Source organism: Cupressus sempervirens, chromosome 1 (genome assembly GCF_028749045.1).
Source record: "Cupressus sempervirens isolate cs-2001-9-10 chromosome 1, ASM2874904v1, whole genome shotgun sequence".
Lineage (NCBI taxonomy): Eukaryota > Viridiplantae > Streptophyta > Pinopsida > Cupressales > Cupressaceae > Cupressus > Cupressus sempervirens.
This window is the reverse complement of record NC_143118.1, coordinates 225,888,180-225,960,268: the sequence shown is the minus strand read 5'-3', so window position 1 is coordinate 225,960,268 and position 72,089 is coordinate 225,888,180. Positions and strand designations below refer to the sequence as shown.

The 72,089-nt window shown below is 33.3% G+C and overlaps 2 protein-coding genes and 1 pseudogene across 3 annotated transcripts; 1 reads left to right on the top strand and 2 right to left on the bottom strand.

Annotated features, from left to right (window-relative positions):
- Window positions 1-50,840: 50,840 nt before the first annotated feature.
- On the bottom strand, window positions 50,841-51,477 carry LOC149576977 (linoleate 9S-lipoxygenase 5 pseudogene; annotated as a pseudogene). The gene has a single exon (XR_016362567.1). The product of XR_016362567.1 is annotated as a linoleate 9S-lipoxygenase 5 pseudogene (transcript).
- On the bottom strand, window positions 50,841-54,630 carry LOC149576976 (putative linoleate 9S-lipoxygenase 4). Its single transcript, XM_089821381.1, has 9 exons — window positions 54,282-54,630; window positions 53,873-54,159; window positions 53,534-53,774; window positions 53,104-53,433; window positions 52,903-52,988; window positions 52,700-52,807; window positions 52,284-52,588; window positions 51,910-52,173; window positions 50,841-51,823 (listed from the first exon to the last, which is right to left on the bottom strand). Exons 1-9 carry the CDS (start codon window positions 54,529-54,531, stop codon window positions 51,487-51,489), a joined length of 2,208 nt encoding a protein of 735 aa, XP_089677507.1. The 5' UTR covers window positions 54,532-54,630; the 3' UTR covers window positions 50,841-51,486.
- Window positions 54,631-59,329: 4,699 nt separating this feature from the next.
- On the top strand, window positions 59,330-61,454 carry LOC149576975 (allene oxide synthase 2, chloroplastic-like). The gene has a single exon (XM_089821369.1). The coding sequence runs from the start codon at window positions 59,404-59,406 to the stop codon at window positions 60,826-60,828; it is 1,425 nt and encodes a 474-aa protein (XP_089677495.1). The 5' UTR covers window positions 59,330-59,403; the 3' UTR covers window positions 60,829-61,454.
- Window positions 61,455-72,089: the final 10,635 nt, after the last annotated feature.

The following is a 72,089-nucleotide window of genomic DNA, read 5'->3' as shown; positions in this document are numbered from 1 at the left end:
TTGTCACGTGTCATTTACAACTACTCCTTAAATAAGCTAAATTATTAGAATTTAAAGTCTTTTAGTGCACCTTTGATTATATTCGCATCTATAACTTGGTGATTTGAAGAATTTTATTTTCTATCATTGGATTAGAGCAATCACATTTAAGGCCCATGGGAGTAACAAGAGGCTAGGTTAGTACATGTGGCTTACATATATTAAAGCTCTACGACTTTTTGTGGATTTATGCCTAGAGCCTCAGGTTGTAATATTACTTTTGTATCTTATTGAGAAGTTTTTAGAATAAGCACCACCAAGTTAAAAGTTTTGTTTCATTGGTAAGATATTGGATTACTGAGAAGTTTTCTCAATTATAGTTATATTTGGTTGCATCGATGGAGTGGTCAGTAATTTTCTTTTCAACATTTATATGTAGATTTTTCAAATGTTAGGTAAATGATTGCCAATAAGAAAAATATTGATCAATAAATTTTCATTTAAATAATGGTAGATGCATTCCATTAGGAAATTTTACCACTCCAATATTATGTTGCTTCTTGTTTCAACATGTTTAAAATATGGACATTAAAAATAAAAAATTGTTATATCAATGTCATTTTTTTGTAACATGAAAAGTTGATAAATCTAGAACTTTGCATTTTTGTAACTTGGCCCCTCAAAAAGAGTGACATCTCTAGTAACAATCCTAGGTTTTTGTGAATTTAACCATATTCATGTAGGGAAATCTCTCTCTCTCTCTCTCTCTCTCTCTCTCTCTCTCTGTCTCTCTCTCTCTCTCTCTCTCTCTCTCCATGTTTAAAATATGGACATTAAAAATAAAAAATTGTTAGATCAATATCATTTTTTTGTAACATGAAAAGTTGATAAATCTAGAACTTTGCATTTTTGTAACTTGGCTCCTCAAAAAGAGTGACATCTCTAGTAACAATCCTAGGTTTTTTGAATTTAACCATATTCATGTAGGGAAATCTCTCTCTCTCTCTCTCTCTCTCTCTCTCTCTCTCTCTCTCTCTCTCTCTCTCTCTCTCTCTCTCTCTCTCTCTCTCTCTCTCTCTCTCTCTCTATGATTTCACACACCTTGCAAGTATATTGAGAAAAATGGGCATTAGAAAAACTCATAACAAGAGTTGTATGCATCAAAAGTCCCCAATAACTTACAAAAAATGAGTTCTATACATATATCTATAATCCCAACACTCTCAAGATTCTAACCAATTCAAAGTGAAGAGTTTCTTAGAGAAAAGAAAAACTAAAAAATTAAAAACAAATACAAAATTCTAGAAAACTATGAAATTGGATACCCCAACTTGGTGGAGTCATAAGTTTGTATTTGGTGCCCAGAATTTGAAACTAATTACATTGTTAGAAAGTTATTGAAGAGATCTAATTTTAGTACTATAAAACTATGCCAAAAGATATTTTTGTAGCAGTGTTTTTTCCAAAAAATAAAGATTTTGTATAGAGTTTGAGCATGAACTAGAAATGGAATTCCAACACCTAGTTGGATTCTGACTTAGTGTTGGAAATCGAGTTCCACTACTTGGTCTAATTTTGACCATGTCTTGAAATTTTTCCATCCTTTCATTTTGAAGGGTTTACAAATCCACATGAGAATTAAATTTTTTATATGATCATTGTGTAGCTCTACGTAGTTTGTACCTTGAACAAGTGCCTGCTACATTTGAGAAGAAAGTGCTTGTGAAGAAAGTCCATGACTAACAATATGAACCCATAACAAAATAAGGTGACAATTCCTAGATTTTGATCTCAATTCAAAAGGAAAGGTGATGGAAAATGTTATTTTCCTTGCAAAAAATGCAAGGGATTAAAGAATCAAATAATTCTAATCACAATAGCTTGGAGATATTATAGGCAACATGATCACATTGAAGGGGGAAAGGATTTTCGTCCTTTAGTGAATGTGGATTTTGAATAGGTGGAACATGGAGGTGTGAATTTTTAAGTAGAAGGTAATGCTCCCATGGAAGAATATGACCCTGAGGCAGAGAACACAATTGAAGATATTGGTATTGGCATAGCTGATAATGTGCTAGAGAAAAGGATTGAAGAAGATGTTACTAGTGCAACTAATGAAGATGATGAAGATGATAATAGTAGCACATCTAAGGATGATAATGAAGAGAACCTTGATATAACTATAACTGAAAAGGCATGTGAGACCAAGCCTCCCAAACTATGCTTTTCTCTATTATATTGTTGTTGACAAACTTCAAGGTTATGAATTGTATATCCAACGTAGAAATCTGACATATGCTAAGGTATAGTGTTAATTTTTTCATCTTCTATGTTAGTGTACCATTATTTTTTTTTATATTAACAATTATTTTTCCATAGGTTGATAGGTGAGTGTTTGTTACCACTATCAAACATTCTATGTTGCTCTTACTGAGAATTATCAGTCATTATGAAAGATATTGGAATGGAGTATCAAACAATACATGCATGTCCCAATGATCATATTATCTATCATAAAAAATATAAATTTGTAGCACAACAACCTGATTGTCATATTAGTATGTCACATTAGTAGATATCAATCAAATAAAATAACCAAAAAGGTGGCTTACAAGGTTCTTCAGTACATTCCCCATTATTCCACTTCTGTAACAATTATTCAAGTGCACTAGCTTGGTACAATTTATGGATTACCATGCACATAATAGAAGTCATGATGATATTATGTGAATGCTTGTGGATAGTTCTATACTTAAGGACATATAAGATAGGTGGCCAGTATTTAAAGAAGAACCTTGTAATCTGAAGCTTTGATTGATAGCAGATGGTGTCAATTCATTTGGAGAAATGAGATCTGTTTACTTGGTCTAGCCTATTTTTGTTATTAACAATAATATTCCTCCTTGAATGATTATAAAGAGGGACCACATAATGTTGGAAACAATTGTACCAAGTACTTTTCCATTTAATAGTCATCTAAATTAATTTATAAAAACAATATCAAAATGGGCATAATAATTATGTTTTCTTTATGTTCATTCAACTAGGTAAGTACCAAGTGAAAGATATAAATATATATAGAGAGCGATGGAATGATGAGTTGTTGGATCTATGGAATGGGATCACTATGTACAACATCTCTAGACCAATTGGTGAAAGACAATTTCAATTCTATGCAATGCTTGTATGGACAATACATGATGCCCTTGAACCAACACATTTTTGTGGTATGTAAAACTGTTAACACATATTTTGGTATGTAATAGTGCTAACACATTTTTGTTGTATGTTTAAGTTGCACATGATTGTAAATATGAATTTTCTAGTACATATGTCATCCAATTATACATGATCTTGTAGGTCTTCAGACAAAGGGAAAATTTGCATGTCCAAAGATGAAATTGCATCATTCAAAAAGTTTAGGAAAGCAGGTGTTCGATGACAATAGACACTTTCTCCACAAAAATTATAAGTGTCAAATTATCAAAAAACATCTTTTCAATGGGAAAGAAGATACAACATTTAAGCCACGAAGAATGACACCTCAAAAATAGAAGTTGGAATACAATAGAATAAATCATTAAGGTAATGTCATTCCATATGATGCAGATTTTTATACAAAATTAAAATTTGGATACTATCTTGTATTTAGTAATGATGTAATTAATGTTCATAAAGGTTGTCAAGGCATTGACAAGTAACTTCCAAATGGACTTAAAAGCTATCCTAGACAATTTAGTAGGTTTTGTACTACGAGAATGTTCCAATCATGCATTTTTTTGATGCTATGCATTTTGGAAAGAATGTAATAGAGAAACTATGGAAAATATTGGATAGAAGGTGTGACAAAGAAAAATTGGTCAAAATATATAATGGCATTGATGAATCTAATCATGCATTGAATTTTTTCCTTGAATTAAATAGCAATGGAAGGATTAATATGAGTGTCATTCCTTGGTTATTAATGCAGTAGAAAAATGATGTCATATTTGAAGCCATAAAAAAAAGCTAAATTTCTCATAGGATTTGTTACAAACATAAGCAGTCTCATATCAAAGAAATGTGATTCTGGGTTAGGGTTAAAAATGGATGATTGGCATACATTAACCAAGGTAAGTCATGTTCTTCTCTATTTACAATAAATTTTAAAAATATCATGTACTTTTAATTACTTTATTTTATAATATATTGAAAAGAATAATTTATTATTGTAGTATGTTCTACCTCTATCTCTCCCACACAACTTTGATAACAAAAGTGTGAAACAAATTATATACGATCTTGGGAAATACATGAGGTTAGAAGTGTTATTTGTTAGATTTTTTGTACAAATATTATTTTTGCATCTCGCTCTTCTTTTTTTGTAATATATTGTATAATTTTTTGTAGTCTCATTAATATTTTTTTGAGTGATGAATATTTCTAGGTGGTTGTCATCTAAAGAAATTGATAAAAAAGACATAAAGCATTGGAAAAGAAAAATTCTTCAAATTTTGTGTGAGATGTACAAGTGTCTACTTTTAACATTTTTCAATGCACAAGAATACTACCTCATACATCTAGTTGAGGAGATTGAATTGTGTGGACCTATACCAACTAGGTCAATGTGGATGGTTGAGAGGCACTTGAAATTTTTGAAGGGCTTGGTTCAACAAAGAGAATGTCCTGAGGGTTCCATAGTTGAGGGATATATGATATACAATGCCATGGTGTACATTAGTGAATATCTTCCCAATTTTGCATCAAAGATCCATGTAGATTGCATTTAGGATCCCAACTCCATTAACAAATTCGAAGGGGAATACTTGATGGGGAAAGGTAGATTGAGGAAAGTGAGAGGTAATTATAAGATATTATTGTAGTTAATTAATTTTTATCTATCATAAATATAAGTTCTTTCTAACTAGTATATTTATTTTATACAATTGCTTGTGAGTGGGATGTGCTTCATTTGTATATTGCAAACAATTTTGATTGGATGATGGTATGGATTGAACAATCTCAACAAAATGGTTGCTCATTAACATGGGAAGGTGTTGTTTTATTGGTTAAAGAATCTCATTGATGAGATTCCAATGTTAGCCCAATGGTAAACGATCTAGCAAATGGCTTAAGAGGTGGAAAGGTATGGATAAGTTAATCTATCATGACCTATTTGTTTAATATCAACTAATGAATGGATGCATAATTTTGACATGTTTGAAAAATAACAAGTCAAGCACCACAAAGCTATGTACTATGATGGCCATAAATTTTTCATAAAAAAGGTGGACAACACTAAGAGAACTTGTGATTCTAGGACAACTATAGTCTTTGAGGTCACCAATATTTTGTCTAGAAATGGCATGCATCCTCAACAATTTAAAAATAGATACTATGAAATTTTGGATGATATAATTAAGTGTGAATCTAATTCCTTCAAACTAGTTTTATTCGTTGTCAAATGGTATAGGCTATGACTAAATCAAAATGATCCTGATAGAATTATTATTGAACATGATAATGGATTTACAATGATTAATACAAGGTCATTTGTGCTAGTTGGAAATGAGCCCTATGTGAGCACATTTTTCACTTTGGTGCTCCACATAAATTAGGTTGGTCATTTGTCATTAGACACAATCCAAGTGGAAGACTAGTAAAGTATAATGTGATTGAAGAAGAAGATACCAAAGAAGTGGAATATGAAGTAGATGATGATGATGGAAAAGATGAAGAAGGAGATGATGATGATGATGGAAAATATTTTCATGATGATGGTGATCTCATTGGTGATGATAGTGGTGGTGGTGGTGATGATGATGGCCATAATGGCGATCATGATGATGACATGGATGAAGAAGATGATCAATGACATGATCAATGGAAATGTATTAGGTGTTGATTAGGTGCAAATATTCATTATGATGCTCAATTCTTGGTGTTGATTACTTATAATATATTTTTTGTAAAGGTAACAAATTAAAAAGTATATAATGATTACGATGTATGCATATTATTCATGTTATGTTCTATGTAATTTGTATCATAAGTATCATGCATTTTGTAACTAAATTAAGATAAATAATTTACATATGCAGGAAACTATACCCTTTTGACAAGGATAGTACATAGTGAAATGGATCAAGAGGTATAGGTTTATTACATTCTTTCTTTCTCTCTCCCTTCAACATTAACTTTAGGCCAAATTCATCAATATTAGCCTCATTTTATAGCAAAATATTTTTCTCCTTCAACTATATCTCTCATTTGATGGGTTACAGGTGCCAACAAATAGGTATCTGCCAGATTTGTCTTCCTCAACTAATGGAAGTGTGGGAATAGAAGAGGATAGTAAGACATGTAGTAGGTTTATGAAAGAGAGACAAACTAGAGGTCAAAATATTAGAAGAAAATTCAATAAACACATGAATTTTTTCCTTTCTCAAGGGGGTCATGTTCTTATAAAGATGAAACAAAGGGCGAAATTAATGTTCCCTTGAGTTACAAACATCTTCAAAAAGAATGGGTACCCAAGGAATTATCTCCAATTAACATTGATTTTTGTGTCAATGAGAGGATATATCACATAGCTCCATCATCATTACATAGTTTGCACCTATTTTCCATGGATGGAAAGGTTAGTTATAAAAAAGTTGTTGAATTGATGGAGTATGTAGGACCTTGTTACAATTACAATAATTAGATGTTGATAGTTCAATAAAAAAATGTATGGATAGGTATGCACTATCAAAAAATTATCTAAAATAGAAAGAAAATTACCAAAGTAAAAGACTTGTTGTGTACATTGATGGAAGGCAAAAAGAAATAGGGAACATTGTAGGTTTTATAAATAGTACACATCTCGGGTCAACCAATAAGCGCCCCAATTGCATTTTTGAGGTGTGTAAGGGAAATCATGTTTTTATATGTGTGATAAAATCAATAAGTGTAGGGGAAGAGCTACTAGTAGATTAAAATTTGAATCACATAGATACAAAGAAAGTTACTATCATGGGACTTGTAAGTACTATATATGTAATATTTTAACTAATTACTTCCAATTAATAACTCCAATATATAATATACCATTTTATTGATAATTTTTTTTCTAAGTCAACTATTCATTTTCATTAGGCTGGTGTTTTTATATATTCTTTGTCATAGGGTGACATGGTCAATCCATTAGATAACAGAGGTAGGGATGTTGCTCCCACCCCTTCTTCAGTGCAGGTAAACCTTTTGTATAAAAATTGTGTAATTGTAAATTTACAAAATGTCATATTATTATGTTATTTTTTGTTAAGGTTTTGAAGTTGTTTTGATTGTTTTACTAATGTTATTGTCACAATTTGATGCTTAGAGAAAGGGAAAAGAACCATTTACACAAGAGCAATTAGTTGCTAATATGGTGGCCACAATATTATGCGACGACATTGCATATACTAGTGACCCTGTAAGCATGTCTAAAAAGAGCCTCAAAAGCATCAATCTACAAATTCTTTCACTTGTGATGGATCCAAATCCAACCAAAGAGAAAGAGGTGATAAGAGATGAATTGTGTCGAATAGTGTGTTATCTGGAAGTAAGAAACAATGAATCTTTATCTAGGAAAATAGTTCAATAAAGCTTTATGTATTGCACTAATTTATGGATCATGAACCAAAATATGTATGTGTTGTTACAACATTTTTTGAGACCCCACCAAGTTGTTCCACCTAATGAGGGTACCAATGCTACTCCTACAGGTATGTGATTTCAATTTTCAACTATAAGAAGGGACATCATGAAAATCACCAATGCTTCTCAATTGTAGTCCATTAATAGTCAAAACTACACCATTATTTTCTTCATGATTATTATTGATAGTTTTATATTACCATTGTCATGTTTTTGCAATCTATATTTTAAAAAGACAATACATTGTATATATGATTATTTTTTAGGTCTTGATGACATTCATATGCCTCCTTCGACTAGGTCGACCAACACTTTGAGATTGTCGACTATAGCATCGACAACAAGGAACATGCAAACATCCATGCCTACTGCAACTAGAGATGGTAAATCCTTGGTTTGCTACATTTTTAATGTGTTAAATATGATTTTATTTATACTTTCTTGTTCATTGATCATAGTGTGACATTTATTTACTTTATACAATGACATGTACACCTTCTCATGATGATAGAATAGATACTAGAGATAATTTATCAACCTTTCCTGGAGCAACTTGTGTGACCTCTACTAGATTATTGGAGGCATCATTGTTGATGGCTAAGAAAGATATGATTCCCTTGAAATTGCCTAAGCTTTTGGGTATTTTAAAATTGTAATTATTTAGAGTGTAATTGTAGTTTTCTTATTCATAACTCATTTTCAACTAATGATCTCGTGATGATTTTTTTAATGAAAATTTTTATGATTTAACATTGAAGATATTTGGGCCCATATTATGTAAAACACACATAGCTTCATATAATTGGTTGCTACATTTTTTTGTTCATCCATTTATTGTAGTATATTCAAGGTACATAGCTTGAACTAATTTTTTTATCTAACATTTTTTTTGTTAAAAGGTGGAATAAGAAAGGCCCTGAATTAAAATATTAGCTCATAAAATCTTAGAGGATCTCTTTCATCAAAATATTTTGAACAAAGTCCAAATTCTTAAAAACTCTTGAAAACATATAAAGACTATGATAACCTAATATAGAAGGGCTCTAAAGGTCAACCCAAAGTAGGAGCATCCTCATATGGTTCCAAAGATGGAGCGGAATGAAATCATTGAAGATGCAAAAGAGATAAGACTAAGAGATAAAGGAATTAAACCACCACCCAACAAAAATAGGTATGTGGTAGTATTAATGTAATTATGTACAAATTAGTGATCTTTATATTTATATAATCTAACATATTTCTAACACATTTCAAAGTTTACATATATAGGTTGTGGGACACATCAAAGGCTACACAAGCTAGAAAAGATAAAGTTGGTCAACACCATCTTGGCTTTGGTGGATATATGAGAGTTTACTCACAACTTGTAAGTAGTAGTAAATGAAATTTTGTATCAATTTTTTAAAATTAAATTACAAATAATAAATACATTCAATATTGATGATATTATGTGAAAAATATAGGTCATTGAATGTAATCTAGCATCCATAGAAGAGGACAAACAAATTAGCTTCAAGCAAGGCTATAAAGAGTGGTTTCCCACCACTACACATATTCTAGTGGTCGAAGAGATGTAGAAGATTTTGGTGCATCACGATGATGTTGAAGATCCTACTCATGATGAAAAAGGCATAGATCCTACACATGACGAAGGCCTAGATGTACATCATAGTGATAAAGGTACATATTTAATTTCTATTAAAATTTAGTTATGTGATTATTAATAAAATTTAACATCTTAAATTTCAATTGGTGTAACCTTTATGTGATAATTTTTGAGTATGTAGAATGTCATGGTGACAAAGTCGAGCATGATGTTAGTGTTGAGCATGTTGAGGTTAGGGTTGAACAAAATGTGATAGTAGATGATGTGGAACTATTAGGTAAAGAAAAAACCTTGTTATGTTCTTTAGATTAATGAAATACTTATAACATTTTAAAAAATGTTTAGAATTAAACCCATTTATTTCTTATTGCAGGGGCACATCAGCCTTGTGCTAAAAAAGAGAGGAGGAATCCTGATGTCATAAGATTAGAACCACAAAAGCCACATGAGAATGCTAAAGATAGTCATGATGTGTCTATAAGTCTTTATCTTAGAGGAAAGAAAAAACAAAAGAAGAAATGAATGTTAAAAACCTTGTTTGATGATGAATGTGTTGATGATTTTTTCATGCGTGTTTCTTATTAATGAATTTTGTCATGTTATTGAATATAGTTATGTGATTATAATGATTGATGTGTTCACAAATTATTGATGAATGTTAGATGTATTAATGAATTATATGTCGTGTTAATGAATGTTATGTGATTATAATGATTGACATGCTCACATATTATTGATGAATTTTTATATGTATTAATGAAATGTATATAATTTTAATATAGTCTATGTGATTATAATGATTCAATGATATAGTTCTTAAATGAATGAAATATTTACTTAGATATTAATGGGGAATTTAGAGTGATTATAGGGGGGAGAGGCCAAATGATCTTCCACCTTCATGTGAGTGGCCTTGTTAAGTAGATAATATGAAAGGATTCTTGAAACCAATTGAAGCTCAAACTAAACTTATCAAAACTAAAACCACTATATGGTCCCATCATCGAGTGGCTAGAGAACTTCACCATAGTCACTAATGACTACCATTTCTTCCATGCTGATGTAGATATGTCTATGATGTTCATTTCTATAGAATCCATATCAATTGTCACTAAAGTTTCATCACATGTCTAGACACTATTATTTATTATCACTACATTTCCATAATGAATCATAGTCATCTCTTTTATGATAAATAGTATCTATTAATAAATAGACTTGTCACTTTGAAACTCTTGACAATGTAATGTGAAATCAAAATAAACTTCACAAACTCAATTCTAAGATTCTTGATAGGTCTAATTGACTCATTTTTTCATCACCAAACCCCACCTAACACACTTTTCTCAACTTCATAATAAGGCCCTTTACAACACCCAAAAATTGCCTTCTTTTCCCAACATGGCTTCTCTATCCTAAATTTCTTAAACTTGCTCCTTTCTTTTCAAGGTCTTAGAGGAAGTTCAACAAGGTCTAAAAAACTTATTTTTGATCTAGGATGAACAATGAAAATGACCCCAAACTCCCTTTCTCTATTTATTTCTAAACTGGCTAGTTACTTCCTAGTAGCACTTCATAATTAGCCCTCCAAAAAAGGTTTTTGGGTTTTAATTTGCAAACTTTCTTAACAACCTACCAACCTATTCACTATTCAGGATACCCATTTTGACATTTCACATGATTTTAGTGGTTTGACTTTCCAACTCTGTATGTATACATCACAAATCCCAAAATGGAGGTTTTCTAAGGGTTTTGAAGCCTTTCTTGGTTATATGCATCAAATAAATTTGTAACACCCTTCAATTGATCAGTGGAACCTTCCCCTATTTATGTAAGGACTTCCTTTTACTACTCTTTTGTCTACAAAAGAAACCATTCAATTATCTTGCTTCCTATACATTTGGTAGGCACATTCCTTCATTCATCTATAGTTAGATTCACCATCATCTTGCCTAGGGCTTGCTAACAAAATTCACAAACTACCCATCACTAGCTCCAACTTTTTGCATCTTAAATTACACTGAGTCTACCTACTTTCTCCAAGGTTTCATCAGTTCTCAATTGTGGTGATAAGAGTTAAACTACATTTTGTAAAATTATCTAGTTACAAGTAAAAATTGGTAGCACTTAGCAAATTGAATGGAATATATACAAAACTCAATGGAGGGAAAACAAGATCCATACAAGAAAATACTAATAACACTATCTAACTCCTATTTACAATAAACTTTCCTATTCAATCACAAAAACACATGAACAAGTGAATAGAACATTTTTACTATCAAAAACTCAGTTTGGTATTCAGTTTGAGAAAATTCTTGTCTCCAGACCATAAAAATGCCTTTGAAAAGGCTTATATGTGATTTCAAGATGATTACCAACTTAAGGAATGTGAAAAATAATTATTATTTCAAACATCCTACCTATTTCCCATAGTTGCATCATTGCAAAATTTTAATTTTTTTAATGTTTGCAAATTTGAAAATTGCATGATAAATTTTGGTTTCCTTTCCACCAATGGGAGAAAATGCATGTCTTATGGTGTTTCAAAACTTATGATACCTCACTCCACCTTTCTTCATTCTTGTGACCATATTGTGGTTTTTTGACCACCTTTGACTGCCTAGGAAGCTCTTTGAGAGTTTGACAAAGAAAATGAATGCAATGAATGCACAATACAATATAAACCAAACATTTAGGTAAAAGCACACACTTGGGTTGTTAAGAAACCATTATTTCATATCTATTAACCACAATTGAGTCTTGCAAGCCAAAACTAGGGTGCTCCTGCACCATTCTTCCTGCAAAGAAATCAATTTTCATGGGACAACATGGGTAAATAGTTGAGGATTGATTTCTCTCTTCTTGAAGTTTGTTTTAGGGATCCAACTAGCCTCATTATTAGGTTTGTCCATCCACTTGATAAGGTAATCTATGTATGTCTTGTATCTTGTTTGTTTCCCAATCCTTGAACTAAGAATCTTTTTGATTTCAAGGGGTTTATCATTTTTCTTTTGCAACTTGGTAGTGATTTCAGAGAGGTCTGAATCTACTTGTGAAACGGATGGAATGGACCCTTTATACATTGTTAAATCTGCAACACTGAATGTAAATGTTCTTCTATTGTTTTACTAAAAATTAAGATGTCATCAAGATATACTACAACAAATTTACTTATAAAGTCATGCAAGACTTCATTCATTAACCTCATGAAGATTAAAGGTGCAATTTTTGAACCAAATGGAATTACAAGCCATTCATAAAATCCCTTAATTATTTTCAAGGCATTTTTGCATTCATCCCATTCCTTAATCCTGATTTAATGATATCTACTTTTGAGATCAATCTTCGTGTAGTACCTTGCCCCTCCTAAACAATCCATAAGGTCTTTTATACTTGGTCTAGGAAATCTATATCTAATAGTAATCTTGTTTATGGCTTAGGAATTAGTACATAACCTCCATGTTCCACCCTTTTTAGGAGCTCAAATAGTAAGAACAAAACAAGGGCTTATACTCTTCCTAATCAATCCATGGTCAAGTAACTCTTGAATTTATTTGGAAATCTCCTCATTTTGTTGTGGTGTCATCTTATAGGCTGCCTTTTTAGGTAAAGAAACTTCTGGGATAAATTCTATTTTATGGCTTATGGATCTCTTTGGTGGTAAAGTAGGTGGTTGTACATCACTCACTATGTCTTAAAATTGATTTAGGATATCTTGCACTTCCTTGGGTATGTTAGTTTTGGCCTCTTTCTTCTCCTCTCTAGGTTTAACCACTATGGCATATCCTATTCCTCCTCCTTCCTTTAAGGTATCAAGAAACTCCTTCTCTTTAACAAGTAACACGTTAGGACCTATGGTTTGGCTTTCCCTTCTTCTAACCAAGACTAAATTTTGAAAGTAACCCCATATTTCTTGAAGGTATATGCATTTTTCTTACCATAATGGAGAGCTTCCCTATCAAATTGTCATGGTCTACCTAATAGGAGATGACATGCATCCATGGGTAACACATCACATAGTACCCTATCCTTATACCTTCCAATGCTAAAATATACCTTGGCTTGTTGATTAACAATTACATGTTGATCCTTCTTCAACCAAGTGACTTTATAAGGGTTATTGAGAGGTATTTTTTCCTTGTTTAGCTTAGTTAATACTTCATCAAAGATTATATTATTAGTGGAACCAAAATTTATGATGACTTTACATATCTTGTTGATAATCTTGCACTTACTATTAATAATTGGTTTTTCATCTATTTCTATTTCATAGCTATCTAAAGTAATTGAAGCAACATTTAAACTCTTCATTGCATTTGCATCAAACACTTTGTTTTCTATCTATGAGTTGATCATGTTAGCGAACATATTCAAGATAAATTGGCAATTAATTTGTTGGTTATCCTTTACTATTTATGTTATAAAGAAAAATTAAAATACTATGCTTGAGTGGACCAAATTAATGGGCATATTTTTGGATGTTAACTATGTCAATCTCTTGGTTTCAAGAAATGTAGAAGGAGGCCCTAGTTAAATATGAAATCTCAATTGATATGCATAGGACATCTAGTGGAGCTGAAAAATGCAGCATGTTTGAAATTTTTTATATAGGTCATTAATGTACATGTGGTGCATTTTTTCAGCTCCACCTACTATCTGTGCATATGGAACATTGTTGCACATACATTCTCAATTCAGAGTGGTTGAATCTTATTTTCGATGGGAGGGAGAGAAGCCAAAGAAATATGGATTATTTAGTGGCTATAGACAATGATTCTTCACTATTTACATGGTAGTTCTATCACTAAGTTCCTTATTTTGATTATTGCTACATTCTACATTGTGATGTTATTAAAAGAATGTTTTGTTTCCTTTATTGAAATGTGTCATGCCTTCATTCACTAAAATTGATCTCTACTAATTGCAACCATATTGGTAACATGCTGATTTTAGTCTTCTTAAATTTGTTTTTATAACACTATAGAACCTAATATGCATATAGAAAACTCACCAATTCAACAAAACTGGAATATATATTGAAACTTTTCAACATCTTTTGTAACGCTAATTGATCATGATTTCATTGTATTTAGTTGTGGGGTACTGAATAGCAGAAATGAATGAGAAATTGAGGTCGTAGGGTAAACAAATCATCTCTCCATCATTTGAGGGTAATTCTAAGTAAGGACTAAATCTATTTATGGTTTGAATCTAGAAGGAAACTACGGATGACAATGTTTTTTTAAGGTTTGTACATAATGTTGTTTTCTTACATGTTTGGTGCTAAATGAGGGACATTATGTACATGTACCTCCCTTGCTCATGAATTTATATTTTTGTAAATAATTTATCTATTTCTAAACCATATCCCAACCATTCTCTTTTAAGAACTTGTACCTCTCTGGTGGTTAGCATACAAAGGTAATTGGTATCTTGCATTTAGAACCTTTATTTGCTTTTTATAGTCATCATTTTAGTCTAGAAAAATATAAAAACATAGCTTGCATATCTTAGGGAGACCTACTTTCTGAATTAGAAGGAACATTTTTCATAGCTTATTCCTTTAGGGTCCGTTTGGTTTGTAGAGTCTTTTCACTTCAAGCTAATTTCACTTTTTAGGTTCTTCAATGTAATGTCCCTACTAGAATTAAGAGACATTAGGCTAATTTCTTACCAATCTTATTCCTAATATCATTGTTAAGGCTTGATCTAATACAAGGATTCTAATTCATTCTGAATTTTATAACTTATTCAAAGACCTTCTTGGGTGATGTCTTCTTCTGAATAATCTCATCTACTTTCCATGTATTTGTCTTTATTTAAGCCTTCTATGAATATCACCCATCATTGCGAAGATGATAAACCAAGAATGATCTTGAAGTTGGTATATTAGCATATCAAAGATATATGTTGATTATAGAGTGATTGGTATATGTTAGAATATAAGTTTAAACTTCATATAGTATAAATAAATGCTTTGAGATGGCAACACTATTTTTGAAATGATTTTATTATTATCGCATCAGTACTCTCCATTTGCATATTGTACATAATGTCTGCTTATTGAAGTCAATTTCTATTTACTTCCTAGAGGTACTTGGTAAATCTAATCACCCATTCCATACTAGAGATGGATTTTTTAATACCTATTGAATTCTTGTACCTTTGAATATAACATGTGTGACCTTATATGTCGTGCTTGCTAATTGCAATTATCTCTATTTTCTGAGTATGAGATATTCATTCTTCTAACATATAATGTTCCCATAAAAGCTTATTATATGACTTAGGAAATACCCCAAAAGCATTTATATATTATAGAAAATAATGATTTGCATCATGTATTGTAAGTTGCTATGTTTTTATTCCCTCAAGTAGGTAGTCTACTCATCTTCTCCCTAATCTACTTCCAATTCTATGTCTATGAATGTTGGCTATCTATGTAAAATGATATTAAGGTTGGGTCAGATTCTATCTCATGATAAGGAACACATTGAATTGATGTCATTGATTTATACTATGGTTCTAAGTTTCATTATTTTTATCTCCTCATCTCATTTGATATATTTTCACTTACCATTGGGAAATATGTATGCACTCCATATCTATATGTCCACCTAGATTGAGTGTAGCCTTAGATTGATTTCAAAATAGGGATGCTTACTTCCAACGCTTGTTGATTGGGATCATTTTTCTTTTTGTTGTTCTGATCCTTTGTAATTACCTTGGAACTTAGAATAATTAAAGAAGTCAATCAATGATCTTCTCCTTCTTGTTCCAATTGGATAGAATTTTATTAAGGTTTCTCTAATTGTATTAATCTATAAAGGATAATATTGTAATATAAAATATCTGGTTGATCTCTTATTGAAAAGAGTTTGAATCTCATCTTATATCTTGCAATGACGTGAAGAGACACACCCCTCCAATCATATATTGGTTGGTTATAAGTGGATGTTACACACAATGTTTAAATAAGGATAAGTTTTCAACTATTTTTAAGATACAACTTCTCACATCATCTACCCTTACCAATGCCACAGTTCAAAAATCAAGTCCTTAAACATTGAGCACTCAACATTTGATTAGTCCATCAACTATTGATCATATTGCAAGGTCCAACTTCTAATCTCAGTCATGGATTTTGATCACACTCTCATCATGAGACATCTTTTCCTTCCCTATGTCCACACCCTTAGGTTGTTCAAACATACTATTTTCCATCCTTAATGACCATTGATAACTACCATCACTATCAGCATATAGACACTAAAATGAAACTTTCCCTCTCTCCCAACCAACCCACATTACATCTTTTCATTTATCTAGTCCTTGGATCAACCCTTGACCCTTCAAACCTTAACTATTTTTAGGCCTAAGGATGTTACTTGTGACATACTCTTGACCTAATTTTTGATACTAGACCCCCAATAACATCCTCAACTTTGTCAAACTTATGACAGTCAACTAAATATGTGGAATACTCGCCTATTAGACTATAAAATATATTCCCCCATTCTTAAATCAATAGGGACACTTACTCCCGATAAACTGTCAATTGCCTTACCTTGGATCACCAAAAAAATAAGATTCTTACACTTCTAATGCTACCAACATGATAGTCACCAATTACCTTGGATCACCAAAAGAATAGGATTCTTATGAGTTTATTTTTTACAAACTAGGGCTATCATCAATGTTTCATTAACTATTAGCCAATCTATCGATGGTAGTTTTCATTGATGACATGGTAACCTTGTTAGAATCTCATAGAATTTTGATGAAAATTTGTTAATGTTTCAATGAGCTTTTTCATCGATGGCATGACAAGCTCATCGATAACCACTCTTAATTGACAAATTTTTTATGTTTACTAGTTATGCTCTGACGTTGTGTCCTGACAGAGATTAGGCTCATTTTAGATGGTTTTTCCATCGATAAATAGATAGTCCTAGATTTCATCAAAATTTTGACAAAATTATAGTGACAAAATGTTTTGACCATTGGCGGTCAAAAAATTGACCAACCCTCATTGAAAAATAGGTACAAATTTACTAGTGAAAATCATACTAGGATTATTAAATAATGAAAAACTATTGCAAATATTTGAAACATCTCAAACCTATAATCACCCAAAATTGGCCTCACAATCTCAAATTGCTAAACTCATTGCTTCTATTAATAAGATCAAACTAAATCAGATAACCATCAAATTTCATCTAGCTCATGTTTCCTAGTCACTCATTTTCATCTATAGAAGGTTAGACATTTTAATTTATTCAAATGTTAGGCATTCTCATTTGATTCAATTATTTGAACCCATTCAAAAAATACACATGAATATTAATTCCAAATAAAGCTAAAAAGGGTGTTTATCTCTTAAATATTTGGAAAATCTCTAAGTAATTTGATATTCATGGTGGAATCACATTTGGATCAAGGAAATTGATGTAATATTCATGGTGGAATCACTTTTAGATCAAGGAAATTGGTTTAATAATCATGATGTCATAATGGAATTTGAGGTGCCACCATGGAATGAAGAATGTCATACTAGAATGGAAAGTGTCATAATAGAATGTGAAGTGTCACCATGGAATGGAAAGTGTCATAATGGAATGTGAAGTGTCACCATGGAATGGATAGTGTCATAATGGAATGCGAAGTGGATCCATGAGTGCTCTTTTTAATATTGAATATTCAAAGTGCTCAATAAAGAAATGATAAATATGACACACCCACTCACTTCTTGACCAATCTCCACCCTTGATCTTACCCCCTAGACTTTAATCTCCACTGTCCATTTAGCTTTAAAAGGAGGGCTCTCTCCCACTCAAATGAATCCTTGCTCTCTTAAGGTTATGCTATAGGTTTTGAGACTCCATTGTTCTAACACTTGTTTTTGTATGTTTTAGAGTAATTTGCATCCCATTTAGCATAAGACATCTTGCATTGCATACTTAATGAATTCTTGGCATCTACATTCTTGTTCTTTCTTAAGAATCTCCCATTTCATGGTTTACTAGCAAGGGGCATGCTCCTACAACTCAAACTAAGAGCTAATTCAACACTTATGCATTCCTCCTTGCACTCCATGACTAGGGAGTTGTATGTCGACATTTGAAGCTCTCAATCTATGAGATGACCTAGGATAGAAGGACTTAGAGAAGTGCACTTTTAAGAGTACACAAAAAAAACATAAGAAGCTGAAATTGAAAATAGTGTTGCCTAAGTAAGCAAAAACCTGAACAAGTGTAAGTGTGTCTAAGCTTAAAGAAGAAAAATACTCTCCAAGTCTTTTTGATATGCTTAGCTCTTTTGAATTCCTTGATTGTAGATAAACCCTAGGAAATAAAGTAAAACACTCCCAACACAAATACAATTCTATATTTTCAAGGAAAAAAATGTTGTTTAACATTATTTTCCTTGAGAAAGTATGAAGTAAGCATTTTTTTAATGAAGAAAAAGTAAAAATCACTAAACTAAGAAGATAGTTGAGGTTTAATTTATTTTTTGGAAAGCAATCTACAACCCTCCCTTAACAACTTTTTATGCTTCGCACCACTAAAATCACAAAGGAAAACAAGGAGATAGAAATAATTTAACATGACATGGAAAGAATCTAAGAAGATAAATATCTAGGTATGAGTGAAAATTTAAAAAAATAAAAACTCACAAACCCTAGGAAAAGAATAATTACAATTCAAATTAACTTCTCATACCTAGTATAGTTGAATTCTTCGAATATATACAATGTTTTAAGTATTTTGCTTGCAGAGTAGCAACAAACCTGAAAAAGTGTGAAATTAAAAAATTAAAAAATTAAACAAAAATAAAATAAAATAAGAAAGTGTGAAAGTGAAAAGTTCAAAATCAATAAAGAATAACATAACAAGGAAAGGAAAGGGTATTATGAAACAAATTAGTCATTTTTTGCCCTTTGAAAAATTTGTGACATTCACATTTGTAAAACATAACTCAACAAGTGATTCAAAGCATAAAAGTTCCTGCCAATAGTGCAATACACTTGAATATTGAAAATTGTATAGGGCTTTGTGATTTGAGTGGGGAAAATTATGAGTGCTTAGATTTTTTCCCTATAGAGTGGGCTTCTTACAAGTTTTTAATTTACATAAGTCATACATACACTATTATTGAAATTACCCTCCCATTGCTGCCCTATGGAAGGGGTTCCTTAGATCTTTTTAATTTACACAAGTCATAGATGCACTTTTATTGAAATTGACTATGATAATTTTGCATGAAAAATGTGTAAATTTGTTAAGCTTATTTTCAACAAGTCCTTAAAGAGACATCTTAATGTTTCACTAAGTAGCATATCAATAGTAGCATTATTAATTTGAAATATTTTTAACAAATAAAAAAATAAAAATTATAAAAGTAAATTAAATCTAAAAATTATGTTAGACCATTTAAGGTAAAATTGATACTGTCTATATATTTTTTCAAAAAATGATAGACTATTATTAATTTTTTTATTTTCTCTTAATTAAAAAATTGTCAAGTCAAATAATATGTCTTTTTTTTTTTTTTTTTTTTTATTTTAAAAAATGCACCTGGTAAACTTTTTAACGTGACCGGTAGCGCTGGCGCGACACGCCCACCGGTACCACCAACGCTTTGACCTGGAGCTATGAACCAGTGAGGCCACAAATGAGGGGCCTCATCCCCATGAGATTTGAACCTGGATGGCAAGGATAACAACGCAACAATTTAACCATCACAACATGCCACTATTGGCGAAAGGGTTTGTGGTAAACCTAGTGTGACTCGAACCGGAGTTGATGCGTAGCACCGGGATCATTAGCCTAACACTACGCCTCATGACTCGCCTTCACACCAACTTGGCTACTCACTCACCCTTAAGTCAAATAATATGTCAATAATAAACTTAATTATATTTAGTTATAATATTGTAAAAATACTTAAGTCAAATCATATTTAAAAAAATCTAATTAACTCAATAGTAAAAAGATATAGTTATTTTTTTAATCAGTAAATGGTCGAAGCCTTTGCATATATAATAATAAAAGATCAAGTACAAATATCTCCATTCAAACGGGGTATAATTAAAAGGGGTATTCCCCAATTTAATACAAATGCTTTATTTAATCATTTTGATCATTTATTTACATGGATGCATCATATAGATATACAAAAATATAGGAGTAGATAAAAATTTATATAATTCAAATATCTTTTTGGTTGTCATAGGCTTGAATTTTCTCTTGAATACCTACAACATAGTCATCACTTACAAACTTTGGAAAAGAATTAGTAGTAAGATGTTAGGATGAAAAACTTGTAATTTAGGAACCTTAGATCAATTTACTTACATCATATTCATAGCTTAAATATACTTTCAAAGAACAACTTAATTGTCATGAAATAAATTACTTGTAACTATAATTTTGATCTGTTAAGATATAACAGAGATTCGATACTATTCTATCTTTCTTTGATTCTATATATAAAAGAATAAGGTCAATCTATTTTAATTGTGAAATATGCAGAAATAGAGACAAAATTCTTAATCATTTCTCATTACTTTTAGCTCAACATTAAAATTTAACAGAAAGAACTCAAAAATTGAATAAAAAATAATTGTAGACTAAAGAAGCCTGAGGATATGGAGAAAATCTAAAATAGAAAGATAAAAAAGCTTATGGATTGGGGCTTTCAAATTCATCCATTAGTACCTCTCTTAGCAAGCTAGGTACCTTGAGAGAATTGGTATCTAAAATTGAATTACTGTCTCAATCTTCAAATTCCTCTTCTACTAAGTAAATGCCCATCCAATTGCAATGAGTAGGTTAGATATGAAAGAAAATAAAAAATAAAGGCAAGAATCCTTTTAACAATAGGAAGCCATTCGATCAACTTGTTTGTCTAGGGAAGAAAATAATTGATAAAGATGAATAAGTTGCCTTTGGTCAATGGGAGAATCATAGTGATAGGGTCTACATATTAAAATATCATTTCTGATATTTACTACAACCTTATCAATATTGTTGATAAATTCTGGTTTGAAAATCCATATAAAAAGGGTGATGATATGGGATCTACTTACTTCTATTAAACAAGACAAATCCAAAATCATAGTAGGAATGTCACTAAGGACACAATACCTATTAGAATATATAGTCCATTGATATAACTAGGGGGGTGAATTAGTTATCCAACTATTATCACAATTATCAACCTTAAACAAACTTAACCAGATGAGCAATCTAAACTGAAACGACAAGAAGATACTCATACAGAATAACACCAGATATGTTAACTAGGGAAATCCTTGATCAGAGGATAAACCCTAGTGTGGATGGTACCCACAAGATGATGTACTAATATAAATATTCCTTGTTAGAGGATGGACCCTATTAGGAGTCTATTATGACATTTAGTATATATTAGTCCTTGTTAGGAGACTTTGAATCCTTATTAGGAGAGTCCAACCCTATTAGGAGTTGTGCCAACCCTATTAGGAGTTATGGAAGATAGCTAGACCCACTACCCAAATAGCTTCAAGGTTAAGACCAATGAACCCACTATCCAAATGATCTCTATATTATTCCTAGCAAAATAATAAAAATGAAATGTACTTCCTCTATCTCTATCCTATCAACCAAAATTATTCTCCTTCTGATCTTGTAACTAGATCATGCAATTTTCCTCCAATAATCCTTTGGATTGCTTATTCACATTTAGTAAGAACTCTACTCCTTTTCAAACTTCGCACTTCATAAAATAATGGATACTTTAAAAAAAAGGAAAACAACTTTCCTTTATACCATATCTTCATAATAATTCCTTGACTTGGCCTTGAGGGTTTCCCAATTAATTATAAAAAGATAATTAATTAATTACAATTACTTTAGCACTGTTAGCTCACAGTCTATAGAAAAATTCACACGTACAATACTAGGGCTTGCACACTTTCTAACATCACCATGTGAATATCCTCTATCACTATGTGAAAACACACTTCTTTATTGCATCTCAGATGTAAGATAGCAATCAAACATTAGAATGTTGTTCTCCAATACTCTATTTATATACTGCTCTCAGTAAATTAGGTATAACTATTGTACGCCTTCATCTTAGACTCTATACACTTAACCACATCATCAATACATAATTTGGAACATTCCTTCATTACACATCACTAGAAAATCAATCCATTATCTATACCAGTAAGATTTGTGAATATTGTTCTCCTAGTCTTTACAAAAACAATGTTATGTTGATATCAATGACAAACACAGTCATGAATGCAACATGTTAGTATTCTCTAATTCTTATGATACTCCCCCAATGTAGTATCATTAACATTCATGCTAACAATCTCCCCCCTTTGGCATTGATGGAAACAAAGATGAAAAATCATCTAAGTTCCAAGAATACCAAACTAATACTCTGTTCTTGTTGTTGTCATCTTCTCAAATCCTTTTCATCAATCTAGAATTCTTTGGATTCTAGAATTAGCATCAGCTGTCCACAAACTAAAAAAAATCTTAACATAATAGGTACATATTCTTCTTCTTGATTGATGTCAATTGTTCACTTCACATTAAATAATTCACAATACATTAGATTCACATCAGGTGCATATTCCTACTTCCTTACATGAATCTTTCTAAATCTCCCTAAAGAGATATCTCTCCTTCATACATACTTATGAGTTCTTCCCTATTACTTAGGATATGTTTTTCATGAAAATTCTCTCCCATTGACATCAATGTCAAAGGCCTCAATAATAAAAAATACCAATTGTTACATATACTTCTCCAACTCTTCAACTAGCTCAAGTGTCCAAAGACATTGTTCAATACCAAAATAACAATTACTAAGAGTTCTCAATGACTTAGTTCTCTACAAATGTTCCCCCATATAGGAAGCATCAACATTTAATCTAGTCTAACAATAGTGCTTTGTACCACTAGACTGATGCACTCTCTATATCATCTACTCAAAAGTAGGCAAAGGCATAACTCCAAGCATACCTCTCAGGTACTCAAATGTATCTTTAGGAAAAGGCTTCATAAAGATATCTTCAATGTGATGTTTAGTACTCACATACTCCAATCCAATCTCCTTTTCTATTGCCTTCTCTCTCAAGACATGATACTTAATAGATATATGCTTAATCTTAAAATACAATACAAGATTCTTAGACATACTTATTGTACTTGTGTTATCACAGCAAATGATAATAGGTTTTGTACACTCAATCCCAATATCATTCAATATCTACTTCATCCACATAACTTGATTATAGTTATTTTTTGCTGCACCATATTCTGCCTTAGCTATACTCTATGAAATACAATCATGTTTCTTGCTCAACCAAGAAACCAATTCTCCTCCAAGAAAGATTGCTCCACCACCGGCATTATTTCTGTCATCCATATTGCCTACCTAATCCAGAGAAATATATACACATAAAGTGAAATCACTTGATCTGTCATACCAAATACCATAATTAGATGTTCCTTTCAAATATTTGAATATCCTCTTTACTATGCATAATGTTACTCTTTAGGATTAGCTTGAAATCTAGGTATAATCCCAATTACATTTTTTTATATCTGGTTTGGTGTGAGTCAGATATTGTAATCCTCTAATAATAGATCTATACTTCTTCTGCTCAACTGTAGGTGTCTCATCCTTGCTAGATAACTTGTGATCAGTTATCATAGGTGTACCAATAGGTTTACAAACCTCTTCAACAAGTCTTTCAAGTACTTAGCTTGTGAAATTAAAATACCATCACCGTTCTATATAATCTAAAACCCTAGGAAAAACTTCATTTCGCCTATCATACTCATTTCAAACTTATTTTTCATCTCTTCAAAAAATTTATCACTTTCTTCATCATTAGCTCCAAATATTATGTCATCAAAAAATATTACAGTGATAAATAAACCATCATCAACTTCTCTCAAATACAAATTACCATATGTCATACCTCTAATAGATCCAAGCTTTTTCAAATACTTATCCAACCTTGCATACCAAGTTCTAGGTTCTTGCTTCAGACCATATTTATATTTCTTTAGTCTACATACCATCTCCTTGTCATTTGTTAGAGGGAATCCATTAGACTGCTCAATGTAGACTTCTTCAAGTTCTCCATTTAGTAAAGCTAACTTGGCATCCATCTGACATACCTTGAACTTCTTACTACTACATAAACCAAGAACATTCTTACTACTTCCATTCTGGCTACAGATGCATATGTCTCCTCATAATCTATTCCTTCTTGCTACAAGTAACTTTTGCAAACAAGTACATCCTTGTTTCTATTGAAATCTGGTTAAAAAGATCACTATTCAAGAAGGGAGATTGTTAATAAAGAATTTTTTCAATCATTGTTTTGTCACTAATGTCAAACCTACTATTTTTTGGAATGACAATTGCTTATAAGATCCAAGTACTATCAATTAGTTGATTGATGAAGAGGATTTAATCAATAAGATGTAACAAAAGCACCTACAAGGATCAGTTAAGACTATGGTAAAGTGATGTATTGATAATACACTTGAAGATACAGAGGTTGGCTACACTTAGAAACTCTAGAAGAATAAGTTGTAACACAGTTGTCTACAAAGCTTGACTAAATTCATCAGTGGGTGCCAAGCAAGCTAGTTCATGCTGAACAGATTATTAGTGAGTGCTGAGCAAATGCAAAATCTAGTGTGTGTCATGTGAGACAAAAGGTGCCAAACAAAGTTTAGGTTTCAAGCTAACAGAAATGTAATAGATGTCGAGCATCAGTAAAACTTAGTTGATACTAGATGAATCCATAGTAGGTGTCGAGTAACATAGTATGTGCCAAGCATAAGAAATTCAATTGTTTCAAGCTGTTGCATTATTTGAAAAGTCAAAGATTTGCTAGATTTGAGTTGACAAGTTTGTTACCTTGAAGTTTGTGAACTAGATGGAAGATAAGAATGATGAGCTGGTGGTACAAAATTTTAGGTAAATAGTTTTTGGGCAAATATAGGTGGATTCTACATGATGTTTCTAGAAGAAACAAGATAAGGGGTAGATACATTGTATCTTACCTAATCCATTCAAATAAAAAAAAAGAGTGGAAAAAGTATTCTAGACTTCTATTTAAGGAGTTACGAGTTGAGAAGCAAAAGTAGTTGTAAATAGTGTGTGGTGTCAAGGAGAAGACATCGAGAGGGAAGAATAGAGTACAAAGACTCTACTTTGATAAGTGACCACAGAGGTGATTGCATTGGCACAATGAGAATGGAGACTCAAGGAGACAAAGCTTGAAAGAAGGACAAACTGTTAGAACTACAGAAGACTGAAAAGCTAGGAAAATTTGTGAGCTAAATTAAGATTTGAAATCTGCAAGTTATGTTGTGAGTTGTATCAGATCAAAAGCCCTTATTGTTACTCTCTAACAATTATATCAGTTAGGGTAAAATCATATGAACTTAGGTTGGTTTAACAATCATTGTGTAAATTCTTTAACAAGGTGGCATTCCAAGTGAATGTTCTAAAGTCGTTTAATCAGGCCCACTTTTAACAGATTGGTTGAAATCCTTTAACCAGGTCACATTTAATAGTGTATTTTGTATCCTTTAAGAGGGCAAGCCTTTCACAGGGCATCACTTCAAAAGAGTGAGAATTGAGTAGCATGTTACTGGTGGTTTTTCCAAAATTGGGTTTCCATGCAAATCGTTGTGTTATGTGTTGATCTCCCATGTCTTATTCTTGCATGTTGATCTTTTAGTAACTTGCTAAGATGAATGTTTAGCTTGGACATATGGTTGGTTTAATGGGCTCACTATACTTAGTAAAAAAAAGTTTTATCGGGACATTTGGACCTTGAATAACTAATTCACTCCCCCTCTTAGTTATTCTAAAGAATTTCTAACAATTGGTATCAGAGCCATCTATTGATTTGGTTTAAAGGTACTAGAAGCAAAAAAGATCAAGATGTCTAAGAGAGAATTTCCCAAGCTCAACAGAGATAACTTCACTACATGGAAAAGTCTAATGAAGCTGCACCTTGGATCGACAAGAGATCATGCAAAAACCTCAATTGAAGTAGAACATGTTGATCTAGTTGGTGTCCCCACTGTAGAAGATATGAAGAAAAAGAAGGAACACAATTAAGCAATGTTGGAGATTGCCTCTGCCCTCAACTATGTTGAATTTGATGACATCAAGGGATGTGAATCTACATTCAAGATGTGGAAAGCCTTGTTAGATATTTATGGAGGAGATCAAAATGTCCAAAGAGAAAAAAGAGAAAGTCTTAGAGGAAAGTTTGATGACATGAGAATGGAGGAAGGTGAGAACATTGCTCAATATGCCTCTAGAATAAAAAAAGTAGTGAGTGCAATAAGAAGTTTGGGTGGTCATCTAGATGATGACACTGTTAATAGAAAATTCTTAAGAACCTTTCTCCCCATCTATGCTATTAGAGTATCAACCATCCAATAGTTAAGATGTGTATCAGGAAACAAGCTAACTCTTGAAGTTATAGTGGGAAGACTTACTGAATTTGAGATATCCAACTTTGATAACTACAGACCTGAGAATCTTGAATTTTATTTGAAAGCCAAGCTCTTGTTGAAAGACACTAAGGAGGTGAAATGAAAGAAGAGGAAAAGAAAGATAAAATATGCATCTAGTGATAGCAACACAGATGAAGAAGATGTGGAACAACTAGAACCATTGCTAGCCAGAAGATTTCACAGAGCAAAGGTAAATTCAAAGGTAAGTTGCCTATCATTTTTTTTAATTACAATGACGTTGGACATATTGCTGCAAGATGCACATAGAAGAAGAACTACAAGTACAAGAAAAAAAGAGAAGATGATAGCAGAGATTACAAAGACAAAGGCAAAAAGTGCTACATTGTTGAAGAGGAGGATTTTGATGAAAATGATGATGAGGTAGTAGCTATGAAGGACAAGTTAAATGAAGATGAGGCAACAACACTAGTAACCAATGTAAAAAAGAATGATAGGTGGATCATAGATAGTGGGTGCTCACATCATATGATAGGAGACAAAAGGAAGTTTGTTACCTTTACTTAGTATGATGGAAATAGTGTTAGATTTGGAAATGATGCTCCATGTCTAATCAAAAGAAAAGGTTCCATTAAGTTTACAAAGAAAATTTCATGTGACAATGCATATTATGTTGAAGAATTGAACTACAATTTGCTTAGTGTGTCATAGTTAGGCAATGTAGGATGCAAAGTAGAATTTGGAAACAAAACTGCCAAAATCTATGATACTAATGAAAATCTAATAGGAAAAGGAGATCAAACTAGGAGTAATCTGTTTTACCTAAATATGGAAGATGCAACCTATCTTATTGTTAGATTTGATGATGTGTGGCTATGGCATAAAAGGCTATGTCATGTCAACTTTGATAACTTGATTAGCATTAGCAAAATGAAGAAAGTCAGAGGTCTACCAAAACTAAAGAAGCCTAACAATACAATGTGTAAACAATGTCAACTAGGAAAGATTACCAAGTCAAGTTTCAAAAGCAAAACCTATACTTCCAAAGAAGTATTAGAGTTAGTCCATACAGATTTATGTGGCCCAATAGAAGTGCAAAGCTACAAAGGAAATAGATATATAATGTTGTTTGTTGATGACTATCTAGGATGATGACTGTCATGTTCTTAAAACAAAAATTTGATGCATTTCAAATGTTTGAGTGGTATTTGGCTAGGGTTGAGAAGGAAACAAGAAAGAGCCTGAAGTGCTTGAGATCAAATAGAGGAGGAGAGTTCACATTAAAATAATTTGAGACATTTTGCAATGAAAAAGGAATTAAAAGACAAACATCAGCACCTAGAACTCCCCCACATAATGGAATTGCAGAGAGGAGGAATAGATCAGTGATGGACTGTGCCAAAACATTAATGATGGAGAAGAACATTCCTCTAAAGTACTAGAGAGAAGCTATAAGTATAGTTGTCTACACCCTAAATCAAGTACAAATCAAGAAAGGTACAAATGCAACACCTTTTGAATTATGGTATGGTCACTCACCCAATGTAAAACATTTCAAAGTGTTTGGTTGTAAGTGTTATATTCTTAAAGATTCTAAAAATGGTAAGTTTGATGCAAAGAGTGATGAAGGCATACTCCTTGGATACTCCACTAGAAGAAAAGCATATAAGTGTTTAAATACTAACACTAACAAAATTGTGGAGAGTGCAAATGTAAACTTTGATGTGAAGACAGAAGTTCAAGTATCAACCAAGTCACAACCAATGAATGTCAAGCTGCATTCAGAAGTTGAGTTGCAGAATGAAGAAAATGCACATTCTAATTTTGAAATTAGTACACATGAAAGAGATGCTGAGCTACCTAAAATAGATGTGCATAGTGACTCTAAAGTTGAAAGACCAAACATGGAAACAAGGACAGAACCAAGGCTATCCAAGTATGTGAGAAGACATCACCCTATAGAACAAATCATTGGTGACAAGGAAGCTAGACCAATGACAAGGAACAAGCTAAGAAATGAATCATGTTTGCTAAGAAAGATTAAACCCAAAATCGTGAAAGATGCACTACAAGATGATGAATAGAAAAGAACAAAACTTGGACCTTAGTTTCAAGACTAGAAGATAAGAATGTGATTGGTACTAAGTGAGTATTTAGGAACAAGCTAGATGAGAATGGTGAGATCACAAGAAATAAGGCCAGAGTAGTCTATAAAGGTTATGCACAAGAAGAAGGATTGGACTACGGAGAATCATTTGCCCCTATTGCAAGAATGGAAAGAGTAAGAACTCTAATTGCATATACTACTTACAAAGGTTTTAAAGTCTACCAAATGGATGTAAAGTCTATTTTTCTAAATGGTATACTAGAAGACAAAGTCTATATAGATCAACCAGATGGATTTGTTGATGACAAAAACAAGGATATAGTTTACAAACTGCATAAAGTACTTTATGGTTTGAAACAAGCACCTAGAGCATGGTATGAGAGATTTCACAAATATCTTGTGAAGATAGGATTTGAGAGAACAGATGACAACAACCACCTATATATCAAGATAGAAAAAGGTAAAGACATTTTGATATCTAAAATCTTTGTTGATGATATAATATTTGGAGGAAAAATGCGCTATTCAAAGATTTTGTTGATCATATGAAACATGAGTTTGAGATGTCAATGTTTGGGGAAATCAAATTCTGTGTTGGATTGCAAGTACATCAACTGAAACATGGCATATTTTGAGACCCAATAAAAATATATCAAGGAGATACTCAAGACATTTGGCTTAGAGGATTCAAAACCAGTTAGTACACAAATGGTAACATGACATAAGTTATCCAAGAATGATGAATCAACTAAAGTAAATTAGACAATGTACAAATCAATAATTGGAAAGTTGTAGTATGTTGTGCATAGTAGACTAGACATTGCATTATGTGTTGGAATAGTGGCAATATTTTATACAAACCCAAGAGAAAATCATCTTATGGTAGTAATAAGAATAATGAGCTACCTAAAAGGAACATATGACTTTGGCTTATACTACAGGATGAGTGAAAATTTTGAGTTAAATGCCTACACTGATGGAGATTAGTGAGGTAATATAATTGATAGAAAAAGCAACAGTGGAGAAGCACTTTTCTTAGGTAAAAGATTAGTCATTTGGACTAGCAAAAAGTAATGGTGTACCTCACAATCAATAGCTGAAGCTAGGTATGTTGATGCAACCATCAACTGCACTAATATTGTATGGATTAAGCACCTGTTGAAAGGCATGAAGGAAGATGAAACTGAACCTGTGATACTCTATTGTGATAATACAAGTGCTATCAACATATAAAAAAATCCTATGATGTATGCCGAAACAAAGCACATTGCAATTAAGTATCACTATGTAAGAGAACTAGTGGAAGACAAGCAAGTGAAGATGGAATATGTCAACTCAAAGGAACTAATTGCTAACATCTTCACAAAACCATTACCTAAAGATGCATTTGAGTATCTTAGAGGTAAGTTAGGGGTGGTACCCCTATCCAAGGCTGCCTAAGTAACAACAAAATTGTCCTACATCAAATGAGTTGATTGCTAAAATGATATAAATTGATGTAGAGGATACTTACTTTAGGTTTTACCTGAAGTAATTAAAGTACTAAAATTCCAAACAAGTCACACACAAGGTGATAGAGGGAGAAATTAGAGTTCCTACAAATACTACAATTGAATGATAAGATGCTGAAATAGTATGCCTTTGGCATTGTTGTCAAAGAGGAAGAAATAGCAAAATTGATCAAAATGGAAAGCTATAAAAAAGAAGAAGAAATAGCAGCTAAGAGAGAGAAAAATAGTACAAACAAGAATCAATTAGGATGACAAGATCAAAGAGGGAGTAGGAAAAAAGGAGAAGACAATGTATTAGCAAAAAAGATATCCTTGATACTTTGAGGGAGGGAGTTATTTATAGAATTCAGAGGGAGTTATAAGAAATTCAAAGTTGCTGATAGAATGAACAATTTTTGATACAAAGTTTTCTTTTTGGCATTTGACTTACTATTTAACCTAGTTAGCATCTTGATAACTTGGTTGATTAGTTTGGTTTGCCATCAATGCCAAAGAGGGATATTGTTGAAATTTGATTAAAAAGATCACTATTCAAGAAGGGAGATTGTTGATAAAGAATTTTTTCAATCATTGTTTTGTCACTGATGTCAAAATTTTTATTTTATAGAATGATAATTGCTTATAAGATCCAAGTACTATCACTTAGTTGGTTGATGAAGAAGATTTAATCAATAAGATGTAACAAAAGCACCTAAGGGAAAGGTTGAGTTATGGTTTTGTAATGAAGTATAAGGATCAGTTAAGACAATGGTAAAGTGATGTATTGATAATACACTTGAAGATATAGAGGTTGGCTACACTTAGAAACTCTAGAAGAATAAGTTGTAACAAAGTTGTCTGCAAAGCTTGACTAAATTCATCAGTGGGTGCTGAGAAAGCTAGTTCATGCCAAGTAGATTAGCAGTAAGTGCCAAGAAAATGCAAAATCTAGTGTGTGCCCAATGAGACAAAAGGTGCCAAGCTAGACAAAAATGTAATAGGTGTCGAGCATCAGTAAAACTTAGTTGATGTTGAGTGCATCCATAATAGGTGCCGAGTAACACAGTATGTGCTGAGCATCAAAAGTTCAATAGTGCTGAGCTACTACATTATTTGAAAAGTCAAATATTCACCAGATTTAAGCTAACAAGTTTGTTACCTTGAATTTTGTGAACTAGATGAAAGATAAGAATGATGAGCTAGTGGTATATAATTTTAGGTAAACTGTTTTTGGGCGAATATAGGTAGATTCTACATGATGTTTCTAGAAGGAACAAGATAAGGGGTAGATACATTGTATCTTACCTAATCCATTCAAATAAAAAAAAAGAGGGGGAAAAGTATTCCATACTTCTATTTAAGGAGTTATAGGTCAAGAAGCAAGAGTGGTTGGAGATAGTGTGTGGTGTCAAGGAGAAGACATTGAGAGGGAAGAATAGAGTATAGAGACTCTACTTTGATAAGTGACCACAGAGGTGATTGCATTGGCACAACAAGCATGGATACTCAAGGAGAAAAAGCTTGAAAGAAGGACAAGCTATCAAAACTGCAGAAGACTAGAAAGCTAGGCAAATTTGTGAGCTGAATTGAGATCTAAAATCTACAAGTTATGTTTTGAGTTGTATCAAATCAAAAGCCCTTATTGTTACTCTTTAAAAATTGCATTAGTTAGGGTAAAATCCTATGGACTTAGGTTGGTTTAACAACCATTGTGTAAATCCTTTAATAAGGTGGCATTCCAAGTGAATGTTCTAAAGTCCTTTAATTAGGCCCACTTCTAATAGAGTGGTTGAAATCCTTTAACTAGGTCACATTTAATAGTGTGTTTTGTAGTCTTTAATAGGGCAGGCCTTTCACAGGGTATCACTTCAAAAGAGTGAGAATTGAGTAGCATGTTACTGGTGGTTTTTCCAAATTGGGTTTCCACGTAAATCACTATGCTATGCCCTATTATATCTTTACCTCCAATTATATTTTTTGGAGGGTGATTCTTTGTCATTTTTTTGTTGGAGGTAGGAGTTGACATCTAACCTCTTATCTCGTCTCTAGGTTATGACTTCTATTCTCCTCCTTGCTCTATAGATAGCACATCATTTTGCAAATTATTTTTAGTTTTAAAGAAAACTTTAGCATTCTATCTAACAATTCCAGAATTATTTTCTTCTTCATCTGAAATATAATCCACCATCTTTTCTTTAGTACCAAACTTTTCATCAATCCTTACATTTGTGCATTAAACTATTGTCTTAGTTCTATAGTTGAAACATTTGTATGTCTTTGTTTTCAATGAGTAGCCAAGAAATATACCTTCATCACTTCTTAGATTGAACTTACCAATGTCATCATCTCCCTTAATGTAACATTTGCTTCCAAATATTTGGAAATGTTTTACTGATGGTGAATGACCACACCATAACTCATAAGGTAGCTTGCATATACCTTTTATGATCTGTGCTCCATTCAGAGTGTACACTGCTATATTAACTTCTTCTCTCTAGAATGTCTTAGAAACATCATTCTCAAACAACATCGCTCTAGCTTCCTCTGCTACTAATTTATTTCTTCTTTCAACAATTACATTCTACTTAGGTGTTCTAGGTGAGGATAGTTGTCGTTTGATTCCATTTTCTTCACAAAATATGTTAAACACTCTAGAGGTGAATTCTCCTCCTCTATTTGATCTCAAACACTTTATCTTAACATCAAATTCATTCTCAACTCTATTCTTAAATATCTTAAACTTCTCAAAAGCTTCATATTTATCTTTAAGAAATGCTACCCACATCATTCTAGTGAAATCATCAACAAAAATCATAAAATACCTTTCACCATAGAATCCTCTAGTTTTTTAAGGACCACTTAGGTCTGTGTGAACGATCTCCAACTTCTCTGTGGTAGTGAACTTGCTAGGAAAAGACACTTTCTTTTGCTTAGCCAAAATAGATTCTTTGTAAACAAGATTAGTAGCCTTTGTTATGTTAGACAAGTCTCTAACTGCAAATGTGCTACCAACCTTCATAATATTATCAAAGTTTATATGAAAAAATCTCCTATTCGATAACCAACTATTATCAAATTTCACAACCAAACATGTCATTTTATTAGGATTCAATTGAAATACATTATCTTTGGATCTAGTTCTAGTTCCAATCATCTTACCATCCTTATCCTTGATGATGTAGGTCTTCTCCATGAATTGCAATTGATATCCCTTGTCCATGAATTGTCCAACACAACAAATTATGCTTCAAATCCATCAACAAAATAAACATTGTTAGTGTTAGTCCTTCCATATAAAGTAATGGATCCAATTACTATAATATGATAGGTTGCATTGTTACCAACCATAACAACACCTCCATCATAGTTTCTAAACTTAACAAACTTATTCATATCACAAGTCATGTGATGCAAACAACCACTGTCAATTATCCAATTGGACTTCTTTTCAGCTTGGGAAATTAGAGCTCTTTCTTCTCTAATTTCTTTAACAAGATCATCTTTCTTGATAGCCACAAATCTCAATTCATCATTACTTTCACTTTTACCTCTCTCATCAGATTCTTCATCTTCAATAGCATACAAACAATTTCTATCTCTATCTCTTCTAGGCTTAGACTTTTCCTTATACTTTTTCTCTCTTTTAGAACATTTAGATGCATAATGACCAAATTCATCACAAGTCCAACATTTAAAGATTTTCTTGCCATATTTTTCTCTTCTCATAAGAAGGGTTATTCCTTCCTCAATCTTCTTATCTTCATTAGATCTATGACTACTAGAAAAATATCCACATGTGCTTGCACTCCTTGTCAGATTAGGTCAAATGTTCAAGGAACTGAAAGTTGTTTTGACTTTGGCTAGATCTCCAAACTATCTTAGGTCTACTTCTATAGATTCTAATCTTCCAAGCAATGTTTCCTTTATGAAATTTGTAGTGGAGGGTATTACTAGTTGAATCATCTAAGCTACTTGCTTGAATGGTGGTGTCAAGCTTTTCAATATCTTCCATATAACTTCAACATCTTCCTTGGTTCCACCAAGAGACCAAATTCCTACAACAATTTTTGATATTCTACCAATATAACTTCTTACATATTCATCTTCCATCATCTTAGCATCTTGAAATGCACATATCCAATTCTATAATATCATTCTTTTTGCATGTGTATCACCTTGAAAAGTATATTCCAATGCTTTTCAAATTTCATTAGATGTTTGAAGTGACTTTACTTGATTGTATTCACTCTCTAGAAGAGCTAATAGTAAGGCTTCTTTGGCTCTCATGTTACACATGTATAGATCTCTCTCTGCTTTAGTACACTATTTAGATTGTTCTTCATCCATAATCATCTTCTCACTCTTTGTCAAGATTCAATAACCTAGAACCATGCACAATAGATGAGTCTTTATCTTCTCCTTCCAATTGTCATAGTTGGCAAAGCTAGTACTATCATTTTTGAAAATATTTCCCATCGATCTCCCAAAGCTATTAAGCTTATCTGTCAAGGACCTCATGCTCTGATACTAATTGTTAGAATATATAGTCCATTGATATAACTGACAGTGGGGTGGGGGGTGAATCAATTATCCAACTATTATCACAATTATCAACCTTAAATAAACTTAACCATATGAGCAATATAAACTAAAACCACAACAAGATACTCATACACAATAACACCAAATATGTTAACTAGGAAAACCCTTGATCAAAGGGAAAACCTCAGTGAGGATGGTACCCACAAGATGATGTACTAATATAAATATTCCTTATTAGAGGATGGACCCTATGAGGAGTCTATTACAAAATTCAGTATATATAAGTCCCTATTAGGAGACTTTGAATCCCTATTAGGAGATTCCAACCCTGTTAGGAGTTGTGGAAGATAGTTGGACCCATTGACCAAAAAGCTTCAAGGTTAAGACCAATGAACCCATTTTCCAAAGGATCTCTGTATTACTCCTTGTAGAATAATAGAAATGAAGTGTGCTTCCTCCTCTATCTCTATCTTGTCAACCAAACTTCTTCTTCTTCTAATCTTGTAGCCAATTTACACAATTCACATCCAATAATCCCGTAGATCACTTACTCGCATTCAGTAAGCACTCTTCTCATTTTTGCACTTCTCACTTCATACAATAATGGATACTTTACAAACAAGTAAAACAAATTTCCTTTATACTATATCTTCATTATAATTCCTTGAGTCAGCCTTGAGGCTTTCCTAATTAATTATTATAAGATAATTAATTAATTATAATTACAATAGCACTATCGGCTCATAGTCTATACAAATGTTCACATCTATGATACTAGGGCTTGCACACTCCTTGATGTCACCATATGACTATCCTCTATCACTCTATGACAACACATTTCTTCATTGTATCTCAGATGTAAGATAGAAATCAAACATCAGAATGTTGTTCTCCAATACTTTGTTTTTGTAATGATCTCAATAAATCATGTATAATTTTTGTATGGCTTTAGCTTAGACTCTATGCACTTAACCACATCATTAAGACATAATTTGGAACATGTCCTTCATTTTGCATCACCTGGAAATCAAATCATTATCTGTACTAGTAAGATCTCTAACTATTGTTCTCCCAATCTTTACAAAAATAATGCTATGTTGACATCAATGAAAAACACAATCATGAATGCAACATGTCAATATTCTCCAATTCTTAGGATACTCCCACTATGTAGTATCTCAGAATTCATGCTAACAATACTCATATGTGTTGTTAATGAATTCTTTCCCTAAAATTATAAATATTGCCCTCTTAAACAAGAAATGGGAGTGAAGAAGGACAATCGAAAGATGCCAATCAAAGATGGGTTCATCAAAAGTAGTTTGGGTCATTGGTACCTTTTGTTTGATCGGAGAATTCATAGTGGGGGATTGAGGCTTAGAGAGATATCAAAGAAAATATATAGAGGAATGATGAACAAGCACATGAGTGAGGGAGGAAGGGGGGAGGAGGGAACACAATGAGGAGACTAGTGACAAGATAGAAGATAAAAAAATTGCACATCGAGCAAAGAAGGGAATGAACCGAACAAGAGGTGAAAGAACAAAAAAAGGAAAAGGACCCCATAGGGAGGAGTGAAGAGGAAAAAACCAAGGATAAATTTAGTGGTGAATATTTTCCAACTAGTGAATCTCACTCACCGATGACCCCAAATTTGGCAAAACAAATTACACTTTTAAGGTAGTCATATCACCCAAATTTAATGAAAATTGGGTCCCATGATTCAACCAATTGCCAATAATGATACAAAATTATGTTAATTTTAGTGATGTCTTCGCCAATAGAATTTAATCTTTTCAATTGATACATTAAATATTTTCACCTACAATTTCCAAGGCTTGCCTTTATTGATAGTCATATTTGCCATTGTGTGGTATAAATTTAAGTCAAGTGAGAGTTTAAGTACATATATGTGACACATGTCTCCATTTTGGAGAGTTTCCTTGGAGCTTTATATCCTTTCTCACTTTTTCCTGAAATAGATATTATTGTAGACACGTGTCTTTATTTTGGGAACTTTCTCTACAACATGGTGTCCTTAGATTTTTTTCTCCACAATAGGATTTGGGCCATTGATTAAGGACTATCCAATAGCTATAGAGATGGGGTTTCTATATGTTATATGATATAATATTAACTTAGGCTCATTTAACCTTCAAGTTTGATAGTTAATTATGCTCCATATAATAATAATAGAGTAATAGTTTCTAGGTATCTGTACTTATGAACCTATGACATATTAGCTTGGATTTTCTTCAATAATTAAAGGTTTCCCAATATTTTACAGAATTTCAATAGGATTTAAAATAAAAATCATTGATAAGATTAAATTTTTTCCTACTTTGAAAAAAAATTACCAACAGAAAATAATTTTTTTCCCTAAAATAATGCTGGATTAACCAATTTTTTATAGATTTTTCAGAGGGGGGTTTCTTAAAGTTATCCCTAGAAAAAACCTATAGAGAATATGAAACAAGGGAAAGATTCAACCCAACTATAGAAAAAAAATCATGACTTAGAAGGACCAAAGATGCAAAATCCAAAAGTCTAATTCCATAAACAATGTCCATACATAGAATTAAACTACAATAACACATTAGAAGTCCAAAGAATCCTACATGGAAAGGCCAAAGGAATCATAGTCCACAAAAAGTAAGTTTTATGAACTTCATTCATTCTACCAAATAAGTTACACGAACCCATCAGTACCAAGTATTCTTGAGAATATTAACAATAAAATAATTGAACATAAAAATCAATAATAGTTGGCCAAAAAATATAGAAATAAACTAAAACATAATAGAGTTTTTGTATAAACTAATTAAAACATATGATAATGTAAGAAGGACAGACCAAGACTCAACACTAGCCCAGATTACTAATATTGTTCTTCAATCTTCCAAAAGACCATTATGAGGTCGTCAACCTCATTGATGTCAAATGTTCTTGTAGTGCGTCTCCCATTTGATTTATGCAAGCCATCCTAATAGATGCAACCTTGATGATCATGCTTGGTGAGGGATCGTGTTTGGGAAGATGAGTGGTCTAAACCCTTGGGGTGATTGGATTTATGTTATTATATTAGTTGCTTTGATTATGCTTTTGGCTAATTTATGAGATTATGATGTGATTTATGGTTCACTAAGGTTTGTGCTAGTGGTTACTAGGATTGATGTGGTATCATTATGTTGTTTCATAATTACCTTGAGATGTGTGCAAAGAATTCATGGTGTACTATTATTGTGCTACACTGGACTAGGTTCCTGTAGCAATGGTTAGCCATGTTTATGACTATGTTCTCTTATGTGTCTTAAGTGTCTTTTCATGTTGTTTAAACAACCATTATTAAATACTTAAATAATTAGAAATGGATTACCCATGTTGGATTCATTGGTTTTGTGTTGTGGATATTTACCTTGTTATATTTTGATCCAAGAGATACTTGTTATACTTTGATTTTAGTAGCATAGATGCTTTCTTGCTATGCTACTCAGTTTATCATATTTGCATGATGATGCCATTTTGAGATGACATTTTGTCTTGTGATGATGTTTGGTTATCTGGTATTTGGACATATCTTTGATAAGGTTTATGAGGTGGATTTAATGCTATGGTTATTTACTCCATTCTTGGTTCTTTATGCTTTATGTGAATGTGAGTGATGTAAATAGATTATTTTAGAATATTGAATAAATGGTTAAATTAGGTATTAAATTCATTTATTGCTTTGGCTATGTTATTATATACAATTGTACTTGATCGTGTATTTAGTGTGCAGGATTTATATTCCTAATAGTGGCACATGGAGTTAGTGATTCAACCGTTCATATTTTACCAATGTCATCCTTGTATGGTCAGTGTATCCTTATTTTAATTATTTAATTAATCCCTTTGGTGATTATTAAATCCAAACTCATTTACATTATGTGATTAGACCAGTGAGTGTGACTGTGCATTTAGAGGTTCACATTGTCACGAAAGTTATTAAGGAAATTTTTGCATATTGGGGTTTTTGGGCTTTATTTAATTGATTTTAAATTTATGGAAGCTTTTCCATAGATGGATTCTGATTTCTAGGAATAGCTTATTTTCATTTGGGTCAATTTGGGGTTTAACTAGGTTGGTTGGTTATTTTCTCTAATCGATTATTCACTCAAAAAGTGAATAAATATCTAAAAAGGAATTTAATTCCTCACTTCTCACTTTTGAATTAGAAAGTTTTAGAGTAAAACCCAAAATCCTCTTCATGAGGATTTACTATTTTATTCATTGTGGGAGCTATAGGCATGGGATCATCATGATATTGGTCTCATTGGATCCAGCTTGGGGAGACCTTGGATTGTCGCAATTTTCGGCTACTTCTCTAAGCTTTATATTTTGTGGTTCAGATTCCCATTTTGCCCTTTTGGTTGTAAGGTAGGGCTCTTCTATTTTATTGTTTTTTCTCCATTTCAGCTTCTATTTTTGGTAACCATTTGTTAGGAGGCTAAGAACTAGTGTTCCCCTTAATTTCTGTTTGTTGGTTCTACCTGGTTGGTCAGGTATGAACATTTTCCCTATTTTTGAGATGGGGGTTTGGGGTTTCATGCCATTATGCTAATCATTTTTGCATACAGTTTCTGAACCCAAATTTTATTGGATTTTTAGGGTTTTTGTGCGCAAAGACCAAATGGATTTTAATTTCAAAGTTTTTGACTTTTGAGGTTTTTTCCTTGGTTTGTGTGCCACCCAATTTTTGCTAGTTTTTCTTAGCATGATGTTGGTCGTAGACTTAGATTATCCATAAGATGTTAGTTAGACTATTTTTGTACTTTTATGTTTGTATTGGGATGTGTGCCACATCCATACTCCTGACTTTGTGTTTGGTTGAGTAGTTTTACACTTGGTGTTATTGTTCCTTTTGAAACCTTGTTATTGTTTTGTGGACACTAGGATTTGTGTAGAATCCATACTCCCAGATCATAGAATCCATACTCCTAGATTGAGGCTAAATGAGTGCATTCATGATGTGTGGTCTTGTTCCATCATTAGGATTTGTGCAAAATCCATACTCCCGGATTGAGGCCAGTTGAGTGATTTGATGATGTATGGTTTTATTGTCTTGGGATTCATATAGAATCTGTTCTCTTGAGTTGTTTTCGGATGAGTGATATTTTGCTTGTGTTTTCATCTAGTCCTTGTGTTATGATCTTCATGATGGTGGTGCACCACACATGAGTACATGCGTGCACATTTTTTAGGTGACTAGCAAGGCCCGATCTTTCATGGTACTTCTAGAAGTTATGGCCATTATGGTTGGGTTGGAAATATGCATTCCTATGGGTACTCATCATTGGATGAGCATGGATAGGGTAGGGTAGCATATGGAGGGGCTTCTATCTTGTAGCCTAGTGTCTATTTCCTGATTGGCAAAGGAATTTTTATATAAGTGATAACTAAATAAAAATATTGAGTGGTAATAAATTTAAGATAATTAAAACTAGATTGTGCGCCTTTAGTTGGGGAGAGTAGCTGCCAAACTGGCTTGGGTTGTTCAATGCCAAGCAACTCTCCATGATGTCAACCCCTACTTAGTAGCCCATTAAGTGTCTGACCAGGACCTATAGTTTATGTATTATCTATGTTCTTGGTTTTAGTCATCATACTATCTAGCGTGAGTGTTAGCCATCAATGTTTTCTTTATGTGTGTTTGTGGTTGGATCATAATCTTCATCAACATGGTGGGAATGGACCTATGGGTTCCACATGGTTGGGAGTCATAGCTAGCTATACCACTACTAGGGACTAGTGTACAAAGATGATATTTTATCCTAATGTGACTGTTGTTGGATGTTTTCACTTGATACTTTGGGTTCCAGAGTATACTTTCTTGTGATTTATGCTTTTATTGGAATGCTTGGATATCATCTTTAGATGATGCTAGTTTATTGACATACTCTTATAATATGAAGTTTAGCATATGTTAGATGATGAGTTTGATTTGTAGGATTATCTTATGCTTTAGTTCTAGCATGCTAGATTTCCTTATTCTTATGTTGTAGCACATTTTAGTAGTGATTTCCTCATAAGATAACACTAATGATATGGTCAGTAGTTTCGGATGTTATGCATGAGAATGGATAGGGCCCACGATGGTCTTATGATGCTATTATGGTTGGGAGGAACTAAGTAGTTGGTTTGGTTGTTTAGCTACTGCAATGTTATTTCTATACATTGTGATGTTTCTTTTAGTATGCCCTTTTTACTGCTATAGTTTAGATGGATAAATGTTCCTCTTTCTTGTTTCATGGCATCTTGTTGTTTATGTACTCGAGTGTTCATTCCTCGATCTATGTGGATTTGATACTCCCCAGTGTGGAGGTTTGATTTCCCATTTTATCCCTTGTTTTGGCCCTTAGAGTAATTTTTTCTTTCTCTGGGTGACCATGCATCAACATTGGGTGATACTTTAAAGTATCACACATCCAAAGGAAAAGAGTCGTGCGATACTAGAAAGTATCACATGCCCTTGTAAACCGTATCGTGCAACACTTTCTGATATTGCATGCCTCTTGGAGAAAGGTCATACAATATTGGTAAAGTATCACATGCCTTCTTGAGAAGTGTCACCCAAACCTTGATTGTATCACATGCTTTCATTAGAAAGGTTGAATGATACTAGAAAGTATCATACTGTGCTAACTTAAAGTATCACCTAGGTTTTGGAAAAACCTATCCGAGTGGATAGTGAGCACCTTTTGATTTGGCTGGAAGTTTTTCGAAGGTGTTTTGGCTACCCTCTATGGTGTTCTAGAATACCTTGGAATTGGATTTTGAATTCAGAATGTTTTAGATTCAGAATCACTTGCATTCTTTTGTGGTTTGTCATTTTTATTTGGTAGTGGCATTTGGAGATTCGTTGGTTATTGGGATTGTTGGTAAAGTTTTTCATTGTGATCTTTGTGATCCTTGTATGATCTTTGTGATCCTTGTGTGATCCTTTTATGATCTTTGTGATCATGTGCATTCATACTTGCAAAAGAAAAATCTTGTCTTGAATTGAATCCTTAGTCTAAGGATCTCTGGGAAGGGCATCACATCTAGTAGCAGAGCCCATGTTCAAACATTGGGATCTCTATGTATATGTTTCCCATATGGTTGATGTTGTGTTTGTGTGAGTGTGAGTTTCTTGGTGAGAGCTTGTGAGTTTTATTGCTTTGGTATCTAATTGTGATTGACTTTCTTATTTAGTAGATGTGACTAGAGCAATGCAAGGAAAAGGAGGTGAGTCTTTCATTGTTTTTTAGGTAGAATCAATGTGCCTTAGTTTGGTTGGTTGGTTGTGTGACTCATTTTAGATGGAGTCATTGCTTGGTTTCCATGTGTTGGCTTTGACTGCCTCTTTTGTTCTCCTTGTGGAGTAAGGTGCATTATTTCCCTATTTTATCCTATTTGTAAGTAAATAAATTAATCTTATTTGTGATTTTGTATATGTTAATATAGTAATGAAATGGTTCCTTTCATTGAGAAATGAGTTTTTATTTTGAATCATTGCAAATAATTAGGTTTCGCATTAGATCCTTTGGGTTAATGACTAAAGTCTCCAGTTTGATTGCTTCTTTAGCTTATGGAAATTGTATTAAATGGATGGATATCTAAATGCTGCATTTCATGGAAAAAAATTAAGAAAATTATTGTGGTTTGCATGTGCATGAGGTTATTAATGGTATATTGCTTAGTGTGTGTGAGTGTGTTCTCTAATGCTACTAGGATGATGTATCCATTTGCATTCTGTGGTGGTTTATCCCTCTTGTGTGATTGTTCTTAGTCATCACTTATAATGTGATTTGATTGATGCCTTATTTTATTTGGCTAAAGGTATTTTCCTCATGTTGTTGGGCTAGCATTGGTTTTTAGTATTTTACTCTCTTGGACTAGTCATCAAATTTTCTCTATCGTTGTCTTTGTGGTTGTTGTCACACTTGAATTATTGTTGAAATGAGCTCTTTTCTAATTTATTGTTGGATTTGATAATTCCCCCATTTGGAATTTTTATTTTGGTTCATGATGACTATTATGAATGTGTTTTACCACTGCCCAATTGTGTGTTGTGACTCTATCATGTTCATCTCGAACCTCTGGTAGTATGTACAAGGGATAATATCATAGAGAACATACTAATGTGTTTATTATAGATGTGAATTTGTTAATATAATTATATGGTTTAAATGATGATTAAATGTAATGTATTCTGGAAAGAAAATTGAAAAGATATGTACTTGTTTTATGGTAAGTGAATCTTGAACCCTTCCTTTGAAAACCTTTACATTTCATTATGCATTAGTGCTTGTGTTATGTTTAACGAATAAAATTATGAAAGAGAAGTAATGATTTTTTTTTCATTTTGTGAATTACCTTTCATTTTATGTCTTATGGTATTTTGGGCATGTGTGCTCTTGGGTTGTTTTGGACGTTTCGTCTGTTGCTTGTCTTGGTAACCGAGATGGTTTAAGTTTCGTATGATGTTTTATCTAGAGTGGTGATTCAAACTCTTAGATATTAGGACTCTCTAAGCTCCATAATTTTGTGGGCCTCATTGATATCTTTCTGATGCTTTTCAAATGGAGTCAATTGGAGTTCGAATGTGAAAGTTATGGCCTCCAAATTGAAGGTAGTTTTTGTGTTGATTTGAAATTTCGCATGAGAAACAAGTGGTCATGTGTTTTATCACCTGGTCCATTACATTTTCTCACTTGGTTTGATGAGAAACTTTGCACAAGACTTTGTTAATGCAAAATTTTTCCTAGGGAACAACAAGCAACTCTTTCACACTTCTAAAGGTGTAGATCAGTGCTTTGAGTACCCTTTATTGAGTAGAGGCCAATTCAATCATGAAACATCACAATTATGGCCCTTGGAGAAGTTTCACTCTTCATGTTATTCTTAGGGAGGTGTTAAAAAATCTTCATAATCTACTACGTACTTGTTGGGATTCATGCTTGGTTTCCTATATCATTATCCCACCTTTGTGAGAAGAAGTATGGAGTATGAGTGTTTCTTGCTTGAGTTGGATGTTGCCTTGTCATCTAAGAGTGACTAAGTATTTTGGTGAGCCTAGATTCTCCTTTTTGGACATTGACTTTGGCGCATCTCTGTATCCTTTTCTCTCTTAAGAAAGTAGGCTAGTGTGGTTATGCCACTAGCTCAGTTGTGTTGATTGATTAATTTGATGGTTGGTGGAATTGTGAGATTCCCTAATGTGTCTTGGGTTAATTTAGTGTAGAGGTTGAGAGAGACTCCCTCTAAGCCCTAATGCTCTACAGTTTCAATCTCTCTAACCTTGTATCTTTTAGAAGATTGTCTTAGTCAAGTTTCCTTTAACGATTGGCTTGAGGCTGGAGATTGAGTTTAGTAGTAGGATGGGTGTAGTATTCTTAGTAGGTTGCTAGAAGGACATGGTATCATATGAGTTGGTATGTTGATATTACATGATTTTGTCCATTGATGAAATTCTTTGCAACCTTATGGAAAGGTGATATTGTGTCTAGTTTAGTTATGTAAGTAGAGTTCCTAGTGATAGTTGAGCTTTTGTACCATAGATATGATGTGATCCTACACTTGGTGGTTAGTACTGGTGAGTATCCCTTGGAGTGCACACTTTTGTTGGTAAATTGTCATCCTTATGTTCTAAGGGTGAGTTTATGTGGATTCAAGGATGCTCATGTTTAACAAGATAGTATTCTTGGCATCTTGGGATGGTTATTCTCCATATTCCAACTCTTGTTGGAAGTACATAGTGTTTTGACTAGGGTTAATGGTCATGTAGTAGGTGCATGTCATAGTTGGGTACCTATTGACAAGATAGAGGGGATTTTCCTTTACCTTGTTTTGTTGAGCCATGTATATTTTAGGATAGGGAATCTTCAGATGAGAACCAATGTTAAGGACTATATTTTCTAGCCCTTCTAGCCAAGAAGGGTCAAACAAATTGTGACATAGGTGAAGGATTTTCCACTGACCAATATGGGCTTTAGCAAGACAAGCTATGAAAAGACCTAGAATAAGGTGTTGGTACACCAAATAAAATCATAATTAAAGACTTTTTCACCTAAGACCCTAGTGATGGTGGCCCTAGACATGTCATCTACTAGGTTGAGGATCATATTCCAGTGTTCGGGTTTTACATTCCCTCTAAATGCCATAGTCCTGGTTTCAAAAGCATGAAATAAGTTGATAGTTATCTCCATCTAACCTAAGGAATTCACCCAAAACCACTTATCATTGTTGCATATATGCCAGATGTAGTGAAATGAGACTCAGCTATAAGAATATATTATCTAAGTTTCTTAGAACCTTCTAAAGAGCATTAATTAATTGATTGGTGTGTGAGCCTAAATTTGTGAGTGAATTGTAGAAGTGACAATTATGAACTATAATATCTATCATAATAATAATGATAAAGATGTAGTTGATATGCTGTGAATATTATTAATGATGTATATTCATAAATGAAGGGCTAGATTTAACCACTCCATACCTTACTATCAGACTGAGTATAGATGTTGAACGTGATGGCTAGAGCGTACATTAATAAGGGATGGAGAGTTATATATAGGAAAATATATGAATTTGAGGGGAAAGACTAATGCAATTTAAGGAACTATATTATAACAAGATATTACAAAGTCTCAATTTTAACCAAATTAATATTTTATAATGAATCAATGTTCAATAATGGAGTCTTCACCCATGACCCCCTGATTGGCCAATTGATTTGCTTCTTTGTTGCCTTTTTGGTATATATGTTGAATTCTATCATCTTTGAATTTGTCTAGAAGGGGAAAAATGGTCCCTAGTTTAGAGTTGATGCTCTAGTTTGGAGTAGAGCATTTTCTCAAAGCGTTTAAGATAATCTAGGAATCTCCTTCAATAACTAATTTTTTAATTCTCTTTTGTGAGATTTTTTTGAAATCTTCTTTTAAAGCTTCTAATTCTGCCATGTTATTTGTTGTGATGCCTACATATTTTGATAATTTTACCATCCATGTACCATCATTTTCCCAAATGATACATCCTATACCTGCTTTTCCTAGATGACCCTTAGAGGCTCCATCAAAGTTAAGATTTGCCTAGCCTAACGATGGAGGGTCCCATATGATTTTTTATCATGCTTGGGAAATTTTTTTGGAGTATAATAAGGATGGTTTAATTAGATTAGTCCATATTTTTTTCATCTTTGCATCTCAGTCTGAGAATGCGCCTTCTTCTAAGATAGTTTTTCGAAGGAAATTGTTCATATTTTCTAAAATACTTATTTCTATTTAATTAAGAAGAGAAGAGATGTCCATATTAATATTATGGAAAATTCTCTTGTTTCTCTACTTCCAAATTTCCCATAATTTGGAGTATATTTTTTCCTATTTTAATTAGACCAACATTTTAAAAGTTTCTCTAGATTTATTGGGAATGGAGCAATACAATTTAATTTTTTCTTAAGTCAGTCCCAACACTACCTAGAATAAGGAAATTGGTAAAACAAGTGTTTTACATTCCCTATGTTATCTTTACATAGAATACATCACGATGGGCCTTTGAATCCTAGTCTAGTAAATCTATCTCCAGTTAGTATCCTTTTATGAATGATAGCCCAAAAATAATACCTGCCTTGGGTAGACAAGATGGATCCCAACAAAGGTTATAAGGTATGTATGTTTCAACTAGATTGTGAGAGTTGTTTAAGATATCATATCCCTTTCTAATGCTAAATTTCTCATCTTTAGATGGGCCCCATATTAATTTATCCTGTCTATTTTTGTATGAAGTTGGTCTCTAATTAGGGGAGTTTGTGAATTTTCTACTTCATTATGAGATAGATTAGTGCCCTTTAGTGATCTCCATTCCCAAACTGGATCTCTATTGTTTATGGTTATATGCCTATAATCGAAGATTTATTTTCCCCATAATCAAGTTAGAGTATTTTTTGATGTTTTTTAATAGATTGTAATTATCTGGAGAAGGAAGATCATCCCACGAGTCTTCCTAGAAGAGGGCTTCCTCTCCATTCCCAACATCCAAGGTTATATTATTACTAATGAGCAAGTGACATTTGATTGTAAAATTCCAGATATTGGATCCTTTAGGGGGGCATTTAATCTGGAAAATCAAAATAGGATCATTAGTACCTAGGCATTTGTGATAAATGATTTTGGCCCACTTACTATCTTTTTCTTGATATAAATGCCAAATATGTTTTCCTCCGAAAACTTCATTTTGCCAACTTAAATTTTTTTTACCAAGTCCTTTGTATTTTTTAAGTCTGCAAATATTTTCCCATTTGATTAAGGTGAGTATATTTTTCTCTTTTCTGTCATTCCAATTTATTTTTTTATCTATACTCTCTAGTTGTTTGTTAACACCTTTAGGAAGATGAAGGTAAGATATTTGATATGAAGGGATAGCAAAAAGGACTACTTTTATTTTTGTGGCTCTACCTACTTTAGTTAACCATTTTCCATTTCAATTCATAATTTATTTATCATTTTTTTTTCTAACATTTGATTCTATGTAGTAGAATTCCTAGATTGTTTTTCTAGTTGAATGCCCAAATAATTTCAAGGAAAGACTCCTTTTTTGAAGCCCATAAAGTTTTAGATATAATTTTCAATTGTTGGTGGAGTATTAATAAAAAAAGATCTCAGATTTTAGAGTATTTATGTTTTTTCTTGAAGCTGTTTTGTAGTCTTAAGTTATTTGTTTGAAGTTCTTGGCTTCTGTTAAGGAACTATTTCTAGACAAGATAGTGTCATCAAAAAAGTGCTAGTGGGTTATATTTAGTTACTATTACTCTTGTGATTTTGCCTTCTTCCTGTGATTTTTTTTATTGATCTGCCAAAGGCCTCGACCATTATGATGAATAGAAAGGATAAGATAGGGTCACCTTCTCTAATGCCTCTAGAGATGTTAAATAATCCTTCTTGGGTGCCATTTACAAGGAGATAAATTTTAAGTGTAGACATACAATTAAAGATTAGATTTACCCATTGGTGGGAGAATCCCAAGGCTTCCATAGTCTTACATAGGAACCCCCAATCTACCATATCATAAGATTTTTGAATGAAGATATATTTTTTGTTAATGAATGATATTAAACTGTAATGAATGAAATGGCTTCTTTTGATATGTTGTGGAAAATCTAATTAACATATGATAGTTATAAAAGGATAAATGTATTAATGAATGATATAGAGTGTCGTCAATGACATGACATATATTTTGTATTTCTTTTCAGTAAATTTATTTTTATCCCTACCAAAATTAGTATAGGCCATTAAGATTATTGAAAAATGTGAATTATAAATCTTTAAAAATTAAAAAAATATGTAAACATTTGAAACTCTATTTAACTTTTTAAATTCTATTAGATGATTGGTCAATTTAATTGAAAAGGTGATTTGAATGGATGCAATAGTATCCTCACTTTGGCAGGAACTAACAAAACATATCTTATACACACGTGACCTAAAGAATTATATGAACAATCGTATAATTTTTTCTCCAAAAAAAATTTATAATCACTAGCAAAAATTAAAATGACCAATATAAAATAATATTATATTATTATTTTTTATAGAAATTACTAATGAATTATATTAATTAACTAGATAATAGACAAGAAAGAAATGGTCTAAGTGTGAAATATAAACATATATACTATATGAGAAATTCAAGTTTAATAGGAATATTATCAAATATTTTAGATTACGCAATTTATTCATGTTTTACCAAAAGTAAATTAAAAATTGAAAACATAAATCTATTGCTAATGATAAGTAATATCATAGACTCACTGATTTGAAAATTATTCTTAATATTTAGGTGTAATATTTCAGATTGCTAGAAAACTCTAGGAAATTTGTGGCAGAAAATAACATTATTTTTGGAGTATTCGCCATAAGCCAAGCCAAATATATTCTGTACAACAAGTTTAGTTTGGTGCAGGCTTGGAATTTGACGGTTACCCTTTGTCTGTCATACGATTTTTTTATGATGGTTTGATCATTTTTGTGACTTTCATCTTACATTCGAAACAAAATATTGATTGTTAATATCTTTTAATTTGTGAATAATTTAATATATATTTTTTATTTAAATTTTTTTTATCAATATGCTTTTGTACTATATATAAAAATAAATATAAAAAATGAGTATTAATAAAGTATTGCAAATGATCTAATTAATTTTGAATCAAACATGTGATTTTTTAAAAAACCACTCAAAATAAAATAACAAGATTTCTAATAATCTAATTTATAAGTTTATTATATTCATTTGAAACTGTGATATAAAACATAAAATAATACAAACAAATATTGTCAAAGATGAAGATCTCTTCTTGATTATTTGTTCTTTCATATATCATTTATTTCAAATTGATTTAAAATATACTCATCAATGCATTTGGTGTATCTAAACCTATCTTTGACTTTCTCACATATTTGATGATAATATATTTTCAAATCTTATTTCACAATCAACGTTACTTGATGGAATAGTGAGAAAAACCTTTCATAACTTCATCATATGAGGATGACTTCTATGTCATTATTTTGTATTACATAAGACTGTGCATGCATCTTCAATTTTTGACCCCTTACATTTCTCCAATAGTTGTTAGTGTTATTCCATTTGAAGAAATTTTTATCATGTGAGCATGAGTTCTATGTCATTATTTTGTATTACAAAAGACTGTGAATGCATCTTCAATTTTTTACCCCTTACATTTCTCCAATAATTGTTTGTGTTATTTCATTTGAAGAATTTTTCATCATATGAGGATGACTTTTGTGTCATTATTTTGTATTACGAAAGATTGTGTATGCATCTTCAATTTTTAACCCCTTACATTTCTCCAATAGTTGTTTGTGTTATTCCATTTGAAATTTTTTTCATCATATGAGGATGATTTGTATGTTATTATTATGTATTACAAAACATTGTGCATGCATCTTCAATTTTTGACCCCTTAAATTTCTCCAAGAGTTGTTCGTGTTATTCCATTTGAAGAATTGTATTGACATACCTACCAAAATCAATATAGTAATCATATGCAAAACACTATTCTATACAATCATTGGAAAAATATATTTAAAAAAATAATGCAATTGTATTATGAATAAGTTACCATAAGTCTCTTTGTACGATTCACTATATTTTGAAGAAAAAGATTGAAGCTACTATAGAAGTGAGATGCAATTGTATCTTCACAAAAAATGATAGTTTTTGTTGATATAATTTTTTAAAATAGATGTAAACAATATAAAATTAGAAAATAAGTAAAAATTAATAACATAGAGAAGGTTTTTTAAAATATAGAAGAAAGTTTCTAAACTTATAGATTTGATTTAAAAAAAATCTCATTAAAATATTTTTATTATATAAATTAGAAATATATTTTAAAAAATCAAAGTAATTATGCATGTTTTTAAATCAAGACATAAACTAAAATTGAAATTATAAAAGATTTTAAGAAGATTCTAAATTAATATTAGTATATTAATAAAATAAATATATTGTTATAAATATATGTTAATTACCAGGCATATGTCATATATTATAAAATAATATATTTATATTACTAAATAAAATATTACATTGCATATAACAGATTTTGACGGTTTATTATAAATTTTAAATGTAAAATTTTAGTCTGTCAACATGCACGGTATATTATTTTTTATAACCTATCATGTACGCTTCAAACATTGGAAAACGGCCGCCACAAATTCGTTGGATTGGCAGCGATGTGTTTTTCTCCTTTTTTCCTTATCATAACTCTTCAGTATTTTGAGGAATGTAAATTATCAGTGTCTAATGTTGTTGTCGATGGGATTTAATTACAAATTTAAATAATTACAAATTTAAATGAGTATTACCATATTTGTTTCGACAATACGAAAAAAGCAAAGAAAAGCTTTATTTATATTAGATTAGGCACTCCTTTATTTATATTAGATAAATGGGCCAGGTGCCAACACCACCTACTTCTACGTGACCCCAATACTTTCAGTGACTAATTAAAGAAGCTTGACAACGACCCATAGTCATCCCTGCGGCTATTCTAAACAAGCACTTAGAACATTAAAAGCTGGAGTCGACCGAGAAATATTAAATGGAAACGCTGTTTGGAACTCCCCTGCCGGTCAAGCCACCCTGCTTTGAGACATCAGTTGTGCCCGGATACAGCAGCGTGTACGGAACCTGTGATGGCCCGTACCTGTTCTTCAGCTTCGAATTCTTGTTCCTCTCTGACACATTCTTCTCCACGGCCGCCAGAGTTTCGGAGAATTTCCCAAATGTTTGCTCGATGCCCTCATCGTCTGTCCATTCCGGAGTCGATCCCTTCACCTGCCCCAAATACACTTCGTCCGTCGAATGCTTCGACAGAAGCTCCAACACCGCCATCACCGTTGTGGCCTGGTTCGGGTTCGACATGGTTGACAGCATAAACGCTTCTGGGTCCTTCATCATTTCCGCGTAGTCAAGCGAATGCTGCTCAGGAATGAGGCGCCTGCTCAGAGTGGGTAGATTGGGCATGTATCCTCCTTACGCATATTGCCCGAAGTTGACAGCAGCGTGGTGAGCAGATGCAATCCAAATGATGGTTGTTATTGCTTCCACCGCTTCTGCCAACGATTCCATCTGATACCATCCGCTTTCCTTTTTCAGGTCTCCGTGCCCCACATTCACCACCTCCTTCCACCATGCCTGCACTTCTGTGTCTTCCTTGATTGCATCGTCGCTCTTGTAGTAGAGTGACACGTAATCACTCACCCATTGCTTTAGAGCAGCCCAGATCTCTAGACCGTCGACTGCATATGGGTAGTCTTCTATCACAAGCCTCACTCCGTGGGGTGCCGCTGGGTCCGTAACCGCCATCCCTCTGCAACAGGAACATCTCCAAACTTAGTATTTATTGATATTTGATACATGGCGTTTGGCAGTAGAAAATTGGAGTTAAAAGTGTACCTTTTGATTAGATCTGCGGGCAAGCCTTGTTCGTTGAGTCTCCAGTTTTTATACGCTTTAGAGGACAGCTCTATGGCGTATCTGTAGGGTGTGAATCCTTCTTCAATAACACCGTTTGCATTGATCAGAATCTGCCGGGCAGATTGGTTAATGTCCATGGTGTCAAAATAATGAGGGAGTAGCAATTTGTGAAGGGGGTGCATTTTGCTGAGGTGCCTGTGAGTAGCAATGATGAAAGGCTCGATGACGGCGTGAGTTCTCAGCCTGCATGAAGAATATAAAATTAGTCACCGTGACATTATTTCGTCTACTTGATGTCTTTAAATACAAGTATGAGAACACCAAAATTCTGTCTTGTTTCAATGCGATCTTACCAATGGCTGATTAGCTGGTGATAACCGGCATCGTTAACTCTTGAATGTGCCTTGGCGAGCAACCAAAGAGCGCCTTCTTCTCCATCTTGTGCAGGGGTGTAGACTTTTCGTTCAGCTTGGGTGAGACTGGTGTGAGGCAAACACAGCTCGATCGCGACAACCCTCAGAATTCCTTCGTCTGTGAGGAAGAAGAGAGTGCGGGAGGCATACATTTTCCGTTGATCTGATTCCTTGTTGATGCGTTCGATGTAGGGCATGTAAGCATCGTAGTAGTCCAACGCAAACAGTCTTTTTCCATCCAAAGCCTAATCAAGTCATTCACATTTTATCCCATCACGAGATTAGTCAGAGGATCGGAATTATTTAATGTACGTTGTGAGGATCGGATAAAATCAGAGTATATGGATATAACGTACCTGCTGCACCGTAAGGCCATCAAGGTTTTTCTCGATATGGTCTGCTGTTATAGAACTCTCCTGAGGGCCATACAGCTCGGCGTCCAAGCTGCTTGTTGGAGGAAAACTCTGTTCCAAGTTTAAGAGAAATAATATTAGTATTATATAATGAGTATTGAACTGACACTGATTAGATTATTACAAGGAGATTTCGGTTTGCTTGCCTGCAGACACTGAATGGCCATGGGATTGAGACCGGAAAGGGCTTGGCGTGCAAACTCGTCGTCTGTCTGCCACGCATGCTCGTCAGCTGCAAGACATAAATAAAAGTTCAAATTTTATTGTACCAATGATACGTTATTCGATAACTAGTACTACAATAAACCGCTTGAACTTTATTTAAATGAATGGTGGTGATCTCGCACCCTTAAGAAGTTGGGGAACTGTGAAATTAATGAGAGATTGGTCCTGTGTGCTGAGCAGTCCTTTAACCATTTGGAGAGGAACCAGGTCTCGGCTAAGATCCATAACATTGTTGAGAGACTTGGGGATGCCTTTGCTATAAATATCTTTCACTTCTTGCAGCGAGTGGAACTCATCACCAAATATGGACTTGATGGTGGGTATCACCTTTTTGGCGAAGGCTCGCACCAGGTTAGATCTGTAGTCGGACAGATTGATATGAGGGAATTTCTCATCTGGGGGAATGTAGTATTGGGTCGTGGGCAAGAGAGGCAAGCTCTCGAACTTCCGATCTGCCATAACATAAACATTGTCATCAATTGAATCTCCAAATTTAAACTAGAATCAATTAACATTACAAAAATCCTTCAAGATTTTTAATATCTAGAGAACCTGTTTTGCTGGGGGAGCGTCCAGTTCTACATCTTCTGGGATAAGGAAGGTCCTGCGACCCGCCAAGCACCTCCCTGCGTAGATCGACATCTTTGTCTGGGTTTCCGAGATCATTGTAAAGATCGTAGTCATACACACGATCATAGAACTTTCTCTCTCCGGTACCATTTCCTCGCAGCGTAGCCAGCTCTCGCTTTCTCAATGTCACCAGTCCGGCCGGTGTTTCATTTGGAAGATGGCTCTGAAAACACCAATAACGTTCAATTTACAATGCACATTAATAATACGTCTTTACTTGGTTAGCTCTCGGTTATTATATGATTTGTTCCAAAGCAATACCTGAGTAGAAAAGAAGACCCGGTCTGTTTTGTTGAATAAGTAGTAAGGATGGATCCAGGAGTTACAGACAAAGCGAAGTGCCGGAAGTTTGCCCGGCACAGCGGAAAGAGAGAGTGATTTCAAGAAGAACTCCCTCGGGTGCGCGTTCCTGACGAGCAATGCACCGGGCACTCCCAGTTCAGACTTCCATGTGAAGCTCACCGAGAATTTTGAGTCACCGGCGATGGGACCGTCCAGCGGGTTCCAACTTATCGATTCCTCCTCTCCTTTCTTTCCCAATCCCGAATCTACACCATTATAACCAGTCGTAAGTCAGATAATGTAATGCCCAAAGTGAAGAAGAGAAAAATGAATACAGCCATTTAGATTGCCCTATTAACAACTAATTATAATAATAAATAGATTTTACCTTGATCAATCTTGTCGCTGCTGACGAGCTGAAGGAAGACTTTCTGGCCAAGCAATTCAGAGACACTGTCCGCTATTGTGGCAGAGTAGTCCGTAACATCTGCAAGATATGCTTTCATTAACACAACTTCTCCCTTGATTTCAAACGTCCCCACATCTCCGTTTTTTGAGGGAAATGAAACGGTTGGAATTGTTGGGATCGTTGGGATTTTGGGAACGGAGATGTTATTGAATAAACCTGAGACATTCATCTTGGCCACAGCTAAAAACTATTCCTACTCCAAACTCTCTCTCGCAAAGGCTATCAAACCAACTCCTGAAACACGCGCACTAGTTGAGATTGAGATACTTTGGCTACTCCACACATGCCTATTTATACATGGGACAGGTGGGCTTCGACTTGTCAACGTTTTCTATACCTCCCCGGACAAATAATTGAGAATGGCGTCACTTCTACCAACGTTTCCCTCGGGTTCTCTTTCATACTTCATCCCGATTTCTATCTTATCCATTCCCGATTGCTATCTTATCCATGCCTTCATGATGATCACGTGGGATCGATTCATTAATACTCATAAATGCGATGGTAAATTCTCCCATTTCCAGTAAAAAGATTTCAAACCCGTGCTCTCTACATTTTTAACGTCGATTTTATATCAGGCAGTTGCCGGCGACGTCTGAACAGCAAACTAAAACCCATATTCCAATCTTCACTATACAATTTACGTTTAACTGGTACGGATAATATTTTAGGTTAAAACTGAAGACCCACCCGTGACCCACAGTTTATTCGCATGTGCGGAGTGGACTGCTGCTATTTGAGTAGTCGGTGGAAAAGTTTTGGAAGGAAGCACTGCTGGTCGGCAAAATGTCATTGTCCTATACCTAGCGAAAGATTCCACACGCTGCCATTTCTGTTTTGCGAAAAGTGTTTTCTTTCTAAATTAGTCTCGACGATGTCATACGAGCCAGGAATAGATAAGATCTTTCATTTTACGACTTATTCACAGGTGAAAACTGTGTTTTCTTTTTAAATTAGTGTCGACGATGTCATACGAGCCAGGAATTTTCGTGGCTGTATAGACGTTGCCAGCCAAGAATAGGTAAGTTCATTTTATTATATGAAAACTGTGTACACAAGCTGTATTGTTATGTGTGCATTCATTAGGGTGGGAGCTCTGATAGCAACTTTTAAATTTAAACTAGTAGAAGGTGCAAGGATAAGCTGATATGTCTTTGAGGTGAAAGCGTAATTGAAAAGGAATTAAATTAAATCTTATTTTACAAATATGTTTTATTGTAGAAGGAAGTTTTGCAAATAGGAGAAGTGACATTTGTGCATCTACAATTCCTATTTCGTATGTCGAAGTTTGTTGATTTTTTTGGTGAACCTTTCAGCTTTCCCACATTTACAAAGCTCTTTATAGAATTTGTAGAGTGCAAGGTGGTCTAAAAGTGTCATTTTAAGATATTCACCCAATACCCCCACTAAGACCCCCCAATAGTCGTTATAGTACTTTTTGCACAAATGGACCAATCACCAATCCAAAAAAATAAAAAAGGAAAAAAAGCAAATGGCTATTGGTGTTCATGGTGATTTGTTTTGACATGTTTGTGTTTGGGTGGTAATTTAGGAGAAAAGGTAGCGATTAATGTGACGTCATTGCGTACATAGGTGACGATTGATTTGTTTCCCCTAGAAACATCTGCTTCGAATGAATTAAAATTACATTGTTATCATATTTGTTTTATTAACTCATAAAAATGCTTCAAATAAAAGAAAGTTGAAATGTAAATAGTTTGATATTAAAAGTAAATAATAAATACATACACATAAATTCATGTTATCAACAAATAATATATTCAATAGTGGCATATTAGCAATATTAGTAATAAGAAACAACTCCCACACTAAGTATGAACTCAAATCTCTCTTGAATATTCATAGACCAAAAAGGTAAATGGCAACTTATAAATCACATAATCTTCAAATATGGAAAGAAGTTGTAAAATACTCACATGAATATAATGTTATGTATAAATAAATTTAAAGTATTTCTAACTTAAAATTTCATATGAAATAAGTTTGTTCTTATATCACCAGGATTTTGTCAACTTATACAGAGCCTTAAAATGAGAAATTGATTTAGAAATAATAGCATCAAGTACAATCTCATAGAATGCAAAGCAATTAACATTCATTGCAAACAAATAATGTGGAACACATGGAAATAAATATGAATAAGCAAGTGCCAATCTATTGCACCAGACATGTTGATAAATATAATATAGAGGAAGAGATAGTGTTTACACCCCCCCAAAAAAAAGTTAACAACCTTCATATGAACATATCATGGAGAACTTATTAAATCCAGTGATTAAATCATGAGCATATTAATACTTGTAGTTCTTTTATCCTGAAACATATCATGGAAGACTTATTAAATCTACTAAGACTCTATCCAAGAAAATTATTGTCAAATTTACCATACATCTTTTTATTTTACTTAAATTGAACACCACAAGTAAATTGCTTCATAATATGTTTTGTGATCATATAAAAATATCAAATTTTCAATGGTCATATTGCCTAATGTCACGTCTAAGGAATTTGGTTTGTATATCCCACCTATAGAAGGGAGTGCCATGACATCTAAAGTAGATAGTTTAAATGGTTCACATCATTTTAAGTATTTAATATATTTTAAAGAATATGTGTGTAGCAACTAGCTTTCTTCTAGCCATCTTACTATTGCTTATGTTTATCTAATATTGCAATTTTTCATATCTTGCAAAATTATTAATGACTATATGTGTCTTCCTGGAAAAGTTTATTTGTACGTACAACACCATTCTTAATTTGAACTTTTAGTAGTTACAAGGACTTGTATTTAGAAAATTAAGATTGCTAGAAAAATAATTTTTGTTGCAAGTTCTTGCCTGTTTTGTTGGTTGTATTTAGGAAACTAAGAGAGGCTCACAAGTTACCATTGTGTTGTAGGCTCTTGCCTATTCTATGGGTTATTTTGGTTTCCAAGATGTTTTGAAATTTATTAATTAATTTATTGATTGCATTTTATTAACTTGTGAATTTAATTTTCTATTTTTAATAAAATTTTAAGTACAATAGTTTTGTTGATTTCTTTTTATATAGTCATAGTTTTGATGGGTTCATTTTATCTAAGGTTTATTTTGAAGGAATAATTTAATATACTGTATATTGATGGATAGCACATTTTACTTAAGTTTTATTTTTAAAAATCAATATACCTCTCCATATACTCTTTAGTTTGGACATTGACAAGATTTGATCCTATTTAATGTGTTCATGGGGTTAGTGCAATATGGTTCCATGACTAGATCTATCTCATCTCACCCCTTTTATCAACCTAGACTTACATATGTATGTTCCTAATCTTGAGATGTATATTTTCTTGTTGATGTTCAATCTTGTCAAACTTGAGCCCAACCTTACGAGGTCTCAATATTGATCCAAAAATTTAAAAATTCAAGTTGCTCTTTCCCTTTTCTGTTAGGGGAAGAGATCTAGTAGGCACCATGGGGTCTAATAACCGTGTGGATTTTGTGATAAATACCCCCAATTACTGCTTTTTAAAAGCCCCAAAAAAAGTAACACATGTGCTAATAGCCAATAACACATGCATTAATAACCGATCACACATGTACTAATAGTTGATCATTTTTTAGCTTTCTTGGTTGCCAATTGATCCATTTGTGCCAAAAGTACTACTTTTTTGGTGAGCAATAGTTGGGAGGTGAACATAACAATTATTGAGCGAGTGTTTTAAAATGACACTTTTTGACCACTTCACACTCCACGACCTCTATAGAGAGATTCATAAATGCCCAAATGCTAAAACCTTAGCTTTAAGCTCTTGAGTTGGCTACGAAGGTACGTCAAAAAAATTGACTTAATTCAACTTACAATTTAAGAGATGTAGGTGTGTGAAATTACCCTGGGCAATTATTGGGTCTCCTCCCCCAGACATTGGCAACTACCTTGGTGTATGTTTTCTTGTATGACTTATTACTATGTTGAATTATTTAATAAAATTCATTTATGTAATAAAATGCTTTCTGTCTATTATAATTACCCCTTGGTGGTGGTCTTACAGAGACTAGCTTAGGTGACCAAGAAGATTGTGACAATTATACATATATGGGAAAACAAGGTATGTCACTTAGAAACAAATATTTATAAATACATTGAAAAAAGCATTTTTTTCACCTATTGACATTAATTTTTAACCTATTAGAAAAATAAGTTTATAAATAAATTTTATAATATCATGAAATCTATATGATTTTTTATAATCATATATATTGTCCAGTGTTCTTTTCTACTATCATTTAAACCTTTAATATAAATTCTACTATTACCTTATTACTTCTATTATTTAAAAATTATTTTATTTTTACTTTAATATTAATAAAACATCTAAATATTACATTTAAATTTCTAATACATACATTCCTTCTAAATCACAACTAATAGACCTATCCATATCATCTATAGATCTCCCCATCCCAAGTCCATAGTCAATAATTTGAAGAACTTGTAATTTGCAATTAAAATATCTCAAAGCATAAAACCTTCTAATATGGGGAGAATCTATCTTGTACGTAAAAATACACCAGCAAACCAATCTCTATCATAACTAGATATATGATACATTTTAAGTCTTTGATAAAATTGTGGATAAAATTGGGGCATCTTTCCGTATCATCTATGGGCATCATCATTCAATTTTAAATACCGGCGCGAGGACATGGGACCCCACCAGAAACGTTTTAAATGATCAAACAAAATCATGGAAATCGTGGACGATGGATGGGGACGTGCGAATTATGTATTGTTTCCCACCTCAATAATGGAGACTCTGAAGATCCGTTCATTGGTCGGCAATTGGAACTCAATAATGGACTGTAAATGTAAATCCGCAAGAGTTACCGATCCTCCGAGACACTTTAACGCGCGGGACAACTTGTAAAGCTATATAAACACCAGTGCTTGTGTTCCAATCCACCCAAATCAATTCTTCGAGTTATCTATTTGGATTCGAAATACATTGTTTGATTTGAGAGTTGAGAGGATTGCGAGCATGGCTTCTTCGAGCGATGAAGTAGTTCAAGAGGTCCCTGGAAGCTATGGCTTGCCAGTCATCGGAGCCATTGCGGATCGCTTCGACTATTTCGTGAAGGAAGGAGTCGATAACTTCTTCAAGAAGCGCATTGAGAAATACAAGAGCACCGTATTCAGAGTCAATATGCCGCCCGGCCCGCCTCTGTTTCCCGATCCCCGCGTCATAATACTTCTCGACGCCAAGAGCTTCCCCATTCTCTTCGATGTCAGTAAAGTGGAGAAGAAGAACGTCTTCACGGGCGTCTACATGCCCAGCACTAGCTTCACCGGCGGCTACCGGGTGCTCTCCTATTTGGACCCGTCCGAAGAAAATCACGCCAAGCTCAAGAATTTCTGTTTCCACGTACTCAAAACCAATGCAAACAAGTGGTTTCCCGAGTTCGAGCGCGCCACGGGGGAGATGTGGGCTACGCTTGACCAACAATTTGCCGAGTCCGGTAAGGCCCAATTTAACAGCGAGAATCTGCAAATGTGCTTTAATTTTCTGTGCAGGTCAGTGCTGAACAGAGATCCTGCAGAGTCGGGACCTGCCAGTCTGGGAACTAATGGGCCCACTTATGTTGTCAAGTGGATTGGGCTTCAGCTCGCTCCCATTGCGAGCACGGGAGTGCTTCCGAAGATCTTGGAGGAGCTCACAATCCACGCGGTTCCTCTGCCGCCACTGCTTGTGCGCGGGGATTACAACAAAGTCTACAATTTCTTCTACACGTATGGTAAAGAGTTGCTGGACGCGGCGGAGGAGCAGTTCGGACTAAAGCGAGACGAGGCGTGTCACAATTTGGTCTTCAACATTTGCTTCAACACCTTCGGAGGAATGTTCATCTTTTTCCCCAGTCTCATACAACACATTGCCGCGGCGGGCAAGGAGCTGCATGCAGATCTGGCGGAAGAAGTGAGAGCCGCCATTAAAGAAAACGGAGGGCTGAACATGAGAGCGCTGGAGAGCATGGCGTTGGTGAGATCGACGGTGTATGAAGCGCTGAGGATCGATCCGCCCGTGCCGTTTCAGTACGGCCATGCGAAAGAGGATTTGGTTGTGGAGTCGCACGATGGGAAATATGCGGTGAAGAAGGGGGAGATGCTTGGCGGGTATCAGCCATTTGCAACGAGAGATCCGAAGGTGTTCGACAATCCCGAGGACTTTATTCCGCGGCGTTTTATGGGAGAGGAAGGGGAGAAATTGCTGAAATATGTGCTGTGGTCGAATGGGCCAGAGACGGAGGAGACAACGGCGCATAACAAGCAGTGTGCGGGGAAGAATTTTGTGGTGATGATATCACGGCTATTCGTGGCGCATCTCTTCGCTCATTATGACTACTTCGAGATCGACCCCTCCATAACTAGCAAAGTCGTATTTACCTCCCTGCAGAAGGCCACTTCCTAATTTGCCTTATGTCAGTCTTTTATATGTTTTTCCAGTCTTTCCGTGTTCCTCTGCATAATAAAGTCGTGCTTATAGTCAATAAAAATGGTCCCAGATTTGCATTTTGATATTTCTATTCCTTTCTTCGTATGTGAGAACTGAAAAAATTGTGGCGCCGTTTGATTCTTCGTGACGTGGCTGCTGCCTTTTCACTTTTGTCCACGGCGTAGGAAACCGATGCTTCCTTACACACGTATTCGGCTTAATAAAGGAGGAAATAGTACTCGTAATACCATAGTGGGTGGAGTCGGTTGAGGGGATGACTACCTTTGTCGTCTCATAGCGCGTGGCTTTCACTATCACAGCGAACCAGATGCCGACGTTTGACCCGTGAAAAACATGGCTCACCTAATACTAGACAACTTTACAAAACATGTACCACATATTGAAAGTAGACAAAATGAACTTCCCCCTGAAATCGCCACATCTCACCTATCTATTCCAGTCGCAGTTCATTTAGGGTCCATTTGGTTCGTGGAATTTAAAAAACTTGGATTTCTACAAACCTTGGTTAAGCCAAATCAAGGTTTTGTATATCTTCATTCCGATTTTTGAGATTTTACTGAAACCGTTTGTTTCACTCAGAAGATGCGTGTGAAGACACATTTTTATGCGTAAGCTTGGAGTTGAAGTTAAATTTCAAAAAGTAGTCCAATCTATTATTTTTACACTCAAAAAACAAAAGCAGGTTTTGATTTTCAATTCCTACTTTTTTTAAGAAGTCACAAAACCTGGTTTTGAGGCAAAATTGGAAGTCGCGTATGCTAATTACATTTTGCAAATTTTGAAACAAACACACAAATTTTCAAATCTGGGTTTTGAAAAAGCCAATTCCTGTCATCTTCCAGAAACCAAACAGACCCTTAAGGACGAATATTCCTTTGAGTTTAAGTACATTTTCTTCCTTTTCTAAAGCACTGCTTCTGGGTGCATTGAGAGTTCATCCGTCAAAATTTTTTTGGGGTAAAATATAATAAAATTAGAATGCGGTTAAGATACACTAAACAAATTTCCATCACATAGATTTGGAAGTCATTCTGTTTTATTGAACAAAGCATGTTGATTTTATGAATGATGTCGAACATGGTCATTTAGGAAAGAAAAACATTATAAATTAAAATGTAGAATGCTTTTATTATTTCAACAATTGGAACATCTCTTTTGCATTCTAAAATGTTGGAAAAATATTTTACTAAAAGTGAAATTTTTTCATAGCCGAGTGACTAGGAAAAGTGATAAAATGTACTTGAAATATCTAATGTCATTGAATGACATATTTTAAAGAAAATAAATCTTATACAAGATCAACAAAATCTTAACTAATTTAAAAATTTGAACAATTGACCTCTATGCATAATGTAAACTTTTTCTTAATTATGAATATAAAAATACTTATTGTTATTTTTGTATGGAACTGTAGAATGCGTAGGTCGTGAATTTAATATTAACCTTCCCCGTGCTAGCCATTTATGTTTTTTCTTCAAAAAATAACAATTTGATACTTTAATACGATTTGTCTTTTTTTTTTCCCTCTTCTTTTTGATTCTATTTTTTGGTTCTTGATTCGATGGCCACAAAACCAAAAAGGCACTCAAAAATCATGTCAAGGAATGAGGTGAGATCGTGGAGCTTTTGGTGCCATTGGATTCAAAACAATCCAACTCACTTCAAAAAAAAATGTTTTTTTTAGGCAAAAATATTTTTCCACATTGCTCAAATCAATAAAAATTCAAACAAATGGCCATTTTAAATTATAATAAATAAATACTAACTAAGAACTATTTAATTTATATTTACTGTTGTCAAATAAAATTTAATCATTTGGTTTAATTGGTGGGATGAATTTTCAAATTAAACAACTTGGTCTAAATGGTTCCATTAGTTACCTACCAACAACATGAACTAATAAAAAGTTGAGAGTTGGCTATATGTGGTGTTTCCATTTTTCCAATGGTCCTATCAGGATCAGGGGCCAATAGTGACTAGAGGTCTAATAGTCATTCACTTTTCATTATAATGATGGCTTAATATTAAATAACCTTTCAAGTCAATATATATACACAATAATAAACTTAAAATCTAGCACTTGCACCAAAAGAGGGTGCAAGGGATACACTGATAGGCTTTAACAAAAATTTAATTTTGAAGAGATGTATAATTGAAAGAGGGATTTCAAATTTGATAGTATAAAAGTAAATCTTTATTTAGAGTTGATGCATATACCCACGACTACCTTTTTTTGATGTTTAGAAATTGTACAACTTTAATATATTATTTAATTTTTGACATCCCAATTCAAGAGTTCATTTGAACTGTACAATAATTGAAATATTTGGTTTATTGTAAACACACCAGTAATTGGAGTCCTCTTCTTGGCAAGGCAACAAAAACCTATATGTTAAAGGAAAATGAGATTAATTGATAAGAGGAAGTACATGTGTGTCATTATTATAAAATAAAGAATTAGTGGAATTTGAAAAGCATTGAAAAAATAACTTGACATACTTGAGATTGTATTGACCATTTCTTGCATGAACACCTTCTTTGAATTCAAAATATGTCAACCTATAAAAAAGAGTAACGAATTACTGAGGAAGTCCTAAAAAGAAACCAATAAAGGACAAAATAAATAGTTTTATAATGTCAAACATTACCATTTTATGTAGAAGTACCTTCATAGATATGGTTTGCATGCAAGAGTGAGTGCAAACGTGCCTCTTCTTTCTTTCTAGTAATATTGTATGGGTTTTTTTTTGCATCTTACAGAAGTGGTCAAATGAGAAGGAAGACTCTATACAAAGGCCTTCCAGATGGATTTGAATCTTGAGATTGTTGTGAAGGTGAGGCCATGTCTTTTAGTTCAACCTATACCAACTGTTGCCCTACTCAGGTTAAGACCTTGTGATTTGTGTATAGTGAGAGCCCAGATTGTGGCGAGGGGGATTACCTTGGGATATGGGTTGTATTGGAATGGTTTTCGGGTTTCTAGGATCCCATGGTGGTCCAATATAGCTATTGAACTCTATAGTAATATATGAAGGCAACAAAGGAGGTTTAGAGCCTACTAGATACACTATATCTTTTACTTCTCCAAGAGATCCATTAGCAAGACCAACAACAATCCAAAGGTTTTTTGTGAGTATAACATGTTGAAGTTTACATAATAACACTTCTTTGGATAGTTGGTCATCATCAAAAAATTCCTCAAGTCTACAATGTGCATTTATCGTAGTGCAAAGTGCAAAATGGACATTTAGTTATTTTTAGCGTTTTTTTGTTGTGGAGTGAAACTTGTTCATTAGTAGATAACAAATGTGTTGCATGGTCAAACACATTTTTTTTCATTTGGAGTGAGATTCTTTTTTGTGCAAGTCATTAGTAGCTCCCACATTTGATGTAACATCAGTTCTACATTACACATATTTTGTAGTGCTTGGTAAAATTGTATTTAAAGTGGATCATGACCTTCCTTTCTAAACATTGTTTCCAATGTTACAACTGTATTAAAATTGTGCCACAATTTTTTTTTGCATTAGAGTGAGATGCATAGATCGGTTTATCCATAAAAAGAGAAAGTTGGGCTAGGTCTCTAACGAGAATCATAGACATGCCACCAAAGACAAGGTGTTATTTTTGGCTTATAGCTTCATGTAGTCTAGAATCAATTTTTAGTAGTAGTCTCAGACTTATGAAGCTCATCTCATCTATTAAAATGTACTGAATACTTTTCATGTCTCTTTGGTATTTTGTCAATGCTTGTCCATGTAGTGATTTCATTTCTTGAATTTGAATTTTGAGGACTGCATGTATAGTTGATGCATGGATATTGAAAGCTACAATGCCTATTGTTGCAAGAACAATTAGTGGGTTTATTGTGGCGATCATTGAATTGTGTAGTGCATTTCTTATGCAGCTAATAAGGTATATTTTCTAGTTCATGTAGTTCCTTGTGTGACCATGAATATAAAGTTTGAATGGAGAAATTAGATGCGAAGTGGTTTGTAATGGTAGAAAGTGCAATTTTTTGATGATGTGATAAATTGTAGTTGTTGGCAGAGTGAGAGGTAGAAGATCCAAGAAATGTTGAACGACATGGTTGTGAAAATTCAAAGGAAGGTTGTGGTCTTCCCATGGATGTTTTTTGTCATAGTCACATTTTCCCAACATGTCAATATCGTTTAAGGTAGAACTATTGGCAAGGCCCAACTGGGACAAAAACTACCACTCATTCATTTTCAATGAATCATGTATATCAGTTCATCATTTGATTTATTATCCTCTTCTTGGACATCTTCATCATGATTAGTGTGGTCCACATGCCAAATATTATACATTTTTGCATTTAATTGATTCAAATGTCTAAGAATGTCATCTTTGTTCAAACCAATATCTATGTGGATCTCACAAAAGTGTTTGTATAGAAGAAATTTGATCCAACAAAACATTTCAAAATGTTTTGAGTCTTCTTTTGGAACTGCATTTAAAAAAAAAGAACTCAAGCACTATTGTTGTTTCCTTTCTTATTCTCCATTCATTTTGTTTGCAAGATGCAACATATGTGTATGATCTTTCTGATTCAATTAGTGTAAGTAATTCAAGGTTAGGTGGATGTTCCATGTAGCTTGTATGTAGGTAGATTCTATTTTCTATTAGCAATTATTTTTTTAAGGCAGTGCAACACTTTTCTCCCCACATTCAAAGACATAAATTGACGATTGTAGTTAACAAGAGGAAATTTTTGAAGCATGTGACATGTTTCTTGTGCACTAATGTCTCTTCCAACAACAATTTTTGCCATAAAATTTTGGTATGCTTTGAGAGTGTTGTCATCTAGATTTGAATTTGAACAAATTCTAGCCAACATCTGAACACAATTTTCATATTTTAGTTCAACTTTGGGCACATACTTAACAATGTATTTGAGAACTAATGCTCTAGATGTAATAGGTTGCCAATCTATATTTACTCTTCATATTGATAGCATTTATGAATTATGAATGTTCAACCTCTCATCATTTCAAGTTGGTTCAAAGCATTGAGTGTCTTGATTCATTAAGGTGCAATGATGAATGTTCACATTCTTTCCAAGGAGCTTTATATCTACATTACATTTATTTACCTTTCTTATGTAGGAAAGTCCTCATAGTACAATGAGTGTTCCTTTGAACATGATCAACCAAGTCTTCGTAATCAACAAAAGGATCAACATAAGTTATTTCAGTTGTATTCATATGACATGGATCTTTTGTTGGAGATCTATGTTGCATGTTCTCTATTTAAAATTCGGAGTGAGGGTTCATAGTAGTGACATATTTTTCAAAGAAAATTTTGGCTTGTCTGCATCAGGGTCATCCCAATTAAGTGTGTCCATATTTGGAGCATTTTTAATCCAAATGAAACTGTGTATGTGTGCAAACTCTCTTCCTTTTCATTTAGAGCAATACCAATAATTAGTTGCCTCCATGAGCTTCTCAATTATCTCTTCATGAAAAATTGTGGAGCATAGGTGTAGATATAGTGATGTTGTATGAGGGTTATTAATCATATTATTAAAACATTACTTGTTGGTAAGAAGCGAAGATGCGATATTGGGAGAAATGATACTATGCAAATTAGGCCATTTAGTGTTTGTCACACTCAATGTAAAGAAAAATGTTGGGGAACCTATTTGAGTAATCAAACTTATCAACTTTGTATGACATTTATTCTAGAATTCTCTTGTCCCTCGTAAGGTAGACCCAAAGAGTATAAGTTCTTCAACCAGTTTATAGTTAGGTAGGTTAGTTAAGTGGAAGGGAAGGTCTTCAATAGTGAATGGTGTATTGTTTCAATTTTTTGTTTAATAAAAATAAATGCAGTAGACTGTCTACAATTACACATCATAAGGTTCAAGAGAAAGTATCAAAAGCATGGAAGTTGGCCAAACCTATTATCATGGTAATGAATAAGATGAACTACATATTCATGCATTTCCACTTCTCTAGCTTGAGGTTGCATGGGTAGTGTAGTACCATTTGGAAAAAGTGTGGGAAACACCATGTTAAACAAACCCTCAATACTATACTCATTAATGGGCATTAAACTTATGGGTGGCCAAACTACCATGTCATCAATGTCTTGTTCTATTTGTAAAGAATCTTTAATGATGTGTAGTAGAAAATGTTTGTTTGGTAGGCTCATCATAAATAATGTTGAATATTGGGAGAAACCTTCTATATCACAGTGTATGTTTTCAATAAGAGCATATGTTGAAGCTAGAGTTTCACTACAATCATCAATTGTGCATAGCATTTGTGAAATATCTATATTGCAAGTAGGGAGCATTGATAATGTCAAAATGTCAATTTCTATATCTTTGTAGTAAGGGTCAAATTTGATCTTGTACAACAATGCATTGTGAACATGACTTCTACTAACATAGCAATCATAATGCTTTCCACTTTTATTTAGTCTTTGAACAATTAAGACATCTAGTTGGTTAATTGTACATGATAAAAAATTGTAATTGTCTATATATCTTAGGGGAAGCTTATTATATGGCCCCTATATTTTTATTTTCCACCATGCGCATGGGTTACTTGCAAGATAGGAGTAACATGTGCAATAAGTATCCCTTCTACTTGGGTGAGAACACTCAACGTAGTTGGTTGGCCATAGGGGTCCATGTTGTTGGCTTTTGAGAAGCGATGTATTTCCCTCTTAGAAAAACACCTCTCACAAGTTAATAACTCCATTTGATGTACATACATTCATATTGGGGTAGTATTCCTTATAGGTAACTTACATGTTTGGAGTCTAGAGAGGGCATCTATCCTAGTTCTAAATCTATGGGCTGCATCTATACATTTAGATGACAAATGGAAATCCATGTGGGTCATTGACTATTGACAATGAGGGCTCTTCTCAACAAGATTTGGTGGTACATTTATGATGTAGTACCCAACTTCCTAATTACACTAATGCATTTTACATAAGGGAAACATAAAGAAAAATATAGAAGAAAAAAACATATTTTGAAACTCGAAAATTTTCCATTAACCAACCCCATTCTACATCACTTTTCTACTTCTTAAATAACTAAAAAACTCTCTAAATTCAAAAAAAATAGAAAATTACCTTTTTTGGTAGATATTAACAAATCTTCAATTTTTCCATTTTAGGTAACCTTTGAAATTAACTCCTAAAAAAGCTAAAAGTAAAACTGGACTTTCCTTAAGCTACAACAACTTGATCTACCAACTAATCATCGAATTTGGAAATGTCCATTCAAAGTTATTACAAAAAAAAATCTAAGAAATAGACAAAATTAATGAAAATTGATTTTTGGGAGTCTAAGCGAATTTTCTAGGACTTGAAAAATAAATTTGAAAGAAACCGCAGGTCTGAGTCAAAAGTTATGACTCTTGGAAGTTGATGCATCAATTTATAAAATTTAATGGACTAGCCAAACTTGAAGAACCTTGTGGATGACAACGGAGTGACAAGTTTGGTGTTAATTGTAAATGTTGGTAGTGTTGACCGTAATGATGTACTTTAATTCATTCTCTATGGCATGCATAATATAGGCAACTTCTCTTGCATGATTGCATAGTAACATTGTTATTATGGATGGATTATCTATCTGGATTAGGAGTAATGGGGGCTATTCAATAAATTATACAGTAAGAAGAACAATGCATTTCTATTACCATTATACATTAAAAAAAAAAAACAAGGAAGCGCAACAACAAAAACAATTTTATAAAAATGGTATCCATCCATTCCATTCAAGAGTAAAGGGTTGAATATTGTTTTGTAATGTATTTGGTGATAACAAATCTAAGATATATTAGGTAATAAAATCAAAGTTGAAAGCTTAAATAAAACAAAGAGCACATGTACAAAAAAGCACACAAAGTTGTTGGAGAATAAATATATGCCATTAAAAACTATTACATAATAGATATAATCAAAAAACAACAACTATATATTCAATGTACGAGAAGGGGAAAAGACAAGTTTTGAATGGGTCTTGAAACCCTATTGATGAGTAGACGGTATGGAGATAGTAGTTAAAACAGAATAGAGTTTGTGGAAAGTATATATAATGGATATTAAGGAGCAATATAATAAGTTTTGATTCATATGCAATATACTTATAAGAAAGATTTGTCTTGAGGTAGTTGCATTATCTATTCAATAACTGCTGAAATGGGGGGGAGGGGGGGGGGGATTTCATTGAAGAGTAAGGTGCTCTCATTTAAGAAATCTAACTCAACAACTTCTAGAATTGTTGATTTGAGATGCAATTCCTCATTATAAGTTTTCATTTTGCTAGTAATTGTTAATAGGAAATGGTTGTATTGAGAAGTTCATATGAAAAACTCTACATGATCAAGTTCAATATCATTGAATTGTAGCATGTAGAGTTCTTTTGTCGGCATACCAAGGAGTTTAGTCATGGTTTCATCGAAAGTAGTTGCCCACAATGCTTCAGTATGGTCTTCAATTTTGACTTGAAGTACATATCTATAATCACATTTTGAAAACATGGTGAGATAATTTAGGTAGTACTTTTGCAATCATTAGTTTATTCAACCCTTTTCTTACACTTCTTTCCTATTGGCTAGATAACAAACTCTCTTCCTAACGAAAAAAAAATAGTTTCTTTAACAATGCATTGGAGAGATTTTCAGGTGTTTGGACATTCCTCTTTAATTATGGTAATAGTTTTCGATGCTAAAATTAGAGCTGGATCTAGTAGGGTGGGCATTGGTGCAAGACATGTATGCCTTGTTTGGAAAATCATGACTATAGCTGGTTGGCTTCATGAATATTAGTGTTTATAAGTAAATATGCATTGGAAAGTGTGCTTGCAACCTTACCATTGTATTCTACTACATGACCATTTTTTACAACAAGCACAATTGACTTTTGTAGATGGTAGATTTCTTGTAGTTGTGCACCTTATTTAATAGTTGTTTGTCCCCACAAAGTTACATTGATAGAGGATTTAGAAACATTAATCATCTTGAGACTCTTTTTGACAACCTTAGTTCCATCTTCCTTTATTATTGTAGAGGTTGGATCCACACAAAGGATAATTCCAACGAGATCAAGTGTAGAAATAATATTTGTATTCATAATCTCTACAATGAGTGTAAAAGTGTAACAAATTATTGGAATTAAGAGGTCATCTTCACATAGAGAAAGGGTTGAAGCTTCATTTAAAGTGATTTCACAATCATTGCTCAACTTATTGTAGAACTTGTTTGTAGATTTGATGGTACCACCAAACACTGTTTAGACACTCCCAACTTGGACTATCTCAAAGTGGAGGTCTGCAACGTCATTGAAGCAAGTGTTGGAAATATAAGAGGAGTAACTGAGAGGGGAGGGGTGAATTAATTACTACAAAAATAAATCCTAGATCCCTTAGATGTCAATACAAAATGCAAATAGATAATTGAATATTGTTGAAGCTCTGTAAACACAAAATGTTATAACTCTGTAATAATTGGATTAGATCGGTAAAAGATTAACATATAAACCATTAGATGTTATCTATGATTACCATTACTTTAACTTAGTGGTAAACACATAAAGAAAATAACATGAACACATTTGACACCAAGATTTAAAGTGGAAATCCGATTTGGGAAAAACCACCAATAGCAACTAGTTACTGATTTTCACTCTTTTGAAGTGAGCCCTGTTAGGAGCCAACTTTGTTAAATGTTACAAAATATGCTGTTAGGTGTGACCCTGTTAAAGGATTTAATCACCCTATTAGTAGTGGCCTGGTTAGAGGTCTTGAGAACAATTCAATGGAATTTTCACCTTGTTAGAGGATTTGTAAATAGCTGTTAAGCCAACTATGTTAGGAGATTTAGATCATTGCTACAATGGTTAGAGAGTAAAAATGAGATGACCTAATTTGACAACAACTAATTTGCTGATTTTAGATCTCTGTTTTGGCTTGTACTTGATCCTTCATAATCAAATATTGCTTTGTTGCACCATAAGGATATTCTACTTATCCTTCAAATTCGCTTCCTCTACTCATCAATAGATCTTCAATCACATCATCATAATTCACACATTCTCTTGCACTTTTCCACACTTTGAAATCACAACTTGACCTTATACTTATACCTTCCACTTTGCCAAGTCAGCTCAAATACAACTTAGAATAATCAATATTCATCAACTTAGTTGGCTGGAATCAATAGATAAGTCAATTAAGCTTAATACAAAAAAATAAGAAAATCATTTGTTAGTCAACCCTACTCAGTAGAAACTAACTCTAAAATGATTTCCTTTGTTGACCAATAGAAGCTTGGTTAACACTACAAACTTACAAAAATCCTTTGGCAACTGAGTGAGCTTAGTTAGCACTGGTTCCATCCAACCTTCCTTCGATGCCCGAGTGAACTCGGTAGACACTGCCTTTTGAATTAGGAAAATATAGGACCACTCGGTAGACACTAAGAACTATTTTCACTGCTTGAGTGAGCTCAACATATATTGACTAATAATGATTATGACATTTGTGTGACATCAAAGACAACACAAAATTAATCAATTGTATCAAACAATCTCCCTCTTTGGCTTTGATGACAACACAACATGTCATAGCAGAATAAAATTTTGGATTTTAGATTTGAGAACTCCCTCTATCAATATGAGCTCTTCCTTTCATAGAATTATGTCTGCAATGGCCGTTATCGAGTTCATTTAGAACATCCTCCCTCTTTCAGCATACTTCTTCTTTAGAAGACTTCTCCCTCTCTAGTTTCTAACTTTATTTTTCTTCCAATTTTTTTTAGAGATATGACAGTAAACTTCTACCTCTTTAACAACACATGCCAAAGACAATAACTCTATAAATACCAATGTACCTTAAGTACTGATTCATTTGCAATATGCCCTTGTCAATTCTGCACCAACTGATTGATCTTCAACAAGTTTTGGTTGATGCATTCACTAAACTTCATTTAGTAAATTTTTGATAGGGGAATGACCCCTACCTTACCTCTTAGATACAAAAATGCATCCTTAGGTAATGGCTTGGTGAATATGTCTGCACTCTATTCCTTTGTATTCACTTATTCCAATCTAACTTCTTTTTCTTGTACCAACTATTTTAAGAAGTGATACTTTATAGCAATATGCTTTGTTTTGGAATGCATTATTGGATTCTTTGATATGTTGATTGCACTAGTGTTATCACAATATATGAA

Excerpts from the sequence above, each read along its gene's own strand:
- LOC149576976 (XM_089821381.1), bottom strand. The coding sequence starts at position 54,531 with ATGAATGTCTCAGGTTTATTCAATAACATCTCCGTTCCCAAAATCCCA. Across the intron at positions 52,808-52,902 it reads TGGCCATTCAGTGTCTGCAG|AGTTTTCCTCCAACAAGCAG; the intron begins GCAAGCAAACCG and ends AACTTGGAACAG. Across the intron at positions 52,174-52,283 it reads CACCAGCTAATCAGCCATTG|GCTGAGAACTCACGCCGTCA; the intron begins GTAAGATCGCAT and ends TTCTTCATGCAG.
- LOC149576975 (XM_089821369.1), top strand. The coding sequence starts at position 59,404 with ATGGCTTCTTCGAGCGATGAAGTAGTTCAAGAGGTCCCTGGAAGCTAT.